Source organism: Centruroides sculpturatus, unplaced genomic scaffold (genome assembly GCF_000671375.1).
Source record: "Centruroides sculpturatus isolate CEXI.00-Female unplaced genomic scaffold, Cexi_2.0 scaffold710, whole genome shotgun sequence".
NCBI lineage: Eukaryota > Metazoa > Arthropoda > Arachnida > Scorpiones > Buthidae > Centruroides > Centruroides sculpturatus.
In genome coordinates, this window is record NW_019385086.1 from 142,571 (window position 1) to 214,489 (window position 71,919).

The 71,919-nt window shown below is 32.0% G+C and overlaps 8 protein-coding genes across 9 annotated transcripts; 7 read left to right on the forward strand and 1 right to left on the reverse strand.

Moving 5' to 3' along the window:
• Positions 1-390: 390 nt before the first annotated feature.
• LOC111634473 (patched domain-containing protein 1-like) lies at positions 391-2,109 on the forward strand. The gene is made up of 3 exons (XM_023379247.1): positions 391-911; positions 1,753-2,017; positions 2,074-2,109. Exons 1-3 carry the CDS (start codon positions 391-393, stop codon positions 2,107-2,109), a joined length of 822 nt encoding a protein of 273 aa, XP_023235015.1.
• LOC111634489 (patched domain-containing protein 3-like) lies at positions 1,999-4,609 on the forward strand. The gene is made up of 2 exons (XM_023379281.1): positions 1,999-2,649; positions 3,281-4,609. Exons 1-2 carry the CDS (start codon positions 2,391-2,393, stop codon positions 4,573-4,575), a joined length of 1,554 nt encoding a protein of 517 aa, XP_023235049.1. The 5' UTR covers positions 1,999-2,390; the 3' UTR covers positions 4,576-4,609.
• Positions 4,610-6,820: 2,211 nt separating this feature from the next.
• LOC111634460 (patched domain-containing protein 3-like) lies at positions 6,821-31,034 on the forward strand. 2 transcript variants are annotated; one of them, XM_023379230.1, is made up of 6 exons: positions 6,821-6,961; positions 23,197-23,300; positions 24,384-25,041; positions 26,458-26,939; positions 27,026-27,361; positions 29,550-31,034. In XM_023379230.1, the coding sequence occupies exons 3-6, from the start codon at positions 24,521-24,523 to the stop codon at positions 30,842-30,844; spliced, it is 2,634 nt and encodes an 877-aa protein (XP_023234998.1). In that variant the 5' UTR covers positions 6,821-6,961; positions 23,197-23,300; positions 24,384-24,520; the 3' UTR covers positions 30,845-31,034. The 2 variants fall into 2 exon arrangements, with proteins under 2 accessions (XP_023234998.1, XP_023234997.1); XM_023379229.1 differs by lacking the exon at positions 6,821-6,961 and adding an exon at positions 21,009-23,102.
• On the forward strand, positions 12,152-18,689 carry LOC111634461 (patched domain-containing protein 3-like). Its single transcript, XM_023379231.1, has 5 exons — positions 12,152-12,886; positions 13,428-14,192; positions 15,050-15,531; positions 15,609-15,944; positions 16,787-18,689. Exons 2-5 carry the CDS (start codon positions 13,672-13,674, stop codon positions 18,076-18,078), a joined length of 2,631 nt encoding a protein of 876 aa, XP_023234999.1. The 5' UTR covers positions 12,152-12,886; positions 13,428-13,671; the 3' UTR covers positions 18,079-18,689.
• A 4,012-nt stretch (positions 31,035-35,046) lies between the features above and the next one.
• On the reverse strand, positions 35,047-38,399 carry LOC111634474 (patched domain-containing protein 3-like). The gene is made up of 5 exons (XM_023379248.1): positions 37,925-38,399; positions 37,507-37,842; positions 36,589-36,613; positions 35,152-36,027; positions 35,047-35,089 (listed from the first exon to the last, which is right to left on the reverse strand). Exons 1-5 carry the CDS (start codon positions 38,397-38,399, stop codon positions 35,047-35,049), a joined length of 1,755 nt encoding a protein of 584 aa, XP_023235016.1.
• A 10,641-nt stretch (positions 38,400-49,040) lies between these two features.
• Positions 49,041-51,082, forward strand: LOC111634475 (patched domain-containing protein 1-like). The gene is made up of 2 exons (XM_023379249.1): positions 49,041-49,456; positions 50,596-51,082. The coding sequence occupies exons 1-2, from the start codon at positions 49,041-49,043 to the stop codon at positions 51,080-51,082; spliced, it is 903 nt and encodes a 300-aa protein (XP_023235017.1).
• A 198-nt stretch (positions 51,083-51,280) lies between these two features.
• On the forward strand, positions 51,281-54,853 carry LOC111634463 (patched domain-containing protein 3-like). The gene is made up of 2 exons (XM_023379234.1): positions 51,281-51,499; positions 53,337-54,853. The coding sequence occupies exons 1-2, from the start codon at positions 51,361-51,363 to the stop codon at positions 54,629-54,631; spliced, it is 1,434 nt and encodes a 477-aa protein (XP_023235002.1). The 5' UTR covers positions 51,281-51,360; the 3' UTR covers positions 54,632-54,853.
• A 9,263-nt stretch (positions 54,854-64,116) lies between these two features.
• On the forward strand, positions 64,117-69,070 carry LOC111634477 (patched domain-containing protein 3-like). Its single transcript, XM_023379250.1, has 5 exons — positions 64,117-64,564; positions 64,684-64,738; positions 64,844-64,986; positions 67,776-68,825; positions 68,937-69,070. The coding sequence occupies exons 1-5, from the start codon at positions 64,117-64,119 to the stop codon at positions 69,068-69,070; spliced, it is 1,830 nt and encodes a 609-aa protein (XP_023235018.1).
• Positions 69,071-71,919: the final 2,849 nt, after the last annotated feature.

The following is a 71,919-nucleotide window of genomic DNA, read 5'->3' on the forward strand; positions in this document are numbered from 1 at the left end:
AATAATATATATTTTAGTATATATACTAAAATACCGCTATATCCTCACCCCCGAAACTCCGCTATAATAAGGGATAAGTTTTATTATAGATAAAACTTCACATATAATTACCCGAACCTTACTTCAGTGGCCACAATAGTAGGGTTTTAAAGTGATCTTAATCTCCTTTTATATGGCCAACAAAACAGTAAAACGTCATGTTCTGAATTACAATGTGCCGTTTCTAACTTTTCTTAATTTTTTCAGGATCCTCATGAAATATGAAGTCTTGAAATAAATTACCTTACAAATTTAACATTGAACAAATGGAATATCTTAATATACTGTACATGTAATAATAGAAAATCATAATAAGTGATAGTGATTTTTTTTAAACTAATATCATTGAACATGCAATCTGACAAAGAGAAATTTAACGTTGTTCATCGACATTTATCTTCAAGCTTTCGCCATCTTGGACGGATGATTGGACGTCATCCTTTGTATTTTGTAGTAATACCATTATTATTCACTGTTCTATCCACTTTGGGTTTATTCAGACTACAAGTTATTAAAGATTCCGAATATTTACATGTTCCATCAAACGGAAGAACTTGGAAAGTCAAATCAGATGTAGAGAAGTTCTTTCGGGATAATGCTACAGACTTTGATTTTACTCGAATGACAATGTATAAAGGAGCGAATATGATTATAGCGACGTGTAAAGATGGAGGAACAATGATGCGTGAATACGTATTTGATGAATTACAAATGCTAAACGAAAAGATTCTCGACATAAAAATAACATGGAAAGGACAAAACGTAACGTATTCCGATATCTGTATGAGATCGGAAGGAGAGTGTTTCCAAAATAATTTATTATCTTTAAAAACTAAATTTGAAGATGTTAGAAGAAAAAAGCTACAGATTAAGTAAGCATTATTCTTTGTTTTTTTAGTTTATTAATTTTAAACTTCAGTTTTATTAGTTACTAGCAGGTAAGCCCGGTATTGTCCGAGCAAAAAATAAGTACAAATATTGTTAAAAGTCATTGAGGATTTATTCATGTCGATTTTATCTCTTAATAATGATTTATATCGAGACTTATCCACACCCAATATTACTCACACGTAAGGTCTCCTTATCAGACCTAAAAAATATATAATATGTTTTATTTTGACTTCACAATTTCCTTATATTTTTGTCAATTATATTTCGTACTTATTGATTAATCAGTGATTCAGTCAGCTCAGTGTACACAGATAACGTAGTTTACATTTGAATATAAATTAGAGACGTGGCTAGATCACTTGGGAATGTGGACAAACTCAAATATGGCCCTGAATTTTCCAGTGGTTTAGCTGTTTTATATGTTGATTTAGTGAGCTGTTTTATTTTAAAGCAATACATATTATATTAACATTATAATAGTTTTCTTCAGAAATTGTAAAAAAGATGCTGTATACTGGAAACATAAATATAACGCGTACATAATGGGGTGGTGATACTCACCACTTAGGATCAGGATCTGCCAAAACGAAAACAATGCATGAAATAATTATTTATTTGAAAGTCAATAGTAATTGAAATACACTAGAATTTTACTCTGATAAATGTTTAAAAACTTTCGTTGATAGAGAATGCAACGCAAACAAGTCACCTGTAAAATGACAATGTTATTATTATTTCTGTTTAGTGAGAATAATAAACTAAATATGTACTTACTTTCAACGCAAGATTTTAAGTTTATATAATCCGATTATGTTTTAACAGGTATCCTTTAGAGATAAATTCATCTCACATTAGTGTAGATGCTATCAATTTAGGAGGAGTTTCAACTGACGAAGACAGTTTTATAACAGATTTTCAAGCATTTCGTTTACTCTATTTCGTCGATTATCATAATTCCAGCAAACAAGAAATTGCTCACAAATGGGAAGAAGAATTTCTAAAAACACTTGCTGAAAATTCCTTCGTTTACATTCGAATATCAAAAATGAGTGGAATTAGTATCGATAACGAAGTTAATAATATATTTGTAAATGTTATATGGCATTTTATTATTACTGGAATACTTACGGTGATATTTGCAAGTGTAACTTGTATGACGAAGGACTGGGTGACAAGTAAACCGCTGATTGGTGCTTCCGCTTGTATTTCATCCTTGTTTGCTGTGATAACTGCCTTTAATATCTTAGTTGTTTGCGGAATGAAATATGCTGAAACGAATGTAATTGTTCCATTTATAGTTATAGGTGAGTGTACGAAATATCATTTTTATATATAAATATTGAATTTGATTTAAATTAACGACTGTTTGAATATATTTTTGAGGTATCGGACTGGATGACTCATTTGTTCTATTAGCGGCTTGGAGAAAAACCAACCCCAAAGATTCTGTTGAAAAGAGAATGAGTGAAACGTATTCCGAGGCTACCGTATCGATTACCATAACGTCTTTGACTAACGTTGCTTGTTCGTTAATTGCGATAACTACTCCTTTCGGAATTCTCCAAATTGCCGGAAGTTACATGGCTTTAAGTATTTTCATAGATTACATCTATCAGGTTACATTCTTCGGCGGACTTCTTGCACTGGATGGTTATAGAGAAACCAAGAAATTGCATGCAATACTTTTCGTTCCTGTTAATCTGGATGTACGACCATCAGGTAACATAACGTAACTTAATTATTATTAAATTAGTTAACTCTAAATAATGAATTGCATCGTGGAATTTAAAAGAAAAGAAGTTTCTTTAATTGTTTCTTTAAAATTAAAATAATATTTCGAAGAGAAATTTAACACACACACACACACACACACTTACCTATATTCTACATAATCTACTATTCATATAGTATTACTACATTTGGACTATTTTTTACTTTTTGGGTTACTTTAAAAATAATTTTAACTACATTTCGAGGAATTCGGAATTACTTAATATGAAACTTATGTGGAAACATATCAGGTTCTCGCCGGATATGTACTGTTTACCTGTAGTTTATTTATATTATTATTATTAATTAACGAAAATAGCGTTCTGTATAGGTAGCCGTACTTCATTCGCTTCATAAATTATCCAAAAGGTGTGTAAGAATCGCCACTTCCGTGACTAAATAGTGCGAAGATTTAAGATGATTAAATTATAGCCGATCTTATCCGTTTTCACCGGGTGCAAGAATTAGATCCCCCTTTTCCGAAACTAATTAAAGAATTTTTAGATGGGTCTAAAAATATGTTCGATTTCCCACAAGAAACGCAAAAATTAGGTAATAAATATATTCATTTTTCTTCTAGGTTTACTGGGATTTATAAAGTATGGCTGTTATTCAAGTGAAGATATTGTAGGCAAAACAACAATGACATGTTACAGAAATTATTTAGGAAAGATACTAACGTTTCCAATTGTAAAAGCAACTATTATTCTTTTTTTCCTTCTGTATCTCGCTGGAGGAATCTATTTTACGAAATATTTACAACCATCGACAGGTATCGATACGGCATTTAACGACAATTCTTACATGTTAAACTTCTTTCGTGATGAAAATACATTCTATTCGCAATATCGAGAGAGAATACAGATAATTGTTACATCATCATTGGACTACTCCGATCCAAATACCCAGAATAATCTAGAGAAATTAACGACAGAACTGGAGAATTCTCCTCATATGGCCGGGAGTAATTACACGGAATCAGGGCTAAGACAATATCTGAAATTCATTAAAGATCCACAGTTTTGGATTTCTCTCAGAGGATATAATTTGAGTCGACCGGATGACTTCACCGATGCTTTACGCAGAGTATTTCTTAAATTCAAGTGGGCCAAACGTTTCAACAAGGACATTGTCTTCAGTGAAGATGGCACTAAAATATTAGCTTCTAGATTTTTTATTCAGACGAAATTGGTTGATAATTCGCTGAAAGCAAATGAAGTTTTTGTTAATATGTGGAATATAATAGATAAATATAATCTTCCTGTACAGTGTTACAATTATCGATATATTTTCTTTGATTCTATCCTTGAGGTAGTTCCTATAACAACTCAATCAATAGCCGTTAGTTCTTGCGTGGTAATTTTGATATTTATCATTTTTATTCCAAATGTGTTTTGTGCATTTTGTATTGCTCTCACAATAGCTTGTATTGAGGTAATAAGTATAGGCTATATGTCTGTATGGGGTGTTAATTTGATTCCTTTAGTAATGATTTTATTGATAGCGATCACTGGATTTTGTACGGATTATGCAGCTCATATAACATACGCGTATGCAAAAAGTAAAAGAAAGAATCCGAATGAAAAACTGCAAGATTGTTTGGATGCTGCTGGTCACGCGATAGTGCAAGGTTGTATTTCGTCGCTTTTCGGCGTCGTTGTTTTAATCGGAGCGCCGTACGAAGGCTTGAAAGATGTGTTTAAAGTATGTTTTATATTTTTTATTTCTTCTATAGTTCAAGGGTTATTTATTCTTCCGGCTATGCTGTCATTATGGGACGATTTTTTGTTATTATTATGTAAAAGTGATGAACGACGGCGTTCGAACCGAGAGTTTTCGTATATTCCCAATACGAATGAAGAGTTATTAAACTAAAGAATTAGTGTGAACTTGTAAAATATCTAAAATGTAAAACCTTAGCACTGTGAAGTGTTATAGATCGATAGACATAACATAGAAAGCCAAGTTGACAATTTAAGCATTAATTGCGTATATGAAAAAATGTTCGTTAATATTCTTATTATTTTTATATATTTTTCTTTGTTTTGCACTCTAACATGCTGCCTTTCTTATATATTTTCACCAACACTGATTTTGCCAATTCTTTAGGTACACTGTCACAATGGACTACAAGTTTTAATCATATTTTTAATTTATTTAATTTTAAATATATGCTTTCCACCTCAAATCAGTAGTAGCTTTATCATACTTTTCCTTTAACAATAGAGTCGTGCCAATCATTTATTTAACACCTTTCGGGGGGAATTATGAATTAAAATAACGAGACTCTCGATTTTCATCGGAAGTTTTTATATAGTTAATCGGGGCTTCCTGTTCCATATGGTTTCCGTATAGGATCTCGGATTCCATTCGTCTGACTCCGTTCTCGAGAGTAAAGAAAGACATACAGACGGACGGACAAACGGAATTTATAGGTCTACAATTTTTTCAAATTTTACCCCCTTTATGTGTAACGGAAAATTTATATACTGTATATAGTATATTAAATAATACATTTTCACTAGAAGCAATAAGTTTATTACATGTAAACAAACAAGAGATTAATACTTAGTGGAATCACCTTTGTCTTCTATGACAGCTTGTAAACTCCATGACATCAAATCCACCTATTTTTCGAGAAAGATGTTGATCTTGCGCTTCATTTATCGAATAAAGTTGTTCGGTAGACTTGTAGGCTTTTCCTCTTAGATTTTAGGATTGTTCGATCCAGCTTCTTCCAAAGATGTTTGGTGGGATTCAAATCCAGACTTTAGGGAAGCCAAAAAATGTTCGAGAAGATTGGACGAATGCTTCTAGGAGGCCAAGTCCACGACGAGAGAAACACCCTGTACCCTCCTGTATTGGAAATGCTCTACAGTCCCAACACAGTTAGCAGGTGTGTAGGCGATGTTCTTCATTCGCCACACAATTTGTTACCGTCTGGAGCTCTTAAATCTCTTGTGGTCGAATCCAGAATAGATTGCTGATTACTGATGTAAAGGATCGATAAGTAAATAAAATAAGTTATATCTGTTTTATATTAAGTGAGACTTTTAAGAAAAATTTTAATTTATGTATCTTACATTATGGGTTCGGCCAGGCTCACAATGGGTAATGACCAGGCTTACAAATACGGAAGGACAAAAACGTAAAAATGGAGTTTTACCTATAGAACAAAACTTTATGTACTGTACAGTTAATAATAGAAATTCATTAAATACATTCATAAAGTCTTTTGGGCGTGTGAATAATGACAGCACAAATTAATGTGCAAAATTAGAGACGACATGAAAAATAAAAGTGTTATCTGTTTAATTTTTTAAATAGGCGAGTTTAACCGAAAATACGAAGTATGGAAATTAAATAATTATGAGAAATCGGGGGTTTAAGTCAGCGAAACCTAACCCGTTCTCCGGCGTGACTTGGAGGAATATTTGATCGGTTTTTATCTATCAGAGTATGGCGAGGAAAAGGACATGTGGGTTTTCCACTTCGTCATCTTTTCACCGCTTGACCTTTCTATTGCCCTTTTCTCGGGGAGAATATTAGAATATTTGATTACTTAAATATTTAATTAACGTCGACCAAAACAAAAGTGGAAATGAAAAAGGGATCGAAATCTCACACCATCCTCTACTTTTCCAAAAATTGCAGTGTTTTTCTTAAAACTGAGTGCGATTTTTATAACTTCGAAGAATTGGACACATTTAAACTCATTTTTTGTGTAAACTAGAGCAAAAATGTGGGACCTCTTAAAGTACACCTTTTTGTGAGAGGTAGTTTCTGGGAAGATAATATCGGTCTATATGCGGTATTGTAATTTCCTTTTCAAACTCTCTCTCTAAGTTATGATAATATAAAATAAAAATAACAGATTAAGCAGACAAAGGTAAAGAATTCGTTGAGTAAGTGGTCGCGTAGCCTACTACTACTTTTTCATCACAGAGTGTCGCGTTACCACTTATCCAAGTCACGTTACTCTTTACGGCCTGTTACATAAACCGATAGAGAAAACAAATCGACGTTTGCTGAATCAGATAGTTTACTGTTGAGTAATCGGTGACTCGTGGTCGTCTTTGAAGGTTAAAAATAGTTCAAAGTCCGTCAACTGGATAGTTGGTCGGTTCGTCTCGCATTGTCTTCTCTTGTTGCGAGTAGAATTGTTCCAAGAAATTCTTCGGTTAATCGTGATGTTGTCACTTCGATTGATTCACATAGCGGGTTCCATTCTGAAGTGGGATACGAGCTCGTCCGATTTCAAGTAAGTGGGTGAAAGGTCGCGGAAGAGTGGGTTGTAGTTGACCGTTGACATACATTCGTCGAGTCGAAGATCGACTGCGGATTAAAAGTTATTCTCCTGGTAGAGGATTTGTAGATAGGTTGTAAACGAGAGTTTCCATGAAAGGTTTCGTTGGCACGGCTGATTGCTTTTCGGTCTAAATGTTACTTTAATTTTACAATTCACAATAAACAAAGTTAATAACCCCAACATGTTTCTTAGTGTTTCTCCTCGGTTTTGCCGGGAAACGAGGTATTCAAATTAACATAAAGGTTTTATACACTCTCTCTACTATCCATTCTTAAACTGGATGACCTCAGCATGAGCATAGTTCTCACTTTCTACACTGCAACAGCAGTCTGCTAGGAGAGATGGGCCTCACTCGAAGGTATAGCCCATGAAAAGAAACGGAAATGAGAAGAAAAGTTTGTGAGAAATTAGGGCGAAGGGGAAATTTAGATAGATAGAAAAGGTAAGACAGGAGCAGCTCCCTTGCGGGGACCATAAATATGTATTTCTTTTATTTTCAATACAAATTTCATTTATACAACTATATTCAAAATTACACTGCAACAGCAGAAGGTTGGAACGACGTAGACCTAGTTACTGAAGAACTAGACTACAGAATAGAAGAGAAAGGGGCCTGCAGAGTCGTCTTGCTTCGGCAAGACGACTCTGCAGGCTTTTCTCTTCACCTTCTAATCTTCCATGTAATCTATTACTATTACTTCTTTTCTTTCATTTCTTTCAGGGTTAAGTCAGTCAACAAGACAGTCAGCCCTGTTAATCTTTAATATTCTTAACTAAAAATCTAATATTATCCTATATACTAATACAATGAAGAATATGCTCTTAAAAAAATACATTAATATAGGGAGGAAAATTAGATTGTCGTGGCCGTCCTTCTTTACAGGTTGGGTTCCCTTAAATGCGCCAATTATTTGTCTCTGAGGGGTAGAATCAGGTAGACTTTCCTCTTGAGTAACCTTGAGCTCGGTACTTTCCTTTGGAGTAATTGCTTCTTTACTCTTTTTAAATGTGTTTTCCTCGTTTGTGTTCCTTTGGTATTTCCGACGAATAGATTTAGAACATTTTATTTTCCAAAAGCAATAACGAAATGTGGAAATGATGCATATACTAAGGATTGCCGTATAACACAGCCAAGAATTATCACGGTAAGTGGAGGTGAAACGGTTGAAGTAGGTATTGTAGATCGCATGTGGAAATGGGAGGTAAGGATAATTCCAGGTAAAATATCCTACGCATCCATTTGGTAAAGTTATTATCCTCGTATTATTTAATTTGCTAATCGACGAAGGGGATGAAGGCTATTTTCGCCGTCTAGAGGATCACTTGCTAGCTAAGATGACTGAGGTGAGGTGGGTGTGGAGTATATCCACGTTCCTCGATCGTCTATTCTTTTAAAATCAGCGAATAACTTAAGACAATTAGAACAGAGTTCCTTGACCTTTAGATCATTTCCGATGTATAGCGAATATTCCCAACTTTGTTGTGACGCTCTTCGTATCGGTACGTGTGAACAGATAGAAAAATGTGACGTTTAACAAATCGTCAATTCAATAACATATACGATTGTCTATTTAGGCTATAACTAATGCTATGATAAGATATTCTGTTTGAAAGTAGGCGAATGCTTTTATTGAATGAATATAGGTAGAGTTCTAAAATGTCATAAGTATCGAAGTATCCACTCGCTGTAATTAAATCTATGATTACCTTTGATTACACCAATACTATGATTACGTCACTTCTACAGAAAGTAGAACACCAGACGACCTTCATCCACTTTTCAGCCTCGTGGGTTGGGAGGGGGCAATGTAGCGAGACGTCTTAGTTGTAAACATTATAACTCTTACGTCATTTATCATCAGGAATGACGTCACCAAAAATGTTACTTACGTCAGCCTTACGCAAAATAGTAAGTTTTTTTTAGCTATTATTAGATAACTTCAGTTGTTTTCTCATTTAAATATTCATAGATATCGCTAAAAATCTTTCGTTTTTATTATTTTACTCGAAATTTTCATTTTAGGCGTGATTAAGTTTTAAACAATTTATAGATGATTATTTAATATATTTATCAGTGGAGAATTATCATTAAGGCTACTATATCCAGGCGTAGAAAAGTAAGAGTTTAGGGACACAAAAATTGTAAATAACAATAAAATAATATTATGTAGAAGCACTTCATAAAGGAATTACTAAAAATTGGAATGGAAATAACATAGCACACAGTAAATTAGTATTAAGTTATATAGATATACAGTATTTGGTACGAATTTCTATCATATTTTACTATGATTAGTCTTGAATCTGAGGAAATATTTTGATCAAAACAAAATATTACTATACGGCAAATTTAAAACTAATAATTATTTACTTTCTGTTTAGAAAATACTAAAAATAAAATTTATGAGTGATGAGTGAAGCGAATGGGGTGCAAAATCTCCTTAGTTAGATGTAATTAATTTTAACATTATATAATAAAATTAATATAATAAATAATCTTATATTTATTGAGAAAAGTCTGCTTAAGTATTAAAATAAAGGAAGAAAAAATAACTTTCTTTTCTTGCATATAAACATTTGAAAATATAAGGAAAAGCGGAATTATTATCTTCTTCTTCTTTATCTTCGCCTTTTCCCATGTTTATATGGAGTCGGTGTTTTCTTCTCTAATAAGTTTTTTTCCATTTCTCCCTATCAAGAACTTCTCTCTTAAGTCCCCTTGAAGTCTTCTTCCACCTTATCTTTCCAACGCATCTTTGGTCTTCCTCTTTTCCTAAAGACCTTTTACTAACAGTTTTCCGATCTTCTTTCCAACATAATTGTCACTTCTTCGCTCAACGTGGCCAAACCACCTCAAACTACATTCTTGCATCTTGTTGCTCATGGGGCTCACCTTAAAGACCCTCTAATAAAATCATTCCTTATTCTATCCTTCTTTGACACTCCACACATCCATTTCAACATTATCATCTCCACCGCCTCCATCTTTCTTTCTTGGGCTCTTGTTATTGCCCATGTCTCAGCTGCATATAACATTGCAGGTCTAACAACTGATTTATACAATTTTCCTTGCCTTTCAGATTGCAGCTAACTTTCGTGTCGCATAACACACCGCTCAGATTCTTCCAGTTCATCCATCCACATTAAATTCTATGCTGCAATCCTCCTCCAAACTTGACAAATGTCTCAAGATATTTAAAACTCGGAACAAAAGGAAGCGAAACATTTTTGGATTTTAATATTACACTCATCTCTACCATTCAGAGTCATATAAGCTGTTTTAGTTCTGCTAATCTTCATGTCTCTTTCTTCCAAAACTTTCCTCCAATCTTTCAGTTTCTTCTCAGCCTTGGTTTGGGAAAGTTCACACAGTACAATATCATCCGCAAACATCATACACCACGGAGCCTCACACTTCACATCACACACCAACACGTCCATTATTAGGTCAAACCAGGGGCGGACTAAGGCCTAGGCAACCTAGGCACGTGCCTAGGGCCCGTAATTTTTGGGGCCCGGAAATTAGGTTTTTAATTTTTTAATTTTAAAAATAGGCCCGGAATTACAATGTTGCCTAGGGCCCGCTTTAGCCTTAGTCCGCCTCGGGGTCAAACAAATAAGGGCTAAGGGACGATCCCTGATGCAACACGACATTAACGAAGAACCCTTCCGTAGTGCCCACACTACTCTTAATTTGGGTCTCCGCTCCCTCGTAAATTTTCATCACGAGCCTAACATATTTTTCTGAAACATTCCTTTCCCTCAAACATCTCCATATCTCTTGCCTTGGTACCCTATCATACGCCTTATCTAGATCTATGAAGACCATGTTCAAATCTTCCTCCATTTCCCCGTGCCTTTCCATCAGCTATTTTAGAGCAAAGATAGCATCAGTTGTACTCCTTCCCGGCAAAATGCCAAACTTGTTCCTCTCCAATTTCAGACTCTTGCCTAATCCTTCTTTCTACAATTTTCTCCCAAATCTTCGTAGTATGGAACAATATCTTTATATCTCTGTAATTTCCGCAATTTTGTACATCTCCATTACTTTTAAAGATCGGCACCAGAATGCTCTTCCTTCATTCATCTGGGATCTCCTGCTGCCAGAGTTTCTTCATAAGTCCAAGAGGATATTAATTCTCTCCTTACCCAAACCTCGCCAAGCCTCAATCGGAATCCGATCAGTGCCTAATGCTTTCCCTATCTTCATTTTCCTAAGCACAATTTTCACTTCTCTGCTAATATCTTGCATCACTCCTTCATTTGCCTCTCCGTTCTCGTATAAAGTTCTGGGGTTTTCTTCATTCAATAAATTCCTAAAATATACTTTCCATTTTTTCCTTGACCCTTTCGTAATCTTGTAATACCACTCCTATATCATCTTTAATCAGTTTAATAGAGGTAAAATCTTTTGATGCCTTATCTCTTGCTTTGGCAATTCTCATCAACTGACTTTCACGACTTTTCCTTTCGAAAACTTTATAAGCCTCTTCTAAAAGTCTTTGCTTTCGCAATAGCCACAGCTTTTTTAGTCAATTTATTTGCCAAATGGTAAATTTCTTTATCTTCAGGCCTTCCCATCAAATCCCATCTTTTCTTTGCATCTTTCTTTTGTTTAACTGCGGATTGTACCTCAGCATTCTACCACCAAAGTTCCAATCCACCAGAAGAACTCTGTATTGTGCAGCAACACTTTCTCCATTTAACACCTTACTGTTTCTCATTTCTCTCAGATGTCTCCTGAGACACAAGAAAAAAATCAATCTGGCTAGATCTACCTCCACTCATTTATGTAACCAGTTGATTCGCTTTCTTCTCAAAGTAGGTATTAACTAGCGCAAGGTCAAAAACCACAGCATGATCGACTAGTCTTTCTTTCTCTCCATTCCTTTCTCCCATACTTCACCTCCCAAGAACTCTTCTTTCCGCATTCTTCCTCTTCCCAACATGATCATTTAAATCGCCCCCACAGATTAATTTCTCGTTCATAGGAACACACATTATAACTTGGTCAAGATCTGTCCAAAAGTTTGTCTTTTCTTCTTTTTTACTACCTGGCTGAGGAGCATACACATGCACATAATCCTAATGAAAATTCCACCAACGTCCAACTTAACTCTCATAATTCTATCACACTTTCGTTTAACCTCACAGACTCTGTCTTTTAGAACTTTCTTTCAACTCCATTCTTTCTTCCCTTATTCGCTCCACTCACAAACAGCTTGTACCCTTCACCAAGTTCTTTAGCATTCCATCTTGTCTCTTGCAGGCACAAAATGTTCACTCTCCTTCTTTGCATAAGATCAACCAACTTTCTACTCTTCCCATTCAATGTTTAAAGTACAGTACAGTACCTATTCTTATTCTTATCTTCTTCCTCTTCTCTTTCTGGATTAACTTTTCTCCCGTCCTTGGTTCGATAACCCCAGTTCATTTGACATAGTTTTCGGGCGACATGACTGCACATCGCTTCTTACTTTAGTCTAGTAGACATTTCATATAGTTTTGGCATAAGTTTTAAGGCCTGATACCCTTCCTGACGCCAACCTTATTTGATATAAGGCTAAATATATATAATTTGTTCTAATATTCAAACCACAGCGGTTATATCGAACTCCGTTCTATTCTAAAGCGGGATTATTATAAAATAATGAAATAAAATAAAGGAGGAAAATCTCCTTTCTAATTGGTTGCTACTGAGCATACAAACCATTTTTCTTATAAAAAAAAAACAACTTGTTACTGAGTTGTTTGACAACTTTAGGAATAAGCTATACGCAGTTTTAAATTCTCTTTCTATAAACAGTACAAAGGTACAATGGTAAAGTAATGCGTTAACGTAAACAAGTGAAAGTTTCCAACATAAGATAAAAGCAGGTTAGTAAATAATACCTTTTATTTTTAGTTTACTTTCTCGGTTTTATTGTATATAACAGAGGGAAAGTATAGCGATCGGTCAAAAGAATGACGTACAGTACTTAAGAATTTTACATCTTTGGACTCGTGACCTTGAAACGTAGAGAAATGGAGAAAAATTCGCTGGGTTTTTCTGTATTTGTGTGTGTATAAGCTTAATAACTTCTGTACTTACGAAAATTTCAGCAACTTTACAGGGAGGTTCGTGTATTAGAGGGATTGTTGCCATTAAAAAATTTTGGAGGTTAAAGGTCAGGGAATCATGTGTCATATTTCGAATAGAGTCGGGCTTAATGAAGATTTTACTCATGATTAGCATTTAAAAATTGTTTATAAAACTCATATCTACCATCAAAATTAAGTTTTATCCCATTATATAATAATTAATCGTAGAAAAAAATTTATTTAAATAAATTATTATTATTTTTTTTTAAATTAATAATAAATTTGTAATTTCAATTTAATTATTTACAAAACTAATAATATATTTTTGTATGTGTAGTAAAACGTCGTTCAGTGGTAATGTCGTTTTGAAGTAATTATCCTTATGTGGCTAATTTCCCTGAAATTTCCCTATAAAAGTTTATTAAAAGCAGGCAGTTTCAGTATAGTTTATTGAGATCCTTCCAATAGACTGTGTGTGCACATAAAATATACCTTTATTTACACTCTGCATATTATATTTATCTACACAATTTAGTAAGAAGAAACAGAATTGTATATTTATTCCATACACATAATTAAATATGGAATGTGACAAAGAGAAATTTTACGTGCTACATCGATGTTTATCTACAAGTTTTCGTCACCTTGGACGGCTGATTGGACGTCATCCATTGTATTTTGTTATAATCCCATTTGTGTTTACTGCTCTGTTCGCTTTGGGTTTATTGAGGCTACAAGTTATTAAAGATACGGAATATTTAGTTGTTTCAAAGAAAGGAAGAACTTTCAAAGTCAGAACAGAAATAGAGAAGTTCTTTCCGGAAAATGCTACAGATTTTGATTTTACACGAATGACAAGACTTGAAGGAATTAATATGATTATAGCGACTTGTAAAGATGGAGGAACAATGATGCGTGAAGACGTGTTTGATGAATTACAAATGCTAAACCGAAAGATTCTCGACGTAAAAATAAAATGGAAAGGACAAAACGTAACGTATTTCGATATCTGTATGAAATCGGAAGGGGAATGTTACCAAAATAATTTATTATCTTTAAAAACTAAATTTGAAGATGTCAGAAGAAAAAAGCTGCAAATTAAGTAAGTATTTAATTTTTATATGTTTATATTTTATTGTTCGACTCTTATAAATTGCCATCATTTTCTTATAATTGATAATAGTGTGTAGTGTTCTAAACATATTATATAATTCTAAATAATATCGAATTATATAAATAAGAATAGTGAAGATAAACAAAGTAAATTTATCAGACGTATTTTTTTTATTAAGTTATGAGGATTAAAAACGTTTGTACTGTACCTGTTAATAGTATCGATAGGTGAAGTTTATTGTTTTTAATCGTTTGATTTATTTCTATAAGGAAACGCGACACATAAGAGGAATTTCTAAAGAAAGTTGGTCTCTATTTATGTGTTACAAACGTGAACTGATCCAGAACACTCCACATGATCAACCCCAAGGCGCCAATCTCCGACCTGGGTACAATACGTGTGTACTTTTCCTTTCAGATGATCGATCTGTAAGATCGGATCAGTCTTTGCAACGTGAAACAGATCACTTCTGGAACGATCCTACCCTCCGCTCGGATTAATTTGATCGCGATTCAGTTGATTCTAGATAGGATTTAGTTGATTTCAATGCAAGGATAGAGATTGATCAGATCACTATAGCTCGTTTGTGTACAAGATTTGAACGATCACATTAGTATTGGATCTGTTTGATTACAAATGTATATGCATCCTCTGTGTTACGTGCTTAATACATCAGGCAATTTGCGAATTTTGTTTTATATTGTTTCAATATATGAAAAGTCACAAATGTATGTTACTATTAATTAATAGTTATAATTATTCACAATAATAAACTAAGTACGTGTTTCTAACGTAAGACTTCTTACAATATCTAATATACTGTATTGTAATTATATTTTTCACAGATATCCGATGGAGATAAATTCATCGCATATTAGTGTAGACGCTATCAATTTAGGAGGGGTTTCAACTGACGAAAACAGTTTTATAACAGATTTTCAAGCATTTCGTTTACTCTATTTCGTCGATTATCATAATTCCAGCAAACAGGAAATTGCAAAAAAATGGGAAGAAGAATTTCTTAAAACTGTTTCTCAAAATTCCTTCGTTCACATCCGCTTATCAAAAATGAGTGGAATTAGTGTCGATAATGAAGTTAATACTATATTTGTAAATATTGTATGGCATATTATTATTAGTGGAATATGTATGATGATATTTTCAAGTGTAACCTGTCTGACGAAGGACTGGGTGACAAGTAAACCGCTGATTGGTGCTTCCGGTTGTATTTCATCTTCGTTTGCTGTGGTAACTGCCTACGGGTTCTTATCTCTCTGTGGTATGAAATATAATGACATGTCTGTAATTGTTCTATTTATTGTTGTAGGTTAGTATACAAAATGTATTTATTTTTCGAAACTCGAATGTAATTTTAATTAACGATAGGTTGAATGTATTCTACAGGTATCGGACTGGATGACTCATTTGTTCTGTTAGCTGCTTGGAGAAAAACGAATCCCAAAGATTCTGTTGAAAAGAGAATGAGTGAAACGTACTCCGAGGCTACAATATCCATTACTATAACATCTTTGACTAACGTTGCGTGTTCGTTAATTGCATTAACTACTCCTTTTAGAATTATCCATATTGTTGGAAGTTATATGGCTTTGAGTATTTTCATAGATTACATCTATCAAATTACATTCTTCGGCGGATGTCTTGCACTGGATGGTTATAGAGAAGCAAAGAAATTGCATGCAATACTCTTCGTTCCTGTTAAGCTGGATGAACGACCATCAGGTAACATAACAATTAATCATTAAGTTAACCATTAAGTAATTAATGAACATGTAAATAAAGTATGATGGCATCGTACTTTAACTATATTTTAATAATCGAAGTAAAATTGTTTATAAACACCTTGTCACTAATGTAATGAATTTCGTATATGATAAAATATGATCGTGTCACTCTATTTTATAGAATAGTTTTGTTTTCGAAAACTAGTGCTTTTATTTTGTTTTAATAATTTACACAAAAGTATTTATATTCACTTAACATAATGAATCACGGAATATAGTAAAAATACGCTTCTCGTAAAGTAGAACACAGCATTGATCGTAAACTGTAAGGTAGATCATAAGTATGGGAATTCCCCGAATTACGAACACCCGATTTCCGGACTATTACTGTATCGGCTGTTACATGTAATAGGGGAAAAGTATGGAAATCGGTCAAAAAATGACCCGAAAAATTATTAGAGTTGATAACTATTTGCTTTCATTAGTAATTAACAGATATGTCTAACATTTCCAGGCCAAAGAGTAAGAAGGATAAACGATGTAATGAAAACTATATGTCAAGTCTGTTTATTTTAGCTTTCCCATTGTTATGTTTATCACGAAAAGTCGAGATCAAATTGGAAAAGAATGAGGTGTCCAGATATCATAAAAGTCTATACTTTCCTCGAGTCATAAAAAATAAATATGAAAAATTTGGTGCAGATCGGATAGGTTTAAGAGTTACTAACTTAATCTACACTAAACTAAAAATACAACATTTAATAATCATATTTTTAAAATAAAATAATAAAAAATGGCTAATAAATACTTTATATTTATTTTTTTTTATTTTTCTTTTAGGTTTTCTGGGATTTATAAAGTATGGCTGTTATTCAAGTGAAGATATTGAAGGCAAAACAACAATGACATGTTACAGAAATCATTTAGGAAAGATTCTGGCGATCCCAATAGTAAAAGCAACTATTATTATTCTTTCTTTGTTGTATCTCGCTGGAGGAATCTATTTTACGAAATATCTACGGCCAACGACAGGTATCGATAAGGCATTTAACGACAATTCCTACATGATAAACTTCCTTCGTGATGAAAATATATTCTATTCGCAATATCGAGATAGAATACAGATAATTGTTACCTCGTCACTGGATTATTCCGATCCAAACATCCAGAATAATATAGAGAAATTAACGACAGAACTGGAGAATTCTCCTCATATGGCCGGAAGTAATTTCACGGAATCGTGGCTGAGACAATATCTGAAATTCACTAAAAATCCACAGTTTTGGTTGTCTCTCAGAGGATACAATTTGAGTCGACCCGAAGACTTCATCGATGCTTTACGCAAAGTATTTCTTAAATTCAAATGGGCCAAACGCTTCAACAAGGACATTGTATTCAATGACAATGGCACTAAAATATTAGCTTCTAGATTTTTTATGCAAACAAAACTGGTTGATGATTCGCTGAAAGCAAATGAAGTTTTTATTAATGTGTGGAATGTAATAGATAAATATAATCTTCCGGTACAATGTTACGATTTTCGATTTATTTTCTTTGATTATACTCTTGAGGCTGTTCCTACAACAATTCAATCAATAGTCGTTAGTTCTTGCGTAGTTATTTTGATATTTATCATTTTCATTCCAAATTTGTTTTGTGCATTTTGTATTGCATTCACAATAGCTTGTATTGAGGTAATAAGTATAGGCTATATGTCTGTATGGGGTGTTACTATGATGCCTATAATAACGATTTTATTGATAGCGATTACCGGATTTTGTACGGACTATGCAGCTCATATATCGTATGCGTATGCAAAAAGTAAAAGAAAGAATCCGAATGAAAAACTGCGCGATTGTTTGGATGCTGCTGGTCACGCGATAGTGCAAGGTTGCCTTTCATCACTATTAGGCATTTTTGTTTTAATAGGAGCTCCGTACGATTGCATGAAAGATATGTTTAAATTATGTTTCATATTTTTTATTTCTTCCATAATTCAAGGGTTATTTATTCTTCCAGTTATGTTGTCATTATGGGATAATTTTCTGTTATTATGTCAAAGTAGCAAGAGACAGCGTTCGGATGAGGAATCTTCAGATGCTCCGAATACGAAAGAAGGGTTGTTAAATTAAAAAGAATAATTAATCCAAAAATTCCATAATCTAAAAAATATAAAATATTTATGGCACTGGAAACTGTTAAAGATCGATGTAACGTAACATCGATTACGACGTTGAAAAATGAATATACTATATATATATTGTTTATATTGTTTCCAGAAATAAAATGTGACTAGCAATGAGTTAATTTGAATTTTGATACTTTAATTAGTAAGTAAATTCTTATTTTATTTATTGTTTTATTATAAATATATAGTTAAAACATGTACGATCTTTATAATGCCTGATATACAGTATTTCAATTTTAAAAAAATTATTATTCTAGATAATTTACTGTCTTCACTGCATTTTTATTATAAAATTTAACATATACAGTTTTTATTATTTGTTATTTTTTGGTTTTAATTATAGTTGATGGTCTGGTAGTTGCTAATTTGTATAAGATAAATAAAAATTAGTAGATTAGATAATAAACAGATCTAAGTGGCATGCTGATTTTCGAGTGAATCCTGTCGTCAATGTTAATTTCATATTGGTATTGTCAAAGAATGTCGTATAATAAAAATTAAAAGACAAAGTCGTTCTAAAAATATATATTTCAGACGATTACCATTTTTACAAAGTGTTCTAGAACAAAGTACAGACAGCTGGACCTTCCTTTTTAGGCTACACAACTGCCTATATTTAAAAAGTTCCTTAAAAACACAAAAAAACCAATAAATATTAAGAAAAAATCTTCTTTAAAATTGGAATGGTAAATCTTACGACGTCTTGTTACTTCATCTTTGTCCATTGGGTTTCTGGCTCTTTGGCTCTTTATCTACTGAGGATTAGCGCTGACAAATGTAGATTAGGCCGATATCCCTCTGGTGACGAATTATAGCGATATATTTGGATTTCCGTNAAAGAGCCAGAAACCCAATGGACAAAGATGAAGTAACAAGACGTCGTAAGATTTACCATTCCAATTTTAAAGAAGATTTTTTCTTAATATTTATTGGTTTTTTTGTGTTTTTAAGGAACTTTTTAAAATATAGGCAGTTGTGTAGCCTAAAAAGGAAGGTCCAGCTGTCTGTACTTTGTTCTAGAACACTTTGTAAAAATGGTAATCGTCTGAAATATATATTTTTAGAACGACTTTGTCTTTTAATTTTGTAAAAAGTAATTTATTCATCTGACGGAAATCCAATGTCGTATAAATTAGAAAATATAGATTACTGTATTAATTATGTTATATTTTAGCGTGTTTCCAACCTGGTTAATAATGATTCCCCGCGTTAGTCGACTTATCTAGAGCAGTCGAGAGCAGCCCGAGAAATTCTAATAAGCATCCGTAGAGACATTGTCAATGTTATTTTATTTTCCAGTTTACTGCATGGGGTCATTTTACAACCGTAATTAACCTTATATTCGTGACAAAATACATTAACAGTAAACTTGACCCAGTAAAAGAATAAAAATAAATTATATAATTTATTAATTACTAGTTTGCACATCATTGTAATGTAGTAGACTATATTATTTTAGAATCTACTGTACTGAAGGAATGTTAATATTCTGCATGCTTAAAGCTTGCAATTTCGCAAGAAAAAAAATTACATGTGAGCCTCTGGAAGCCTATGAAGTTTACTTGTGGCCCTCTGGAAGTCTATAAAGTTTACTTGTGTCTCTTTGGAAGCCTATGAAGTTTACTTGTGGCCCTCTGGAAGCCTATGAAGTTTACTTGTGGCCCTCTAGAAACATATGAAGTTTACTTGTGGCTCTCTGGAAGCCTATGAAGTTTACTTGTAATTGCATCCACACGAGGTTGTTCATTACTGTTCTAGAGGGTTAATAAGCGAATAAAATGCAATATATATTTCATATATCAAGCAAGACTTTTAAGAAAAAATTTAATCTAAGTATCTTACATTGTATTAAAATTACGTAAAAATTAAAAATTTCCTTTGTGAAGGGAGGATTAATTATTAATATCTTCTGATGTATTATTTTCTGTATCCATAATGTCAATAGCTTAAAAAATATTCTTTTATAATACACGAGCTTAGCACTTATTAAATTTGAATTTTTAAACATAAAAAAGGAAGCATCTTCACAACGGAGGCTCAAGCTTCCTTTACGATTCCTGTTATTAAACATATTATACTATTTGTCACCTTTGCAGGATTACAGTATACTGAGCGTAATGAAAAACTTGCGATATCACAGCCTGCATTCAAATACAAGCACCAGTGTTTATATACTCTCCTCCTAGAAACAGGAAGACTGCTGAATGAACCATTCAGTTTTCGCTGTCAGCCTGCATCTTTCCGAAGAAATTATATATATCTATATATATACTAGCTGCAAGGACCCGCTTCGCTGGGTTTTTAAAAAGTAACAATAGTGAAGATTAAGATACATTATAGCCAATCTTACCCGTTTTCACAGAATGCAAGAATTAGGTCCCCCGTTTCCAGACTAATTAGAAACCTGGTCCGATTCTATTTCTGAACGTCTCCTGTTCACGTCCAGTCAAACGAACTATTTTCAACGTTTCTGGAGCGTTTACAATCGTTCTATAATCGAACTAATATTCGAATGTTTTGTTCGAATTTGTTCGAATTAAATTCGAATATAAAATTCGAATATTGATTCGATTATAGAACGATTGTAAACGTTCCAGAAACGTTGAAAATAGTTCGTTTGACTAAACGTAAAAATTCTCTAATTAGTCTGGAAACGGGGGACCTAATTCTTGCATTCTGTGAAAACGGGTAAGATCAGCTATAATGTAATTATCTTAATCTTCACTATCGTTACCTTTTGTCCAGCGAAGCGGGTTCTTTCAGCTAGATTCTAGATTACTTAAAAAAACAGTCTTTTATATATATTAAAAAAGCTGTATTACATACAAATAAAAACCCAGCGAAGCGGGTCCTTGCAGCTAGTTAGTTATAAAGTTTATTTAAAATTTTTAAAAATAAGTTTACGTTTTATTTCCCAGTGTGTTATGTATCTGTAACAAGGGAAAGTATTGGTATGGTATGTATAATGGGCCTTGATTCTAGTAAATTTTGGATGTGGAAGGTCGAGAGGATGGAGAGATTTCACTCGTTTTTAGCATATAATTTTTGTTTATATATATAATAAAACTCATCACTGCACTCAAAAATCCCACCAGAAAATATCTATTGGATTTCTGTAAATCAATTAATTTCTATCTATTAATACAATACATTTGCTGATTTACACGTAGCGCCGTCTATTGGCAAAATAATTAACTAAATAATAAACTAAATATAATTCTTATAAAAAAAATATAACTTTGAAAAATATATATATTATATTTACTTAATTACTGCGACAATAATATAGCGCTAAATAGACACGCTATATAATTACAACGACAGGTAGCATATAGATAGCACTTGCTTGCGTGCAATCGGAAGTGTTACCCTGTGAAAAATATATACGCATTCAATTTTTTTTCACTTCTGAAGGGCACCCTCTTAATCTTAATAACAGCCTTTCAGTAGCCGGGTGCGTAAAACCACTGAACTCTGGTAGTTAGTCGTGGATTCGGGGGGCTGGCCACGTGTCGTTTTCCATGGTTTCTTCACCTAAATAGGCTCCAGCTTCCCATAAAAGATTTCTTGGGATGCAGATCACTCAGTAACCAAACTAATTCTAACAAGCGATTATTTATCGTAACGTCGTCACAATGCCGAGCTGCGATTTTTCGCTACAATATTTTAGTAGTAATCTTGCCCCTGTACATCATACTTTTCCTTTAACAAAAGAGTCGTGCCGATCACCTAACACCTTTCGGGAAGAAAACTTTTGAATTGAAACAACGTGACTTCCGATACGAACCGGAAATTTGTGTATAGTTAATCGGGACCTCCTACCCCTAAACTTTTAAAATCTGCTCTCGACTGCCTTACATTTATCTAACATCATTCTCGGGATTAAGAAAAGACAGACAGACAGCCGGATGACAGTTGTAACTTATAGATCTATCAATATAATTTTTTCAAATTGCATTCCAATAAATTTACTAGGGCCTACGATTTAATATTTACTTTTGACATGTAAATTAGATTACCGATATATCTAAAGAAAATTTACTAATAATATTAGATCGTTTAGTGTAATATTAGTGGGGTAATTCCTTTTCATTGTACTCTTCTAAAACCCTTTTTCGTTGGCTTTCCTCATTGATTAGGTCTATATTTCTGAGAGTTAAGCCATATTTAACAACACGATACGAATAAATTTAAAATAGACAAATAAAATAATAAATACACCTGAAAATTTGAAAAAATAAATTGAATGAAAATTAAAATAAGTAGCACCGAAATTTGTAAAAAAGTAAAAAATACAATAAAAACAAAGAAGGATTAATTTAAAAGGGGGAATTACTACTTGTTGTTAACAATTGCGTGTGTAATTAAAACAATACCCAGTATTGGAAAAAAATACCACGTTTCTATAAATATGACATTATAACCGCAGATCCTGTTGGCCATTATCTGACTGTTTTACTTCTTAAATAACTTCCATTACACTTTCAACTTAAAATAAAATTTAATTTTTTAAACATTTAATACTAATGTCTTAACTCTTCTGTCTTTATTTATTTGTCTCCACCCTTCTGATTTTATCTTATGAGGTTTTATAATTTGAGTCTGTTTTGTCATAAACAATATGAGGGAATTTAATATCCTCCAATATTTATGTACAGTAACAGTTTGCACCTTTTGGGAATTTTCACGCTATATATATATATTACTAAAGATAATGAATAAAAATAGGAAGTCATGTACACTTAGAATTATAAAATTTGTGTGGCTCCATCTCTTATAATATTTTATTATAACAGCTTACAATACTTTCTGTTTTTAGGCAACAACCGGAAAATTAATGGAGGAAAAAAGCACTTTCTGGCAGTTTGACAAACATTTTTTTAAAAATATCTAATATTATTACTGTTGTTTGACTACTTTCATAAGCCGTAAGCAACTCGATATGCAGTTTATATGTACTGTACAAAGGTATTACGTTCAAGTAACTCTAGATTTATTTATCGTCCCATTATATGATAATAAATGATATTTCAAATGATTACAGTTACTATTTTATTGATAGGTTCTATCCTGTAAAATAATGTTGTGTTTCTATAGTGGCTACTACTAAGAAAATTTGCTGCTTAACGAAGAGAAATGAGAATTATCGTTATAAGTTAATACAAGGTAAGTATTTAATAATTTTTTTTTGTATTTTTATTCTTTCCATTTTGAGGGTGCTCACCAGTATCAAAATCTACTTTATCACGTGGAACTTTTCGGTTGTTTAAGTGTGTAACACCTTAAACAGGGACCAGTTTTTTTTACATAAGTTCTCTCTGAAAGGTATCGTCTTGGAAGATCGTTCATGTTTTGCGTTGTTTATAACATGATAAAGTTTAAAACTATATTTTACAAGTAAGAATTCTATAGAATGGCACCTTTAAAAGTTAATTTAACGCATTGATAAAGCTATTGTGTACAGAAAAAAATTCCACATTTCAAGGTGAACTCTCACGTCTACAACTTGACTAATTTTTCCTCTTTTATTAGGTAATTAAATATACATTAGTACTTCAGGAAGTGACTTAAAAAGCCATATTTCTTTCCATAGATATAAAGTCTATTTAACATAGGCACGAAATACTAATTAATTAATTATAATGAAGACCGATAAATATTGGCAATAATATAATATAGCGTACAGTAAATCAGCTTTATCTTTATTATATTGAAGTATCAATCTCTTTCATTGAGAGGATCATTTGTATAAATTGTGTTGAGATAAAGTAATACTTCTTTCACAAATTAGTAAAGTACTATAAAGTGGTTCCAGTTAAAGTTAATTCAATTTCGTTATTGAATAAACTTTAACTAAATACCGTAACCAACACCTTATTTTTTGCTGAGGGAGTTTTATTAAAAACGAACGTTTTCGATCCATTAAGTGGATCGAAAACGATCCTTTAACTAAACAGAAATAAAACGTTTTTCAAAGCATTATTTGGAAATATAATGTATTATTCATGTAAAATGTACAGGTTCATATCATTAACTATTAGTATGTGTAGTATAACTTCTTATGGTGATATTATGATGTAAAAGTAAATATAAGTGTCACGTAATTTTTTAATGTTCTTGCCTGCGGACAAAGAATAAATTTACCTTGTATATATTCAATTTTTTAAACATTTATAAAAAATTAATTTTTGTATATATTTAGTTAATAACAATCAATTTGATTTTTCTAATTGTTTTTCGTGTTTTCAGGATCCTCGTCGAATGCGAAGTCTTGAAATAAACAATCTGTCAAATTTAACCTTGAACATATTTCGAGTGAAATATATCTAATTACAGATAAGCAGTAAAAACTGATAGTGTTTTTTTTTTAACTAACACCATTAAATATGCAGTGCGAAAAAGATAAATTTTATGCAGTTAATCGATATTTATCTTCAAGTTTTCGTCACCTTGGACGGCTGATTGGACGTCATCCATTGTATTTTGTAATAATACCATTTGTGTTCACTACTCTGTCCGCTTTGGGTTTATTTAGGCTGAAAGTTGTTAAAGATACGGAATTTTTATATGTTCCATCAAACGGAAGAACTTTGAAAGTCAGATCAGAAATAGAGAAGTTCTTTCCGGAAAATGCTACTGACTTTGATTTTACACGAATGATAAGATATTACGGAGCGAATATGATTATAGCTACGTGTAAAGATGGAGGAACAATGATGCGTGAAGACGTATTTGATGAATTACAAATGCTAAACGAAAAGATTCTCGACATAAAAATAACATGGAAAGGACAAAACGTAACGTATTCCGATATCTGTATGAGATCGGAAGGAGAGTGTTATCGAAACAATATATTGTCTTTAAAAACGAAATTTGAAGATGTTAGAAGAAAAAAGGTGAAAATTAAGTAAGTATTATTCTTTCATATTTGTTATTGTATTAATTTTTTGTTTTATTATGTACAGTACGTAACCAATTCGTTACATGAATAATTTTATAAGTGAGAAGTTTCCTCCTCACTTGCGCTTGTGGTGGCTGTTAAGTTATGGCAACGCAACACTTGGACGATCTGCCTAGAAGGGATGCCTTCCGGTAGGTCTTTTTAAGGAAAACTGGCCCCTGTTTAGGCGTTACAGACGTGGAGAAGACTCCACGTGGCCAGCTCGTCCGAGCGAGGCGTGAACCCACGACCGAACTCACAGTGTTTACCTGCAAATGCATATTTTAGTATGAAAATAAATATAAGTTGAAAGACATTCGATTGTTTTCTATCTATTGAAACTTAATTTCTGAACCTGTCGCATAAAATATTTAAATACGGTAGAGCGTCGAATATCCGAATTCAATTGGGGACTGGGGTTGTTCGGATAACTGGTATTTCGGATAACCGATTATGTACGAAAAAAATAGTTTAACGTATCCGATGTTGAAATTTTTCTCCGTTGCGTGTTGCTTCGCGTTGAATTTTCGTCGATGTTAAGCCTAACAAAGACTATTGTATCGTTAAAAATTATTTTTTTATTTTGTACAAACAAAATAACTATATTGAAAAGTATAAAAACAATAAAAAGTATACTTCAGAAGTTAATTTAGTATCAAAAACGTAAAATATTTGAGTAGCCCAAGATATAACCAAAGATTGCAGCGCCACAGCACTAGCGAAAATTTAAATTTGCCGACTGGAATTCTTTCGGATAATTGACGTTTTGGATGATTGATTTTCGGATGATCGACGCTTTACTGTAATAATATCTTTTGTTATAATTTACAATATTTTCCTAACAGTATTGTGGTTTTATTTATATCAATGGCAGAAGTGCATTTATTGAGAAATAGTTATAATTACTCAAGCAAAAGAGTGTGAAACTTTTCCTATAAAAAATAATAATACAAAAATATATTGGCACAGAATAAAAAATTTTTGGCGCTATCAGTTACGAGATTTTGTTTAAAAATAACTTTTATATAATTAATTATTATAAAATGGCAAAAAGCTTAATATTAAGAGTAGAAATGAATCGTATAAAATAAATTTTAAATACTAATAACGAGTAAAATTTTCATTTATTCCAACTCCATATTTAAATTTTCATGTGCCATATGGTCCATTTCTATCCGTGACACCAGTAAATGCAATTTTTATTTTATTATACAATATTTATATATATTATTTATGTTTTTCGTGTTTTAATTCACTATTCGGGCATTTAACTGTGTTGTTTTTACCTTATATTATGTTTATTTCATGTTTTAAGTTTATTGAAATGGGTAGTGTTCAGGGTCTGGTTATGGATTAATTCACTTACTTCTTTTTAATTAACAGGTATCCGATGGAGATAAATTCATCGCACATTAATGTAGATGCTATCAATTTAGGAGGGGTTTCAACTGACGAAAACAGTTTTGTATTAGATTTTCAAGCAGTTCGTTTACTCTATTTCGTCGATTATCATAATTCCAGCAAACGGGAAATGGCGGATAAATGGGATAAAGAATTTCTGAAAATAGTCTCACAAAGTTCCTTCGTTTACATCCGCGTATCAGTAATGAGTGGTATTAATATTGACAATGAACTTACTAATGTATTTGTAAACATTGTATGGTATATGATTATTAGTGGAGCATGTATGATAACATTTGCAAGTGTGACTTGTCTGGCGATGGATTGGGTGAGAAGTAAACCGCTAATTGGTGTTTCCGGATGTATGTCATCTTTCTTTGCTGTGGTAACTGCCTTTGGTATTTTACTACTCTTCGGCATGAAGTATACAGAAACAAATTTGGTTATTCCTTTTATAGTTGTAGGTTGGTATATGAAATATATTTTAAAATAGATACGTTATTCAATTTAAATTAAAACTCCCAATTGGTTGAATGTATTTATCCTTCAGGTATCGGACTGGATGACTCGTTTGTTCTGTTAGCTGCTTGGAGAAAAACCAACCCCAAAGATTCTGTTGAAAAGAGAATGAGTGAAACGTTCTCCGAGGCTACCATATCGATTACCATAACGTCTTTGACTAACGTTGCGTGTTCGTTAATTGCGATAACTACTCCTTTCGGAATTCTCCAAATTGCCGGAAGTTACATGGCTGTAAGTATTTTCATAGATTACATCTATCAAGTTACGTTCTTCGGCGGATTTCTTGCACTGGATGGTTATAGAGAAGCCAAGAGCTTGCATGCTATACTCTTTGTTCCTGTTAAGTTGGATGAAAGACCATCAGGTAAGATAGTAAATAAGCATTACGTAAATCATTAAATACTTAGTTAAATTTCATTTAAAAGATATACAGGTTACTTACATTTAGATTTTATTAATTATTATTTTTTACAATTTTTCTTTTTATAAAATTCATTTCCATCGTCAAAATTAAGGTTTCTGCTATTTTATANTTTTAACGTGTCTTTTTAATGTCAATAAAATCATGCAAGTCCCAAAGTGATTACAATAAACAGTCTGCTGTATTTAAAATATTTTTGAACAAAATTTTCTATTGATTTAGGAATTGTTGAATGTTAAACTTTAATTATTTATTTTCAATAATAATAATATTTGTAATTAAAATAAAATTATTTCAACACAGATTCACATGGTAATGTAGAGTGTAATTGTCTTCCTGGACATCGTGGTTCAGATTGCCAGCTATGCACTGCTGGATATGAATGGAAAGAAAATCATTGCATTCCGTTTAATTGTTACAGCAATACAATTTGTAAGAAAGATAAAAGTGCTCCAGGATGTGAGGAATGCACATTATTTGAAGAATCTTCTAATCATCTTCCTCCAATACCTCATAAATCTGGTAAAAAGATTTTTATATATTAATAAATAAGTAATTAGTTCAAATAATATAGGATATCTACAATTTATTGACTGACTGAATTAAGATATTTGATAAAACATAACCATAACAAGTATAGGAAAATATTTTTTTCAGCAAATACAGCAACCCAAAAAGTTGTTTTATCACAAAGCTAAAAGGATTTAAGAAATATAATAAATTTCAACAAGGAGTACTTTCAGTAGTACATACAATATTCAATCTGTAATTAATTTCAATCATAATGTATCTTGTTATTTATGAGTCTTTCTTGTTTCTCAACATATCTTGGAAGACTGAGCAGTGGGCTTCCACTGACCAATGTTTCAATTCTGCATTGTTGATAATCTTTTCACATATTCTGTCCTATATGTAACCCTATGAAATACTCTGTCATGAAATCTGTTGGAGATTGGAATAGGGACATGGCAGCCAATTCATTTACCAGGACATTCTTAGAAACAAATTTCTGGGCATTCCTAAAAATTTTTTGTTGCTGTATTCAATGAAAAGAATCTCATGTTACGTGTTCTGATTAATTTTTTACTTTTCCAGCTGTTATATATAACAGAGAGAAAATATGGTAATTGGTCAAAAAATGACCCTCCCCAAGATTTTTACATTTCTAGACTTAGAACACCTTAAAATGTCAAGATGTTTAAAGTGTGTGGGAAGGGTACAATTTTGTTCATCCTCTTTGAGGCTTAATAACTCCTGTGCTTTCTGTCAAAAATTTATGAAATTTTGCAGGGAGGTTTGTTTATTAGGAGGATTGATGCTATTAAATTTTGGTAGTTAAAGTTTGAGGAGGAGATAAAGGGAGATCATGTGTTATATCTCAAGTAGGATTGGACTTAATGATGATTTTACTTGCTAACATTTACAATTTTTTATAAAACCCATCTGTACACTCAAAATTAAGGTTTCTGCTATTTTATAATAATTAATAATACAAACGTTATTTTTTTAAAAGAAAATTTAGTAACTGAGTCACAGACAATTTGAATTTTCTGTTAGTATGCGTTACTTGTTAGTGTTTTTCGCCGATAAGTGTACGCAATTCATTGCTTGAATTTTTCTGATAAAATTATGAAATCTTTCTTACTCTATACTTCTTCAAATGTTGTTTTCTTATCTCTGACATTTTCTATGCGTAATGTTTCTTATTTCTTATGTTTCTTATCAAAACAGCGGTGATTAGTTCTATTCAACTTTTGTTATTATCTTCCTTATTGTAAGCGTAACGAGCTTAGTAAGACCCACTTAGCTCCCACAGGGCAAAAAGACTAAATAAAAATTATGAAAATTGTCTTTTCCATATCGTCATTTTCAATTCATTTTTCTTGTAAAATTAATTGAAGAAGGAAATATATTTGTAATATGCCTTATGATTAAAAAGATTAATATTGTACACGAAAGAATTTGTTCGAATTTTAGTAAATATTATTTTCATTCTTACTCTTCTTTCTTCTAAATATCATTGTGTAATGTTAATTAACGTAATTATTTATGAGTAATACAAAAATATAACAACAAACATAATTTTAAACTAATTGAAAATATATTAAAATTATTTTTTTTATTTTTTTAGGTTTACTGAGATTTATAAAATATGGCTGTTATTCAAGTGACGGTAATGAAGACAAAACAACAATGAAATGTTACAAAAACCATTTAGGAAAGCTTCTGACGTTTTCAATTGTAAAAGCAGCTATTATTATTTTTTTTCTTCTGTATCTCGCTGGAGGAATCTATTTTACGAAATATGTACAGCCAATGACAGGAATTAATAGAGTATTTAACGACAATTCTTACATGCTGAACTTCTTTCGCGATGAGAATACATTTTTTTCGCATTATCCGGATAGAATCCAGATAATTGTTACCTCGTCATTGGATTACTCCGATTCAAACATCCAGAATAATATAGAGAAATTAACGACAGAACTGGAGAATTCTCCTCATGTGGCCGGAAGTAATTTAACGGAATCGTGGCTGAGACTGTATCTAAAATTCATTAAAAATCCACAGTTTTGGTTGTCTCTCAGAGGATACAATTTGAGTCGACCCGAAGACTTCACCGATGCTTTACGCAGAGTATTTCTTAAATTCAAGTGGGCCAAACACTTTAACAAGGACATTGTCTTCAGTGACGATGGCGATAAAATATTAGCTTCCAGATTTTTTATTCAGACGAAACTGGTTGATGATTCGCTGAAAGAAAACGAAGTATTCATTAATCTCTGGAATATAATAGATAAATATAATCTTCCGGTACAGTGTTACAATTATCGGTATATTTTCTTCGATGTTATCTTTGAGGCAATTCCCACGGCAACTCAATCAATAGTCGTTAGTTCTTGCGTAGTGATTTTAATATTTATAATTTTGATACCGAATTTGTTTTGTGCATTTTGTATTGCGCTCACAATAGCTTGTATTGAAGTAATAACTATAGGATATATGTCTGTATGGGATGTTACATTCTATCCAATAGTGACAGTATTTTTAATAGTGATCACAGGATTTTGCACGGATTATGCAGCTCATATATCGTATGCGTACGCGAAGAGTAAAGGAAAGAATCCTAATGAAAAACTGAGAGATTGTTTGGACGTTGCTGGTCACGCGATTGTGCAAGGTTGTCTTTCTTCTCTTTTCGGCGTCGTTGTTTTAATAGCTGCTCCGTACACATTTTTTAAAGATATGTTTAAAGTATTTATCATATTCATTATTTCTTCTATAATTCAAGGGTTATTTATTCTACCAGTTATGCTGTCATTGTGGGACAGTTTCCTGTTATTATTATGTAAAAGTGACGACAGGAAGCGTTTAGATGCAGAGTTTGCAGATCTTCCAAATACGAATGAAGTATTGTTAAAATAAAAAAATTTTTTATTTAGTTATACAAAATTGCGGTAGAATTGAAGTAATATATATTAAATTTCTTTTAATTAACAATTTAATATATATAGTATAATGTTATATTGGCTACATTATAGGGAATTGTTTGAATAGAAGCAAACTTCTTACATAATAATGAAGTGGTATACTCACTGCAATATTGTTTGAAAAATCTATACTCTGAGAAACGTCGAATATTCTAAGCAATGCGAAGCGTCAAAACCACATTCACCGCGCGTGTGATTTGAATTACGTATTTTTAAAAATGTTTATTAGTTTGTTGTTTATTTTTATACCATTATTTGTGTTTTAATACATATTATTGTTTAGTAAAATTTTAAATATTATACTCACTTCTTCCAATAATATTTAATAACTATTCTGATAGCTTCGGTATTTATAGATTTAACAAAGGATTTATATACCTCTCAATTCTGAATGGTGAAAGTGTGCAGATTTTATCTGCGAATAAATAACCTAAGTTGTTTAATAAGTGTCTTATGTAATAGAAAATACGTAGTCAAGAATAAAATTTGAAGTGACAACCGTTTACGATCTGCTCAATGATCTATTTTTCTTTTTGTTTGTTGTTATTAATCATTGTTCGTTCTTAATATTATTGATATGTAATACGAGTATAAATTGACGTATTATTGGTATTTTTGACATTGCAGCCAATAAATTTATTTACTTGATGACACTTGTTGATCACTACGATAAAGAAAAAAAGCCCGAAAAGTAAACAATGAGTCAAATGATTGTTTTGTGCATCAAACTAAATAAAGGTCCCCCAGAGAGGTCAAATTAGGCCTTACCATTTTCGTCCATTTGGCCGTCATACCTTGATGTAAGCTTCTATTGATACATTGTATTCGTTAATAGAAATGCTACAGAAGACATCAGAAATATCTTCTTATTTGTAAATAATATTGAAATTGAAACTACAATATATTTATGCCTATATATTGATCAAGATTTAAGATGTATGCACGCATTGGTAAGCTTTTTATATTCTCTGGAGAATTTCTTTGGTGTAAGGAATAAACTAATAATGAATTTGAAAAACAAAAGGAGTAATTTAAATGGTTTCTAGTAAATCAATAGAATTTCTAATGCGGCCTAAATTAAAATATGAAAAATAAGTAAATAATGTACAATTCTCTAATATTTTTATTTTCCCCTTTATAAAATTCTATACATAGGATCTCTTTAGACAATAGGATATATGTATAAAATATATTTCAAAATTATATTGTATGGAGCATTATCTTCATATAAAAACCCTGTAGAAAATTTTAAAAAATAGAAAATATTTAATTTAAATATAAATAAGAGTTTTTTTGAGTAATTGTAAACACTTCTGAATAGTATTGAGAAAACAAAGCAAGAATAAGAGAGGAATGTTGCACTTTCTTTTCTAAAAAAAAGCGTCAAAGAAATGGAGAAGAAAGTCGAATTAAATTTAGTTTTATGTATAAACAATAATATATCTTAACAATAATTTTATAAGATGATATAGTTATTTAAAGAAACGTGACTGATACACACGCATTGACTATTAACACAACTTCCACGTTCTACCGGATGTTGAAGAAGGTCCAATCACGTGACTTACCTCAGGCTTTGTTTACTTTTAAACACGGTTAATAAGTACAGTACGTAGATAATTGTTATCGTTCAGATCTTAGATGCATTATCGAACGAAGAAAAATCTCGGAATCCGCTTTATTTATTTATTAAATGTGTTATTTCGTTAAACTGTCAACCTGTAATCATTCGGAGAAACGGACACCCTTTCGAATTATCCGCAACCTCACCGTTTAATTTTTTTATACCATAAACAAAGGAAACAAGTCTTCCAGGAACACTCGAGTGGCCTTTACCAGATCGTCGCCGATCAAAGGGAATTTAAGGAGGCGTGACATTTGTGTTCTGTAAAGCAACGAGCTGATACTAATACTGATTTTACCCCATAGATGGCGCTTCCCATTAACAAAGAGACAACACACTGTAATGAGACAAGCCTTTCTTTTAAGTATACAGTAATTTTATTTTACGAAGGTTAGCGTTATTCACAGCCAATCAGAGAAAAAATTAGCAAAATAAATGTACTCAGTGCTGACTAAATTGTATGTAACACGTAAAGTTACATGAATTGGTAATCCTTAAAAAACTATAAAGTCATGCTATTATGCTTGATAAGAACTTGAGTAAACTCAACATAAGTATAGGCCTATTTATTTAAATAATCGATCCACACAATAGATGGAATTTTACAATAGTAGACTATACAACAACACTACTAATAAAAAAGGGAAAACCATATTTACAAGAGATTCAGGGGGAGTAAAAACAACATCCAGTTTAACATTGAGAGAAGAACAGCACATCCCCTGTGATTCATTCTTCTATTTCAGAGCACTGCAGTATTTCACATACTTTATCCATAGATCCAATATTAATTGATGATTAATAGTCTAAATGGGTGTCACGAATAAAGATATTTCGGAGCTTTTTGAGCCAAGGAATCATAGTACTCCTTGTACGCTCAGAGGGGACTTGGCGTTCTTTGTGAGAAATAAGCCTAGCCTGTCTATGAATCTCTAGAGTCTAGACAGTCTTACCTGTTTACTTCTCCTTGAAGATTCTTCGATGTTTTGTCTTTTCCAAGTAGGCATAATCATCGCTCACACAAATAAATAAAACTCAGGCAAATACAGTTAGACCTAACGAATCACGTACACAATACGTAACGGTTCTAAAAACCCCGTCGTGTGTACACGTACTGTAATCTAGCGTGATGACGTTACTTTTCTAATGCATCGGATATTTTTCTAATTGACTAATTATTTTTTAATGTCAGTTCTTCAAATATAAAATAATACACCTTTCTCCTTTACAGGAAGTACTAATTCATTAAGAATTGATTGTAATTTTTCTATTTGTTGATAAACTACACTAAAAGTGAAAGCTAATAATTTATTAACTCAATCTTACGATCATTACTGCTATAATTATAGTTTTCAATAGTAATACAGTATTACATATTCAAAATATTATCCATTTGAAATCTTATTCTTGCATTTGTATTAGACCAAATGCAGTAATTGTTAACGATTTATAAAGAGGAAAAACACCAAAAAAGAAGTAAAATTATTTAAATTAAAACTATTTTTATTCAGTGTTTTTGTTTAAATTACAAATATTCTTTACCTTTTATCATAAATACCATCATAATATTAGTATCTACAACTAAATCGTAAATTTTCATCACTCTATTTAAATTACAGATTTGTAATTAATAAATCCGACAATGGAAATTGTTACTTCTGTATGGAATTTATATAATAAACCTTTATATTAACAAACACGGAAATATTATTTCATTTATTTAATCATTTGTGTCTTCAACAATTGACACCAATAGACAACAAGTCAACGTCTCTTTCATATAATAAAAAATATCGAAGAGATAAAAAAATAATATACACAACAATGCAGTATCATAAGTTACATGAATTATCAATGTTATACATTAATTTCTACAAACTGTATAGCATTTCTAATTTAAAATCTGTAACTCATACATGTATAATGTTTTAAATTAAAGAGTTTCTTATACAATCGAAAATACATCGTCAAGAATAATAATTTAAAATGAAAACCACTTACAATGTGCTCTGAACTTATCTCAATTCCGAACTAACTCGCAGATAAAAGCTGCAGTTTGTCTTTTAAACATGCAATTTATATGGAAAGCCTTCGTTAATCTATAAATACAGCGGCCATCACATCAGCTATTATTTATCGTTTAAACAAGTGAATATAGTATTTAAAATTTTAGTAAACAATAATCTGTATTTAAGCACAAATAATGTTATAAAAATAATCAGAACAAATTAATAAACATTTTTAAAAATACGTAGACGGAGGTTAAATTACACGACGGAACAATGCGGTATTCTTAAAAGTCAATGCTCACAAATTAACGCTTTGTAATGCATAAAATATTTAACTTTTCTGAGATTTCTAATTTTTAAGTAATATAGTTGATCTCATTGGAATATACAATTCATTTTTTTTATTCCCACAAAAATTGTTAATTTTTTTTTTATTTTAACAATTTTTTATTTGTATTCCGAAGACCCGAAGACCCTTCGTCTGAATGCTGCCTCTCGTCACTTTTACATAATAATAACAAGAAACTGTCCCACATTGACAGCATAACTGGAAGTATACACAACCCTTGAATTATGGAAAAAGTAACGAATATGAAAAATGCTTTTAACATATCTTTGAAAAATCCGTACGGAGCGACTATTAACGTAGAAACTCCCAAAAGTGATGAAAGACAACCTTGCACAATCGCGTGACCAGCAACGTCCAAACAATCTCGCAGTTTCTCATTCGGATTCTTTCCTTTACTCTTTGCATACGCGTACGATATATGAGCTGCATAATCTGTACAAAATCCTGTGATCACTATTAATAAAACTGTCAATATTGGATGAAGTGGAACACCCCATACAGAAATATATCCTATAGTTATTACTTCAATACAAGCTATTGTGAGCGCAATACAAAATGCACAAAACAAATTTGGTATGAAAATAATAAATATCAAAATTACAACGGAAGAACTGATGACTATTGATTGAGTTGTTACGGGAACTGCTTCAAGAATATAATCAAAGAAAATATATCGATTATTGTAACAATATACCGGAAGATTATATCTATCTATTACAGTCCACACATTAATAAAAACTTCATTGTCTTTCAGCGAATTATCAACCAATTTCGTCTGAATAAAAAATCTGGAAGCTAATATTTTAGTGCCATCGTCACTGAAGACAATGTCCTTGTTAAAGCGTTTGGCCCACTTGAATTTAAGAAATACTCTACGTAAAGCATCGGTGAAGTCTTCGGGTCGACTCAAATTGTATCCTTTGAGAGACAACCAAAACTGTGGATCTTTAATGAATTTCAGATATAGTCTCAGCCACGATTCCGTGAAATTACTTCCGGCCACATGAGGAGAATTCTCCAGTTCTGTCGTTAATTTCTCTATATTATTCTGAATGTTTGGATCGGAGTAATCCAATGATGAGGTAACAATTATCTGAATTCTATCTCGATATTGTGAATAGAATGTATTTTCATCGCTAAAGAAGTTCAACATATAAGAGTTGTCATTAAATGCGGCATTTAATGACAACTCTTATATGTTGAACTTCGTTGGCCGTAGATATTTCGTAAAATAAATTCCTCCAGAGAGATACAGAAGAAAAATAATAATAATAGCTGCTTTTACAATTGGGAACGCCAGAATCTTTCCTAAGCGATTTTTATAACAAGTTATTGTTGTTTTGCCTACAATGTCTTCACTTGAATAACAGCCATACTTTATAAACCCCAGAAAACCTATTAGAAATATAGAAAAATAAGTATAAAATATCTTATATGTATGGTTGTTAGCGTATTTTTGCATTACAAATAAATAATTACGTTTATAAAAACAACAACAAAACGAAAATAACAGTTACAATCCGGTTAAATAACAATAAAAAGTCTTAGAATATATTCTGAAAGATAAATACTTCGAGCGAGATGATGTGTCACGAAATACAATCTGTGGTCAAACTTTCTAATGCAAAGATATGGATTCGCAAAAGAAAAAAAAGTATAAGATGAAGAAAGTAGAAGTATTCAAAATGTTGACTTACAAAGCATCGTCGATCCTTTGTACAACTGAAATATCAAATAAAGATTGTTTCACAAAAATTTACAATAGAGACAGAAATAAGTCTTGTATATGTATAAGACATATGAGACTAATTCTTCTTTGTAATCTACCAGACAAAAAAAAACGGAAAACGTAAACATGAAGAAGACAATTCAAGTCGTGAGGACAGAAGAGATTAAAAGTTGCCTTGATTTTTAAAAGTTTTTGAACTCCTATTAATCCTATTCAACTTTTCGCATTATTTACGTGGTTCTCGTTGTGAGCCATACCGGTATGTAAAAGGGCCTTTTTAATATAGTGGTGTGGTCACAACGAAGACCACGTAAATAATGCCAAAAGCTAAATAGGATTAATCGTTGATACTTTGATTAGAAACGTCAGAGATTGGAAAACATTTGACCGAAGAACACTGACTTCAATTAGGAGCAGGGGCCAGGCTATGTAATAAATTACAAGGACCTGAATTAACAAGTAAATAAATTATTTGAATATTTATTTCAAAGTTTCCTAAATTCAAAAAATATAAAAATCTTAGAAGGAGTTAATTTTTTGATCTATCGTTGTACTTTTTCNTTTTTACTTAATTTTTATATTTTTTATATTCTATATCTTTGAAATAAAAAATGTTAAATGGAAATCAAAATTACTTATATTTTTTATCACCTTAATTTTATTTTTCAGGAAAAAAATTTACCGGTAATTTACCGGTAAACCGGTATTTTAATTTTCATTTACCGAATTACCGGTAAATGAAAAAGTCGGTAAATTTACAATCCCTAATTGGGACCAACATAACAAAATCATTGTCGGAATAAACTTCAATGTTCGATACCATTCTTACCCCACGAAAGTTAACTAATTAGTTAATGATTAAAAAAATGCTTAATTATTATGTTACCTGATGGTCGTTCATCCAGCTTAACAGGAACGAAGAGTACTGCGTGCAAGTTCTTGGCTTCTAGATAACCATCCAGTGCAAGACATCCGCCGAAGAATGTAACTTGATAGATGTAATCTATGAAAATACTTAAAGCCATGTAACTTCCGGCAATTTGGAGAATTCCGAAAGGAGTAGTTATCGCAATTAACGAACAAGCAACGTTAGTCAAAGACGTTATGGTAATCGATATGGTAGCCTCGGAGTACGTCTCACTCATTCTCTTTTCAACAGAATCTTTTGGATTAGTTTTTCTCCAAGCAGCTAGCAGAACAAATGAGTCATCCAATCCGATACCTGGAAAATATATTGAGAGTTTTCATTTATCTCAAATAACATATCTATTTTTTTTTTTTTTAAATGTATTTTATACACCAACCTACAACTATAAAAGGAACAATCAAATTTGCTTCGGTATATTTCATGCCGCAGAGGAGCAACAGACCAAAGGCAGTTACCACAGCAAACGAAGATGAGATACATCCGGAAACACCAATAAGCGGTTTACTCGTCACCCAGTCCTTCGTCAGACAAATTACACATGCAAATGTTATCATAAATGCTCCACCAATAATAATATGCCATATAATATTCACAAATATATTATTAATTTCATTATCGACACTAATTCCACTCAGTTTTGATAGACGGATGTAAACGAAGGAATTTTGTGAAACTGTTTTCAGAAATTCTTCATTCCATTTATGCGAATTTTCCTGTTTAATGGAATTATGGTAATCGACGAAATAGAGTAAACGAACTGCTTGAAAATCTGTTATAAAACCGTTTTCGTCAGTAGAAACCCCTCCTAAATTGATAGCATCAACATTAATGTGCGATGAATTTATCTCCATCGGATACCTGGTTTAAAAAACAGACTAATTAGGATCTGTTAAAGTAGTTGTATCCTGTTGAAAAATATGTCCTTTTTAGTTTATTATTTTGACTAAATTGAATTTACTAATTGCGTACAGTACATTTCTCATTGATAAATTATTTGCACGTTCTCTAGCAATGACCCAACGCTACTTTACTACACGTTGTAAGTTTGGTTTGATGTACAGTACAGTACAGTACCGTATTTGGTTACGACAACGCGACACATGACACATGGGCGATTTGCCGTGGGAAATGCCTCCCCAGAAGCGAAAGACTTTTATGAGAAATTGATCCTATTTTGATGTTACTAACCTGAAGAGAATTTTAAAAAAATTCTCACTGCCAACACGTTGACCAGGCTTGTACCCCCGACCATCTACCAGTATTCGTACAAAAGCTTTTATATTACGTCTCAAAAACATCGCCCATGTTTTAAAACTTTCTTAGAATCACATCCGATGCTCTGAATTATCCCCTGATTTATTTATTCAAAGGAAAATTTTCGTAAAAACGTAATTATCAAAAAGGAAAAAAAGCAAGAAACAGTGCAGGCAAAATAAATTATGTAATAGGTATTTAGGACTCTAAATACTAGTTTAGAGAAATCGAGATAATTTATGTTCTATGACTGGACATTTTAGCAAAGGTAAGCGGAGCAGACTTACTGTAGCTCAGAATTATTACGGTCAGCTCATCTCTTAGCTGCAGTTCAGAATCGCAATCAGTTCATAGTTCAACTAAGCTTTTCAGATAAATTACTTCACTCTACGATAACGCTAACCACGTCCAGCGACAATATTCATTAAAATGCATTAATTTAATTCCATAAGTTTTGAATTTACATTTGTATTTTTGCTGGTAGGCCATATTATAAGATGCATAATAATATTGAAACATAAAATTAATACAATAACAAATAATAAAAATACGAAAAAAAACAACACTTACTTAATTTTTAGCTTTTTTCTTCCGATATCTTTAAATTTAGTTTTTAAAGACAATATATTATTTTGGTAACACTCTCCTTCCGATCTCATACAAATATCGGAATACGTTATGTTTTGTCCTTTCCATTGTATTTTTATGTCCAGAATCTTTTCGTTTAGCATTTGTAATTCATCAAATACGTATTCACGCATCATTGTTCCTCCATCTTTACACGTCGCTATAATACCGTTCATTCCTTTATATGTTGTCATTCGTGTAAAATCAAAGTCTGTAGCATTTTCCGGAAAGAACTTCTCAATTTCTGTTTTAACTTTTAAAGTTCTTCCGTTTGATGGAACAAATAAATATTCAGTATCTCTAATAACTTGTAGTTTCAACAAACCGAAAGCGGACAGAGCAGTGAACACAAACGGTATTATTACAAAATACAATGGATGACGTCCAATCAGCCTTCCAAGGTGACGAAAACTTGAAGATAAATATCGATTAACTGCATAAAATTTCTCTTTGTCACACTGCATGTTTAATGATATTGGTCGGAGAAGTCACTGTCAATATTTATTGCATATCTATAATCAAATATGCATTAATTCTACTTGTTCAATGGTGTATTTGAAAGATTGTGTATTTCAAGACTTCACATTCGTTGACGATTCTGAAAACATTTAAAAACAACTAGAAAAACAAATTGACTATAATTTACTTAAATAACTTATATAGGTTTATATATAAATTGTTACCAATTTTGTGACTACAAAGGTCAGTTGTTCCAATGTACAGTACTGTATTACTATATTGCCTAGTCCTGTATTGCTATTGTGTAGTTCTTTGTTTCGTTGCTCGCTATCGCTTGCACCGTGGGGACAAGCCCACACACCCCCAAAACTTTATGACATCAAATACTTCACGAACAGTTCATTGGACACTTTAAAGTTCTTCATTGTTGCATGGACTAAATATTTATATGGGATAGTCTTAGCGATGCAACTCGTCATAGAGCGCGACCTGATTTAGGAGGCCTGCATCTCGTTAACTGTCTCATGTAGAGGTATAGTTTCTTGGACATTTTTCTTCCTATGTTTACAGTACTGATAAGGTTTCAACCGTCTCGTTCAGAGCTGTAATTGTACCAGGTCATTGCCATAAAAACTCGACAGAATTAAACGCGATAATCAACGAGCTGAGAAATTTGTCCTTGATAAATTATCTAAAACCTGATGAAATGCCAAGTTGGCAGAAATGCCTATAGGCTTTATTCAAATATTACTCCATAGAACACGTCACTAGTCACTTTAATGGTGGCTGTGCTTAACGTTTTCTGTTTCATTACTTTTCGAATAATTGTTTAATCTAAAATTTAGAAATAGGCATCTCTCATGGTTTGGGCGAGATGCCTATTGGATTTAAGGGAGAGATGATGCGTAAATTTTAAGATCACTTTTCGACCAAACCCCATATTTCCCCTCTATTATATATAATCTATAAAAGGACTTCATCACATTCTGTACACTTAATATTTAATATTATGTAAATTAATGGACAGTTCAAACGGAAGAATACACGGGTGATAAAACGTCAAATCCAGCAATTCCTTACAAGTAAAGCGGATGCTATTTACTTGTATTCTATTGCTGGATTTAGAGATGTGCGCTTTGTCATTTGTGGAAATATTTCATGGGTTTTAGTTGTTTGAAATATTTATTACAAAAACCTTATTATAATTACAGATTGAAATTATCAGGTCAGTTTATAAGTTCATGCGTATTTTTATTTACAAAAAAGCAACAAAAAATTTTATATAAATTTTATTTCAATCTATAATGTATTCATCATTATTTTGTACAATTTCTTGCCATCTTGATGGTAGCTTTTTAATCTTGTCTTTTTAAAATGATTTTGGTTTTGAATCAAAATATTCAGAAATAGCCTTTTTTACATTTTTCTCATCCTCAAAAGTTTTCCATTTTAAAAAATTTTGCACACTGCAAAAAAGATGATAATCACTGGGAGCAATATCTGGCGAATATGATGGATGAGGTAAAATTTTCCAGTTGAAGCTTTTGAGTTTCTCTACAGTTATTTTTTGCAGCATGTAGCCTGGCATTGTCATGTTGCAAGAGAACCTGCTTTCTGTTCACTAATGACGGTTGATTTTTTTTCAATTTTTCATTTAAATGCTCTAATTGATCACAATACATTTGAGCTGTAATTGCTTGATTAGGTTCTAACAGCTCAAAGTGAATTACACTTGACATATCCCACCAAACAGAGAAAAGAATTTTTTTTGGATGCAACCCACCTTTTGCAGCCGGTTTTGGCTGCTTGTCGCTATCTGTCCATTGTCTTTTTCTCGTCACATTATTATAGAGGATCCATTTTTCGTCTACAGTAACCAGCCGATCAAGAAAAGGTTCTAAAGTAATGCGGGATAAAAGAGACGTGCAAATGTTTACACGTTGTTGTGGATTAGCTATTGACAGTTCATGTGATATCCACTTTCCTAGCTTTGAAACTTTTCCGATTTGTTGTAGATGTCTATGAACAGGTCCATGGGATGAATTTAAACGTTCTACAATTTCATTAACTGTTAAAGATGATTCTGCTTCAACTAGTGCAGAGAGAGCATTATCATCAAAGTCAATGGGTCTTCCAGTACGAGCCTTATCCTCCACACTAAAATCATTATTTCTAAATCTTTCAAATCACTTCTGCGCAGTCCTTACACTAATTACAGTTTGATTAAGAACAGTATTTAATTTTTTGGCTGCATTTGTAGCATTCTCACCACTTAAAAATAAAAAGTATAAAACATGTCTCTTATATTCGTCTGTTACTTCCATTTTAACGAAAATAAACAAGTGAAATGTTCCCAATTCTGAACAGTATTATATGAATGAGATCCAATTTAACACTTCAGTGTAAAAAGTATCACATTAGACTGAAAATTTTAACAACAAAACACGATTTTTCTCAAGGTCATAAAATACGCATGAACTTATGGACTGACCTGATACAACAAAAACCGGTTTTTCTTAATGAATCAGACTAAATATCATCTCGTCCTTACGTCACAATACCATTTAGCATCATTGTATAAGATTTAAAATGAGTAATTCGAAGTATTTTTTTTATCGTTTCATTTAATCAAATCCATGAAAAGTGTAATACAGTCAAACCTGTCTATAACGGAACCCCAAAGGTTCGAACAACTCTTCCGTAGTAGTCAGGTTTCCGTTATATACAGGTTAATTTACATTACTTTTTGCAAAAAAAAAACTCAAAGGACCGAAGAAATTTTCCTTTAATAACAGATTTTTATAGACAGGTTCGACTGTAATCGCAAAGCATATATTTTATTTCCTTATATCTTGCGTTAATAAAATAAGTTAAAATAATTACGTGTACTTTATCATGGTTACATTTATAATTATATAGGCCTATATAATCGTATCTATGATTTACCTTTACATGATAAAGTTGGTTATGTAAGAGAGAGGAGGGAAAAAAAACTGCGGTAGTCAAAACAAACGGATCAGAGGGAATGTTGGCCCGAGCGCTCGATAATAGGCGATCTGGGTTAAAAATGTTTCGTAAATTATATTAAAAATTCTAATACCTAATGATGTAAATCTGTACATTTTATATAAATAATGTAGCCTATTGTACTTTCAAAGACATCGCAATAGAAATTCTTCAACTAAACACGAACAAAACATATTTTATAGTTTTCCTCCGATAAAGAAATTCTTTCAATAAAAAAGACCGATGCTTTAAAAAATCAAGCAACGAATTGCTTAGAAATTATTTTATTTAAAAACTCGTTATATTTCTATTATAAAATAGAAAAAAAAGATTAATTTTGAATGCAGGGATGAGTTTTATAAAACATTGTAAGTGTTAATACCATTAAAATCGTCATTATCTTCCCATCCTCTCGGTGATTAAAGTAAAATTAACCAAAAAATTATTAATTACTTAAGTTGTATTAACTTACGAATCAAACTGTAATTCGTCCTCGTTAAACAGCAAATTTACTAGACCAAGTAGAAGTCACTTCGAACAAGGAAATGATAAATAAATTACTTCAACGTTAGATTTTATACTGTACCTGTACTGTACATATGAATAGAATTTCAAGTTGCTTATGGCTTAGGAAAAAAAGTAGTAAAACAACTCAATAATAATTTTATTTTTGTTCCATTCGAAAAATATTTGCACTCAAAGCATTAATCCGCTAGCAAGTTTCCTCACGTAAAAATTTTTACGAAAAATTAACTAATAGAAAGACAAAAAAGGGAGTAAAACTCAGACGCTTTACTCCCTTTCGAAAGTGGAGAGACCTAATACTGGGAAAGCATCCCAAATGTTTTCAGGGGCAATCCGTTCTAAATGTACTTGTACAGTACCTATCCGCTGTATTATGGGCTTTATTCAGGTCTAACTCATAATGTACAGTACCTGAATAAAGAATCTTTCAGTACCCAAAGGGGGAAAATATACCTTTTCCGCGCACCTCATTTATGGTTTTTATAAATCACGAATGATGTATGCGTATATGTATTGTATGAGGTTCCAGAAAGAGTCAAAACTAAAATTTAACTAAAGTTAATTAATTAAAGGCGAAAACGCTATTGTCAAATCGGACTAAAGGTCAAGATGGTTATGTAAGAGAGAGAAGGGGAAAAAACTGCAGTAGTCAAAATAAACGGATCAGAGGAAATGTTGGCCCGGGCAAATAGAACTCTGATACGAACGTTCGATAGGCGATCTGGGTTAAAAATTCGAAGAAGGGAAAAGTTTACGTAGGGGATGTAAGTCAATCAGAAACATTGATGGAAAATAAACTATATAGACCGAAAATTCAAAGTCGAAACCGTCGTGTCCTGAAAAAAAGGGTCGCGGAAAAGTTGTGCTGTTCTGTGTGACTCATCAGCCACCTCGGACGCAGAACCCTTCGCCTATCATCTGAGCAATGTTCCCTCTAAGTGCAGGCGAGCATGCACACCGATTTGAATTCTTGTTTACTTATTTCTTACTCTGTCCGCAGCATGATTACTGCTGAGTATATTTTGATTAAATACATTAAATCAGTGACAAAAGATAATATTTCGTGTAAAAGTATGTTTTAAAATAAATTTTATTTTAATTTTTATAGGAAAAAATGATTATATATATATATAATCTTATTTTCTGAGCACATATATGTATGTATATGCTCAGATTATATATGATTATATATATATATGCACAGCAAAATTTTTTTTACTCAGAAAAGTATATGTTCCGCTCATCTACAAAAAAAATTAGAGGGAACATTGCATCTGAGCCGCAACAACGAACTCTTCCCATTTCAGTCATTACGAAATCAGAAAATTTGATTTTATTTCTCTCTGAATAGAACTAGTGCAAAAAATTCTATAAAACTATATAGAAAACATGTGTGTTCCACTGCGTTAAAAGTATACCTGACGGTGTAAAATCTGTAATGGATGCAAAGGTATAGGCAAAACAATTATCCGATTTCTAAATATTTCTTTAAAATTTTAATAAGTTAATTAAAAACAAATTCTTATTAAATTTTAAAATTTATTTTCTATGTTGTGAATTTCCCATATGTTTAATTACAAACAGGTTTGAGTTCCGAGTAATATTTTGATCAATACGAAATATTTTTAAATGTGAGCAGATATGAAAGCATTGAATAGTTTAATTATACTTTAATTTATTCAGTAAATTGAAAAACGATTTGAATACAATTAAAATCTTATGATTAATTAAAATTAATCAAAGACGTTTAATTAGGAATAAAAAAAGGAGGAAAAGGTCACTTTTAAACAATCACTTTCCCAACAAAGTAAGATAAATTATTACTGAGTTGTTTGACTACTTTTATAAGACGAAAACAATTCGAATTTCTGTTTATATGTACAGAGGACAACGTTAAATAAAGAGGAAATTTATTTAACCATTTGTTCTTTAAAGGTACTGTACGATTTCAGTGGTTACAAAAATTCTTTTAGGAAGTTCTATTGTGTAGATTGTAAGAAGGCAATGTAGAAGAACGTTTCCATTCTGTAGTGTTTACTACTTAGAGAACTTGCTGCTTAACGAAGACACACGTAGAGTTTCCGGCGTAAGTAAATATAAGGTATGTATTTAATATTTTTTCGAACTTTTCTAACGTTTACTCTTTGAAGGAAGCTTACCACTGCCCGAGTGAATAAACCATCGATTATTGATAGTTGGTGGCTCAAAATCGGCATTGCTCTTCGGCTTCGTTTCGTGTGTTTAACACCCAAATAGGGAGCACTTTTTGCTCGACAAATCAACATTTTCTCGACGAGGATACAAACAGAAAACAAAGAAACGTCTTAAAATATATTTTGTAAGTAAAAATTCTATAATTTAATTACCTTTAAAAATGAAATATTTTTTGCATAATATTTTAATATAGTTATTTAATAAAAAATATTCAATTTTATGTAAATAACAATAAAAATCTCATTTATAAAACATATTTTTAAATTATTAATACTTTTAAAATAAATAATTTAAAAGAAAAGAAAGCGATTGAAAATTTAACGCATTGCTATTGCGTGCAGAAAACATTTTTCATTTCAAGGTGAAATCTCAGTTTTATACAAATACTATTAGGCCTATATAATTGTTAAATATAAAGAAAAGAAAACATTTTTTTTCATTGTAATAAACTTGACTAAATCTATTTAAATGTAACTTACTGTATTTAAAAAGAAATTTAATATTCTGCTGTTAATTTAGAAAATTTTACAGGGTTTTTCCTCTTTTATTAGGTAATATTATACATGTAGATGCGATTTCGTAAAACGATATTTAAAATATATATTAATACTTTAACAAGCGACTTAAAAAGCCGTATTTTTCCCATAGATTTATCATCGTATCATTAACAATTAGTATTTGTAGTATAACTTAGGCAATATTATGATGTAAAGGTAAATCGTAGATACATAATTTGCAATACAGTAGTACATTAATGACTTTATTGTCACGGAATCTGTAAATAAGCTTGCGTGTGTAAAAAGACTAATTTTTTTCACCTTGTTTTGAATATTCAAGTTTTTTAAATAAATGGACTTTCAAAGCTATTCTGCCAGTTGCATTCTAATTCTAATCACAACAGAATTGATAAAAGTCTTAAATTATAAATTTAACGAGTTTAAAGTACAGTAAATTATTTTAATTACGAAAAATTAATACATTAACATATTCGAATTTCGAAGCCTCTCATATAAAAGTAAATGTTGCGAAAAAGTTTATAGAGTGATAATAAACAAAACTTATTTTTAACGAGAAAAGATGAAAAAGTGGGTGTGCCTTCACGCGAAAAGGAAAGCGATAGCGAGCACCGAAAAACAGGACTACACGCGCAGCGTGTAGTCCTGTTTTTAAGTCGATTGCTTCGTGTCGCTGTGTCGCTGTGATTTAAGTCGATGCTTCGTGTCGCTGTATCGCTCGCATTGAGCGACGCAGAGCATCGAGTATAGGTAGTGTAGTAATACATTGGAAAAACTGACCTTTGTAGGCGAATATACAATTATGATTCCGTTGACTTTTTTTCATGTATGTACTGTACAGAGGAGTCTACTGTTTACGAAGGGTAAAAACTCATTCAGAGTTTACATCTTATCGAAGAGCTTGGTGAAACGTAAACAGTGTAGTTGTTTGTTGTTGAGTAGTGTTCTTTGTCACGTGTTACTACTTATTTGTTTACTTTAAAATATTAACTATCATTTAAATATTTATTAAATATCAATTTAATTCGTGAAAGTTAAATATTTCCTTTCAAAAAATTTTGGCCTTACGAAATCATTCATGGCCTTGGTCACGGTTCGGGTGTGGCCAATGAGCTGCCCACGTCGTGTTTTCCGGGTTTATTTCATGTTACTAACACCTAATTAGGATCCTGTTTCCCATAACCCTAATTCGGCAGATCTCTCAAGTGTCGAATTGCCTTAAACAAATAACCCAAACAAATTGTGACGAGTGATTATTTATTGTGACATCGTCACAATGCCGGGCTGCAACTTTTCGTCACAATGTTATCAATTGTTCTAAACTAATGTTGTTTTGTTTCTGTGCAATATACTTTTCCTGTTAGCAATTTAGTCTTGTCGGTCATTTATCTAACTGCATTCAGGAAAACTATTTGAATCGTAGTGACGTGAATTCTGCTAAAAATCAGTACCTCCACTTTCCTTTACGCTTTCCAGTCACGCTCTCTACGTTCACCTATGTAACAGATTTTTTGCAATTTAGGATGGACAGGCAGTCAGAAAGAGAGAGGACGACAGTCGCTATATATAAATCTACAGTTTATTCAAATTGCTGCCCAATAATCTTTATATAAAAGCAAATTTACGATAACACGCTATACACGTAGTTTATACAATCTGTTGCCAAAACTTAAACACTTTTTTTATCACATAAAAGCAATCATTCTCTCATTGTTACAAAGTTGTTTTTTATTTAAACAAATCTTATATGAAATCTTTCAGACGTCAAGGTTAGCAACTTCGGTGACACGCTAGGAGATCACAGCCTGTCTAACACGAATCACTTTTCAAATATTAATAGTAGACCAGTATTAAGTAGTAGTCGTCGACTGTCCTCTCTTCAGGGAGGAAGTGAATTACTACTTTTCGTCGAATTACTTTAACCTGTTTCCTCAACAGCTCTTTTTTCTATCGGATCGGCGGTATAATGGCCCAATTCGGATAGAAAAATTACACAATACGAAGTTACCGTTTAGTATAAAATATGATTTAAGTGGTTTTCCATAATGCTAAATTTAAATATTGGTTCCATTTTTTTTTTTACGAAATTTGATAGGTTAGCCGATTACCGTTTGATATTTGGCTGCAAATAGTACAGTTCGTTAGAGTTAACATTTTCAATTGATGTCTACTTGACCTATAAAATCTTCGTGTCATCCGATAAATATGACAATGGTAAGCTAAACTAATCATACACTTTTTATAGTTTTCGTTTTAAATGTTTGTTATATCAGTGTATTTGATTTATATAAATACAAAGGTTATCTCACGTAAGGGTTTATCACACCGAGTGATCAATCTACGCTTTTAAGAACTATTTATTTTTCTACTGTGTACAATTTAAAGAATTTTTAAAATGTGTTAGATTGGACACTCGGTGTGATAAACCTTTACCTAAATTAACCTTGGTAAATATAAATCAAATACTATAATAAAATATAATAGAACGGTTAGAAGTACGAAATAATCTAATAATCTTTATTGTTGTTGTTGTTACTTTTTGCTCGACAATGCCGTGTTCATATGCTAGTTATATATATAGGCCTACTTTTACATTGAATTCTTTACTTTTAATTTAGAATAAACTTTTTAATCTAAATATTTTATTCTGATTTAGTTGTTTTCATTTTTTAATTTGCAATAAATTTGTAAGTTTAATTGGCCACAGATTAATAATAATTTTCGTATATATAAAAGTTAATTGCAGTCAATTAGCTTTTTAAAATCGTTTTTGAGCGTTTCAGGATCCAGGTCAAAAGTGAACATATTTCGACTGATATATTATTAATGCATATCTGATTTCAGATAAAGTATAAAAATTGACAGTAACTTTTCAAACCAACATCATTAATCATGCAGTGTGATAAAGAGAAATTTTACGCAGTTAATCGATATTTATCTTCGAGTTTTCGTCACCTCGGACGGCTGATTGGACGTCATCCATTGTATTTTGTGATAATTCCGTTTCTATTCACTACACTCGCAGCTTTCGGTTTACTTAGGCTGCAAGTTATTAAAGATACTGAATATTTATTTGTTCCACCACACGGAAGAACGTTGAAAGCCAGATCAGATATTGAGAAGTTATTTCCGGAAAATGCTACAGACTTTGATTTTACACGAATGACAAGACTTAACGGTTTAAATATTATTATAGTCACACCTAAAGATGGAGGAACAATGATTCGTGAATACGTATTTGATGAATTGCAAATGCTGAACGAAAAGATTCTTAATGCAAAAATAAAATGGAATAGACAAAATATAACGTATTCCGATGTTTGTATGCGATCGAAAGAAGAGTGCTACCAAAATAATATAGGCCTATTGTCTTTAAAAACGAAATTTGAAGATTTCAGAAGAAAAACGATGAAAATTAAGTAAGTATTATAATTTTTTATATTTTGTTGTATTATTATTTTAATATTTCAGTTTAATTATATATTTATGCAACGCTATTTGAATTCTGAATGACTACCGCAGATTGGAATCGATGTTTGAGCCTATGATTTTGAAAGTGGGGCAAGTCCATTGGCGCATACGAAAACCTTGATTTGTTTCACCCAACACATATAACAATTAAAGGATATTATATTTACACGAAATAAGATCACAAAAATATAAAACAAGTCTGTTTTTGCTTAAGAACATTTTTAACTTTATCCAAACGCAAACAATTAAATATCTAGCAATAACATAAAATCTCACATCTCAGCTGTCCAATTCGTAAACGAGGAAAATGGTTGACAGGCGAATGTTTATAGAGTGATAAATCACTCGAGCGATGAGGGAGACAGATAAAATATGCCTGTAAAGATAAAAGAAACCGCTAGTGACGCTCTAATGCAGTTAGTACGAAGACATTCGATGAAACAAGATTCTTCGTATTAGAATTGGGTGTAGAATTTTTGCAAATTTTTCGTCTACGCCTATTTGTAGGGAAAATCATAAATGTGTTCAATGTGATGCCTAAATATCTCATAGTTAAACACGAGAAACATCGGATGGCTCACTGAGGCTTTACGGAATAACCATCAATTGAAAGATAGTTCGGTTGTGTTTTACCTAATTGGAACCTAATTTCTGAGCATGTAGTATAACTTATTTAAATTATAACGTCTATTATAATTTGTAATATTTCTGTAATAGTATTGCCGTTGTAGCTATGAATTAAACACTAAAACACCACGCTATTCAATACAACAAACGTGTTGTTTCACAAATAAGTCGTGGTAAATCTTTGTGACTCTATGATCTTTTCTTGCATCAATAAAATTATTTAATATGTATTTGTAGAAAGTGTAATGTATTAAATATAAATGTATTAAAGGTTAATTAAATTTAATGTAGCAAATGTATGTTTTTTGCATGGATTAACTGACTCAATGTCTCTATTTCTTTTTAACAGGTATCCGCTGGAGATGAATTCGTCGCATATTAACATGGATGCTATTGACTTAGGAGGAGTTTCAACTGACGAAAACTGTTTTATAACAGATTTTCATGCAGTTCGTTTATTCTATTTTGTCGACTACCATAATTCCAGCAAACAGGAAATTGCGAAAAAATGGAAAAAAGAAATTTTTAAAATAGTTTCTCAAAATTCCTTCAACCATATCCACGTATCATTACTGAATAGTATTAGTATCGACAGCGAAGTTGATAATATATTTGAAAATATCGTATGGCATATTATTATTGGTGGAACATCTATGATAACATTTGCAAGTGTAACTTGTCTGACGAAGGACTGGGTGACAAGTAAACCGCTGATTGGTATTTCCGGTTGTATTTCGTCCACGTTTGCTGTGGTAACTGCTTCTGGTCTGTTGCTCCTCTGCGGCATGAAATACTCCGGAGGCAATACGATTATTCCGTTTATAGTTGCAGGTTAGTATATAAAATACACTTTGAAAATTTTAAATACATTATACAATATAAATCAAAACTCTCAATTGCTTGAATATATTTTTGAGGTATCGGACTGGATGACTCATTTGTTCTGCTAGCTGCTTGGAGAAAAACTAATCCCAAAGATTCAGTTGAAAAAAGAATGAGTGAAACGTACTCCCAGGCTACCGTATCGATTACCATAACGTCTTTGACTAACGTTGCGTGTTCGTTAATTGCATTAACTACCCCGTTCAGAATTCTGCGTATAATTGGAAGTTACATGGCTTTAAGTATTTTCATAGATTACATCTACCAGGTTACATTCTTCGGCGGACTTCTTGCACTGGATGGTTATCGAGAAGCCAAAAAATTGCATGCAATACTCTTCGTTCATGTTAATTTGAACGAAAGACCATCAGGTAAGATAATAAATAAGCATTGAGCTAATCATAAAATAATTAGTTAACTTCTACTATAGAATGTTCACTGTTATAATTTTCTTTTACAATCCCGATTTATCCTAATTTTCTTGACCAGTGTATTCGAATGCGGGTTAAATAAATGTAGGAATATTACATAATTTTTTAACTCTTCTGTCAATGTTGGCGTTTTTATTGTTGTATTATTTAGTGAAATTACTAAAGAGCCGGTATTATTGTGATACCTCCATTTCTAAAGTAATAGTCGAGTTTAAAAAATTAGTAAGTTTATGATATTTAGGTCCAACGAATGCATTTTGTGAAATCTAAAAAACAAATGTTATTTTATCTTTTAATATTCTAATGAATACAGAGAAAAACATTGTTTGTTTCAAACTTCTGAAATGAAAATAATTATTAATAATTGTGATTTTATGTTTTACACTAGTATGTGCGAATTATTGCTCGAGTTTATGATGTGATGGTAATTGATGAGGTTGAGTTGGGAGAAAGTGAAAAACAACGTTGTTTGGGTTGAAAAATCCCCAATGCATTTTTGTTAGAATGCAAAAAATATTCAACTGCAATTTGGTGCGCATACGTCGAACTGTATTGAACTCTTTACCCAACATACATACAACATACATACAACGTACTACAGTACATACAGTAAAATGTCGGTATAACGAATATATCTCGAATATCCCACCAATTTTCAATTCAGCTGAATGTAAATATGTTTTAGTTTAACAAATACAGTTATAATGAAAATTTCAGTTTATTGTAATAAAAATTATGTCCGTTACGAAAGAATAGTTCCATTATAATTAAATTTATAAATGCATAAATTATTCATAATTAATAAATAATGAATATTACGTCAAACAGTCTAGCAACATTCATTTTAGTCTTTAGTTTTCGTCTCGTTGTAATGATATTACTCTACAGTTTATTACTTTTTAACTGATAAAATGTAATAACATGATATATTTCATAAATTTTACAAATTCTTCATAAATTGCAGCAGATCCAGATAGCATTTTACCGTAAGCAAGGAGTTTCATTTAACATAATCCCGTTACTTCATCAGGTTGTCAGACTTCAATTTTTAATCTGAGATCAAAAAATGTAGTTTTCATATACAGTAATGGGATTGTCACTAAATTCCACTTTGTAATTTTTATAAACGTAATTCTTAAGAAGAATTTAAGAACTATGATACTAATGGAACTTTCAAAGTTATTAAAAAACTAGCAGACCCCGCCACGCCTTGTTGTTGCTCAAAATGTATCTATTATAAATGTATAACACTTCCCCCGTGGGGGAAATTTCGAAAAATTTTTTCTTAGTGTACATTCTCTTGACGTACTCTATTAAAATGCTATCAAAAATGCAAAAAATCGCATCTAAAATAGTATAATAGAAGCGAAGTTCTTCAAAGTAAGCCTTAATCCTGTCCCTCTCCCCCCAGGGGAATATCGAAAAATCCCTTCTTAGTGTACATTCTGTTGACGTACCCTATTAAAATGCAATCAAAAATGCAAAAAATCCGTATCTAAAATAGTATAAATAGAAGCAGAGTTCTTTACGGTAAGCCTTTCCCATAAGGCTTACCGTAAAGAACTGTCCATCCCCCATGTTTAACGGAATAATATACAGCCTATGTCCACCCTGAAGTTCCATTCTAAATATTGGTGAAAAAATTTTTGAAATCGAATGAGTAGTTTTGGAGATTACCTGCTGCATCCAAACTTACTTACATACAAACATTACCTCTTTATAATATTAGTATAGATATATAAAATATAATGTAATTATTGATTTATTTTTCTAATAGGTTTTGTGGGATTTATGAAGTATGGCTGTTATTCGAGTAAAGATAACGAAAACAAGACAACAATGACTTGTTACAAAAACCATTTAGGAAAAATTCTAACGTTTCCAATTGTAAAAGCAGCTATTATTATTCTTTTTCTCTTGTATCTCGCTGGAGGAATCTATTTTACGAAATACCTACAACTCTCTATAGGAATCGATAGTGCATTTAACGAAAATTCTAATATAGTAAAATACATCCGTGATGAGAATTCATTTTATTCGCAATATCGCGATAGAATCCAAATAATTGTCACATCATCATTAGACTACTCCGATCCAAACATCCAGAATAATCTAGAGAAATTAACGACAGAACTGGAGAATTCTCCTCATATGGCCGGAAGTAATTTCACGGAATCCTGGCTGAGAATGTATCTAAAATTCATGAAAGATCCGCAGTTTTGGATTTCTCTCAGAGGATACAATTTGAGTCGACCCGAAGACTTCACCGATGCTTTACGTAGAGTATTTCTTAAATTCAAGTGGGCCAAACGTTTCAACAAGGACATTGTCTTCAGTGAAGATGGCTCTAAAATATTAGCTTCCAGATTTTTTATTCAGACGAAACTGGTTGATAATTTGCAGAAAGACAATGAAGTTTTTATTAATCTTTGGAATATAATAGATAAATATAATCTTCCGGTAAAGTGCTACAACTATCGATATATTTTCTTTGATTTTTTGATTGAGGCAGTTTCTACAACAACTCAATCAATAGCCGTTAGCTCTTGCGTAGTGATTTTGATATTTATCATTTTGATACCGAATTTGTTTTGTGCATTTTGTATTGCGCTCACAATAGTTTGTATTGAAGTGATCACTATAGGATATATGTCCGTATGGGATGTTACATTCTATCCAATAGTGACAGTATTTTTAATAGTGATCACCGGATTTTGCACGGATTATGCAGCTCATATATCGTACGCGTACGCAAAGAGTAAAGGAAAGAATCCGAATGAAAAACTGCGAGATTGTTTGGATGTTGCTGGTCACGCCATTGTGCAAGGTTGTCTTTCATCACTTTTGTGCGTTTCTATGTTAATATTCACTCCGTACACATTTTTGAAAGATATATTTAAAGTATGTTTCATATTTTTTATTTCTTCTGTAATTCAAGGGTTATGTATACTTCCAATAATGCTATCATTATGGGATAGTTTTCTGTTATTATTGTGTAAAAGTGAGGAGAGCCATCTTTCAAACGAAGAGTTTTCGGTTCGTCCGAATACGAATGAAGAGTTGTTAAAATAAATAATAATTATTTCGTCGTACTTAAAAAAGTGCTTCAGGAATGAAATAATAAATAGTCGAGGATAATAATTTGAAATGAAAACCATTCGTCATACGAAAGTCGTTATACGACTTCACAATGTGTGAATTCTTCAATTTGTACTTTATACATTCACATTTTTTTTTATTGGGATAATTGTTATTGTATTGTTTAAAACAATTTGTTTATGTATTAGAACTAAACACGGCCTGACTTGGTATCCTGCCGTAATGTTTATTGTAAATTTTTTAAATAAACGTGGTTCTTTGATAAAGGCGCTTCCTGTTTATTCGATAGCCTCGGTTAGAAAATGTCAATAAAATATAATGACTTATTATTCACATTATACATTACAAATTCACGTGTTAAACCTAAATATCTTTTCTGATATTCTTTCCTATTGGCATCAACAAAACATTTACAGTAGAGCGTCGATTTTCCGAAAGTCAATCATCCGAAAGAATTCCAGTTGGCAAATTTAAATTTTCACCAGTGCTGTGGCGCTTCAATCTTTGGCTATGTCTTGGGTTACTCAAATATTTTACGTTTTTGATACTAAATTAACATCTGAAGTATAATTTTTTATTATTTTTATATTTTTTAATATATTTATTTTGTTCGTACAAAATAAAAAAAAAATAATTTTTAACGATACAATAGTCTTTGTTTGGCTTAACATCGACGAAAATTCAACGCGAAGCGACACGCAACGGAGAAAAATTTCGACATCGGATACGTTAAACTATTTTCTCGTACGTAAATCAGTTATCCGAAATATCAGTTATCCGGACAACCCCAGTCCCCAATTGATTCGGAAAATCGACGCTCTACTGTATTTAAATTTACCTATTATAAGTTCTGCTAGGCCCACAATGGGCTGATGGTTGGGTGGTAATGGACGAGGACCGTGAAAATTTCACGGTGTTTTCATTACGCCATACATCTGCCCATCAAACTTCGACATAAGCTTTTACATTGTATTTGGTAATGGAAATTCTACGAAACGCCACAGAAATGTCTTCTTATTTGTAGATAATATTGAGTGGAAGAAACTAAATCTGCAATATATTTATACTTATACATTGATCAACACTAAGGTGGCTGCACACGTTGTTATCTCTCAGTGCGAAATTGTTTGTTATAAGGAAACGACTAAGAATACATTTAGATCCCGAAGTTATCTCCCATTTATATAAAATAGTTATTGTTCAAAAAATCACTTATAAAATAATTATATACAGAAACACCTGTAATTATATACTAGACAAAATACAAGTAATACGGAATAACTCAAATCGGAAGCTGTATCAATGTTGAAAATCAGTACAATTTCTTACCTCTGTATTAAAAATATGTACGTTCCAATAAGTTGCCACTCAGAAAATGTAGAAATTATTATTTATGAATCACAGACTTACCTGGGAAAGGTCTGACTCGGAATTAGGAGGTAGGAAGAAGTTCATTCCGAATAAGTCGGGCCACGTCCCTCACGATGGGCTTGGTCAAAAAGATTTTACGAGTAGCAAAATATGGAGTGATAATTGTCCAGAAATAAAGAAATCGGATTACAAAGCTACTGAATTAAATTTACAAAAGCTACACAGTTTATAATAAATGGAAAGTAATGCATAACAGCGATAATTTAACATCAAATAGAAAAATTACAGTCAAAAAGAAGAAAAATGTATTTGTTATCGACATATTTCATGAGTAATTAATATTTTTAATAAAATACTTTGACGTTAGAAAATCCACCGTATTCCGCAGGTAAACATATAATTACTCCAGCATTAATTTCCCAACTTGTTAAAAGAAAATAGTTTTTAAAATAATTTGTATCTCTTCACTTCATACGTTTAAATTTAACGTACAGTATAGTTTACCAACGAAGTTCTAAATCAATCGCTTTAACAGAAGGAATTTAAGTGTAAGAATAGAAAAAAAAAATGTATTTTTAGTATATTTAAGAATATATCAATTATATTATACTAATTTAATAGAATATCTAGGATTGTACATTATTATTTTGTATATTATTATAATATCGAATGTTGAATGATAATTGCGACAGGGGACTCGATTTTTTTGTGTTTGCAATGGAAAATATGACAAGCATTAAAAACGTTAAATTGTAAGATAGTTGCACAACAAATATAAAGAATCTTTATAGAATAAGTTATAAAAGAGTTTTATTTTTAAAATGTTGAATTTACAAAATCAGAAATTAATAAATTACGTAAAAATCATTAAAATATGTACAATTTATTTGTCGTTCGTCTACAAAATCTGCTTCCTGCACGCGCTGATAGAAGCGATAATTATCTGGTAATAGCTACACACTAAACACGTTTACTCCGGACAAGCACATTTGTTTGAACCGGTTTAACCTTCGCCTATCATCTAAGCCGCAACGAACGAACCCTTTCCATTTCAGTCATTACGAAATCAGAAAATTTCTTTTTATTTCTCTCTGAATATAACTAGTGCGTAAATTCTATAAAAGTACATAGAATACATGTGTGTTCCACTGCGTTAAAAGTATACCTGACGGTGTAAAATCTGTAATGGATGCGAAGGTGAAAGCAAAACAATTATCTGATTTCTGAATATTTCTTTAAAATTTTAATAAATTAATTAAAAAGAAATTGTTGAATTTTCTAATGGTAGCTGTATTATTTGTTAAATAAGTAAATGTCTCTTCAATTCGAAAAAAAAAATACTATAGATTGAATCTTTTCTCTTAAAAAAGCATCTTAAAAAGCATTTTCCACATGCTTTTTAAGAGAAGAACGTACTCCAAATACCTTAAAATTAAAAAGGACTATAAGACTGTATAAGGGTGAAGAAACACGTGGAGATTTTTAGGGTATTGGGAAATGTGTTTTTTGGTTTTGTAAACATTATCTACTCGTTATCTATTGTTTAATGTCAATTCAATAACTGAATTTTATTTTGTACCACTGAAGAGGGGTTATAAAATTGAACTTACCCGGTTCCGAGTAATATTTTGATCAATACGAAATATTTTTAAATGTAAGCAGAAATGAAAACGTTGAATAGTTTAATTATACTTTAATTTATTCGGCAAATTGAAAAACGATTTGAATACAATTTCCTTGCAATCTTATGTTTAATTAAAATTAATCAGAGACGTTTAATTAAGTATGAAAAAAGGAGGAAAAGACCACTTTTAAACAACCACTTTCCCAATAAAGCAATATAAAATTATTACTGAGTTGTTTGACTACTTTTATAAGACGAAAACATAATTGAAATTTCTCTTATATGTACAGAGGTACAACGTTAAATAAAGAGGAAATTTATTTAACGATTTATTCTTTAAAGGTACAATTTCAGGTAGCTACAAGAATTCTTTTATTAGGAAGTTCTATTCTGTAGATTATAAAGAGATAATGTAGAAGAACGTTTCCATTCTGTAGTGTTTACTACTTAGAGAACTTGCTACTTAACGAAGACACACGTAGAGTTTCCGGCGTAAGTAAATATAAGGTATGTATTTAATATTTTTTCGTACTTTTCTAACGTTTACTCTTTGAAGGAAGCTTACCACTGGCCGAGTGAATAAACCATCGATTATTGATAGTTGGTGGCTCAAAATCGGCATTGCTTTTCGGTTTCTTTTCTTGTGTTTAACACCCAAATAGGGAGCACTTTTTGCTCGGAAAATCAACGTTTTCTCGACGAGGATACAAACAGAAAACAAAGAAACGTCTTAAAATATATTTTTTAAGTAAAATGTTCTAGAATTAATTACCTTTAGAAATGAAATATATTTTGCATAATATTTTAATATAGTTATTTAATAAAAATATTCAATTTTATATAAATAACAATCAAACTCTTATTTCTAAAACATATTTTTAAATTATTAATACTTTTAAAATAAATAATTTAAAAGAAAAGAAAACGATTGGAAATTTAACGCTTTGCTATTGCGTGCAGAAAGCATTTTCCTTTTCAAGCTGAAATCTCAGTTGCATACGAATTAAATTATATAGGGGAGGACGAGACAACCTCGACACGATAAGAATAAGTTAAATTTTTTGTAACAAATAGTACTGAAAACTGAAAAAAAAGCATTATTTATTGTCCACGAGAATGTAATCTTATCATAGAACTGGTTAAAATCAGTTTTAGTCCACATGAGTCCACGGTTCACACCTGCAGCAGATAATCCACTTTTCTTGAGTGATTCCATATTTTTCATTGCAATATTTTCATCGTCATTTTCCGAGGGTTTAGAACTGTTCTGCCCCTTTTCTTTAGCGAACTTCGAATCCGATTTCTCCAAATTAATTGATCTGCAAGTTCATGATTTTTTAACTTTAGTCTTGGCTTCTATTGCGACTTTATATGGGAATGTAGTTATTTCTTCTGCTAGTTATTGTTTGTGGCCAAATCAAACCATTGCAAAACACGATCAGCAACAAGATCAGCACTTAACAAGCCGTCATTAAAACTCAACTGTCTAGCCTTTAAGGACGGTCGCGTTTTATTTTGTTTCAATGTAAATTTAATTGACGAACTTATTCCCGTAGTGAAGATCTTATTGCCGTTCCTTCCCAACTCCGTCTCGTTGAGTTGGTTTCTTGTGTATCACGACTCGATGTAATGAATCAGGTTCGTTGGAAAGCACACCTCCACACTCAAATTGAATATATTTATAGTTTATTTACAGTAGTAGAAAGTAGAAGTTAGAAAACATATCATATGTACAGGATAACCATGCGTGGTGAATTCACGTGCCAGGTTGGCGTCTGGGAACTAATAACCTTTGGAGAGACCTCAGTCAGATTGTGGAGTCGGCTCAACTGCACGGTCGGTCCGGTCTCAGCACTAACCCGTCCCTGAGAAGATCAACAGAGGAGAACACTCTCTCTACACTCAGCGGGCTTCCCAAGTGCCTGAGACAACCGTGTACCAGTTTCTTGCCCTTCTCTCTAGTCTCTCGTTCGCCCCGCAATTTAAGGGATTTTAGAACGGGAACTTCCGACCAATCGCAACCCTTTTTTATGCTCGAACAGCTGACACTCAGGTCCGCCGTCATCCGACGAGAGTGAAGCTTACACAAACGTCCGCCACTTGTTTACGTTCGTTTGTTTACAATATGGCAAATGTACTACCGTCTGACTGCAGGTGGGTCCAATTAACAAAGCCGGCGCTTCCTTTGTTTACCCTTGTTTTCAAGTCAATACCTTACAAGTGGTATTACCCGACCGCACGTGGGTTCAATTGACAAGGTCGCGCCTCTTTTGTTTCCACTCTGCTAAAAAAAGTCACTACTTTACACCCGTCCTCCCCTAATTGTTGAATATGCAAAAAAAAGATGTTTTCATTGTAACAAACTCGACTAAACCTATTTAAATGTAACTTTAATACTGTATATAAAAAGAAATTTAATATTCTGCTGTTAATTTAGAAAACTTTACAGGGTTTTACATGTATAAAATTACATCATAAAAGAGGAAAAACTGCATGTTTTTCATCTTTTATTATATAATTTTATATGTAGATACGATTTCGTAATACGGTGATGTAACCTTGATATGAAGTATCCTTAATTCTTTCAGAAATTACTGAATAAAGTACTACAAAACTGTTCGAATAAATTTTATTATGGAAAAACTTTAACTAAACACAAAATAATATTGCTGATACAATTACAGCTGTGAATGAGACGGTAGGAACCTTGTCAGAGCTGTATATCATACACATAGGAGCAAAAAAGTCAATGAAACCATACCTCTGCATGTGACTGACTATCTCGTTTAAATATTTAGCCCATGAAACACTGCAGGCTTTGAGGACCCAGGCTGTTTGTGGAGTACTTTATGACATCGAAGCGAGCACCGAAACACAGGACTACACGCGGAGCGTCAGTCGATACTTCGTGTCGCTCGCATTGATCGACCAAGAGCATCGACAATAGGCAGCGTAGGACATTGGAACAACTGGCCTTTGCATGCGAATATACAAGTACTATTTCTTTAATTTTTTCCACGTACAGAGAAGTCTACTGTTTATGGAGAGTGGAAAACTCCTCATTCAGAGTTTATATCTTATCTAAGAGCTTGGTGGAAACGTAAACAGTGTAGTTGTTTGGTGTTGAATAGTGTTCTTTGTCACTTATTTATTTATTTAATTAAATTTTATATTTATTTAATTACAGATATTAACTACCTTATAAATATTTATTGAATACCAATTTAATTTTTGAAACTACCTAAAAAATTTAAGGTGCAGTGAAGCGCATAAAAATATTAAATGAGCCGCAATGCGACCGCGGGCCGCGGGTTAGACATCCCTGGCCTTGGGAATGGTTCGATCGTGGCCAATAGGCTGGCCATGTGGAGTTTTCCGGATTTTTTTCACGTTAGTAACAGCTAATTCGGGTCCAGCTTTTGATAAAAGTCATCGCTTGATCCATCCCGCTCGGCAGTTCGCTCACGTGTCGCATTACCTTAACCAAATAAGCCAAACTAATTCTAACGAGCGATTATTTCTTGCAACATCGTCACAAGGTTATCAATGGTTTTAAATTAATGGTGTTTTGCTTCTGTACATTATACTTTTCCTGTTAGCAATTAAGTCTTGTCAGTCATTTATCTAACTGCATTCAGGGGAACATTTTGAATCGTACTGACGTGACTTCTGCTAAAAATCAGTACTTCCACTTCCCCCTACGCTTTTCAGTCACGCTCTCGACGTTCACGTATGTAACAGATTTTTTTGCGAATTAGGATGGACAGGCAGACACAAAGACAGAGGACGACAGTCGCTATATATAAATCTACAGTTTATTTAAATTGATGCCCAATAATTTTTATATAAAGGCATATTTACGATAACACGCTACACATATAGTTTATACCAGGGGTGGCCAACCTGCGGCTCGCGAGCCACATGCGGCTCTTTGAAGGATTATTTGTAGCTCTCGATAAATATACCCGAGTTCCCTTATCATTTTTGTGTTATTATATTTTAAAAAATTATTATCGTTTCGTATGTGGTTCAAAATGTCTTTTAAATTACTAACCGAATTATTTCAATATTCGGAACAACGTACTTATGTAAATCATTTTATTTCACTTTAAAATTCGTGAAATCCAAACACCGATCAGTATTAACTAACCAGCATCTGAAAGAATTACTCAGAAGTGCTGTGAACAATTATTCACCAAATTTTAAAGAATTATCAAAAGAAGTAAAATAAATGTGTTTAATTTTTAATATTTAAATTCAATACACATATTTTGTACTTTTATTTATATGTTTTCAATAAACATAATTTCTGTAAAAAAAATTTTTAATACCTTTTTTGCATACCTTTTTAATACGTATTTAATTGCGGCTCGCGAAAAATTTCAAATTTTGAAAAATGGCTCGGACTATCAAGGAGCTTGGCCACCCTGGGTTTATACAATCTGTTGCCAAAATTTAAACACCTTTTTTTATCACATAATAGCAATTATTTTCTCATTGTAACATCGTTTTTTTTTCTTTTTTAAACAAATCTTATATGAAATCTTTCAGACGTCAAGGTTAGCAACTTCGGTGAAACGCTGGGCGGTCACAACCTGTCTAACACGAATCACTTTTCAAATATATTATAATAATAGAAAAGTATTAAGTAGTAGTCTTCGACTGTCCTCTCGTTCGGGAGGAAGTGAATTACTACTTTTCATCGAATTACTTTAACCTGTTTCCTCAACAGCCCTTTTTTCTATCGGATCGGCGGTATAATGGCCCAATTCGAATAGAAAACTTACACAATACGAAGTTACCGGTCAGTATAAAATATGTTTTAAGTGGTTTTTCATGATGCCAAATTTAAATATTGGCTCCATTTTGTTACGAAATTTGATTGGTTAGCAGATTACCGTTTGATATTTGGCTGCGAATAGTACAGTTCGTTAGAGTTAACATTTTCAATTGATGTCTACTTGACCTATAAAATCTTCCTGTCATCCGATAAATATGACAATGGTAAGCTAAACTAATCATACACTTTTCATAGTTTTCGTTTTAAATGTTTGTTATATCATTGTATTTGATTTATATAACTACAAAAGTTATCTGACGTAAAGGTTTATCACACCGAGTGACCAATCTACGCTTTCAAAAATTATTTACTTCTCTACCGTACACAATTTAATTAAAGAACTTTTAAAATGTGTTAGATTAAACACTCGGTGTGATAACTTTTTTCCTAAGATAACCTTGGTAAATATAAATCAAATACTATAATATAATATAAAAATTAAAAGTACGAAATAATCTAATAATCTTAATCTTTGCTGTTGTTTTTTTTCGAGCAACGCTGGGCTCATCCGCTAGTTTCATGTATTTTAAGTAAAAAATATAAAAGTTATTTTTTAAATAAAGTAATATAACAGGAAAAAAAGTCATGCAACTCGTTGCTGAATTTTTTGATATAATGCAAGTTGAACCTGATTTATTCGAAGTCATTTTATTTCCCCAAATGCCCATCATGCAGATTTTCGAATGCTAGATGACTACCGCTAATTGCATTCGATGTTTGAACCGTTGATTTTGAAAGTGGGGCAAGTTTATTGGCGCATACGATAACCTTGATCCTTGATTTGTTTCACCTAACACAGATAACAATTACAGGATGTAATTCCAACTCCACTCGCGTTATGAAAAATGATCCTTTTTCATCTTCTACCCGTCAACCTATAATAACCAAAATTTATTAGCACGAATGTCATTAATACGTAAATTTCTCTTAAAAATTTCTTGTATTTTCGACAAAAGACACTCACATGTTATTAAGATTCGAATTGGTTGACCTTAGTCACACAGATATACACGCTAACATCTATACATATAAAAAACCCAAAGAACTCCGAAAATTTTTGCTTTTCTCGAGATTTCAAAATCCTCGTCCATATATGTAAAAAATTTTGGAATATCGTTTTCTGACCCATCGCCACACTGATCTATAATATATATAACAGTTGAAATATGATAAAAGCTCAATGAAAGAAACGAATTCTATAACTTTTTTGCATTATTTTAATAATAATAATCATTTCAAAAATGAGTCTGACATTTAAAATTATTCACATGCTGTGACGAGGTAAAATTAATTTCTAACAAATCCTTAAAGAAGAACCAACGACAGAAATGCACTGAATTTTACGAAAAATTCATAAAAATGCGCAGATTCTATAGTACAGTAACACAGATGATGGATATGATTATCATGGAATAAAATAATAATAATTTAAAATCAAAGAAAAGAAAATAATTTGAAGTCACTCATCAGTCACGCTAAAACACCATGTTACACAACACAACAAACGTGTTGCTTCACAAATAAGTCGTGATAAATCTTTGTGGCTCTATGATATTAACAGATTCAATATCTCTATTTCTTTTTAACAGGTATCCGCTGGAGATGAATTCGTCGCATATTAACATGGATGCTATTGATTTAGGAGGTGTTTCAACTGACGAAAACTGTTTTATAATAGATTTTCAAGCGGTTCGTTTACTCTATTTTGTCGACTACCATAATTCCAGCAAACAGGATTTTGCACATAAATTGGAAGAAGAAATTTTTAAAATAGTTTTTCAAAATTCCTTCAATCATATCCGCGTATCAATACTGAATAGTGTTAGTATCGACAGCGAAATTGATAATATATTTGAAAATATTGTACGGCATATCATTATTGGTGGAACATGTATGATAACATTTGCAAGTGTAACTTGTCTGACGAAGGACTGGGTGACAAGTAAACCGCTGATTGGTATTTCCGGTTGTATTTCATCCACGTTTGCTGTGGTAACTGCTTCTGGTCTGTTGCTCCTCTGCGGCATGAAATACACCAGAGACAATACGATTATTCCGTTTATAGTTGTAGGTTAGTATATAAAATACACTTTGAAAATTTTAAATACATTATACAATATAAATCAAAACTCTCAATTGCTTGAATATATTTTTGAGGTATCGGACTGGATGACTCATTTGTTCTGCTAGCTGCTTGGAGAAAAACCAATCCCAAAGATTCTGTTGAAAAGAGAATGAGTGAAAGGTACTCCCAGGCTACCGTATCGATTACCATAACGTCTTTGACTAACGTTGCGTGTTCGTTAATTGCGTTAACTACCCCGTTTAGAATTCTGCGTATAATTGGAAGTTACATGGCTTTAAGTATTTTCATAGATTACATCTATCAAGTTACATTCTTCGGCGGACTTCTTGCACTGGATGGCTATCGAGAAGCCAAGAAATTGCATGCAATACTCTTTGTTCCTGTTAAGTTGGATGAAAGACCACCAGGTAAGATAATAAATAAGCATTGAGTTAATCATTAAATAATTAGTTAACTTTTATGTATTGAATGGCATCTTACATTTACGTTTACTGTTGTAATTTTCTTTTACAATCTTGATTTATCCTAATTTTCTTGACCAGTTTATTCGAATGCGGGTTAAATAAATGTAGGAACATTACATAAATTTGTCAACTCTTCTGTCAATGTTGGCGTTTTTATTGTTGTATTATCTAGTGAAATTAAAGTTGTGAATATACTAAAGATCGTGTATTATTGTAATACCTCCATTTCTAAAGTAATAGACATGTTTAAAAATTTAGTAAGTTTATGATGTTCAGATCCAATGCTGAGACGTAGCTAGCGTGGAGCAGTTGGAGCAAACTGCCTCAGGCGCACGAGTCACGTGGGTGCCAAGTCAGAAAGGGCATAATAAAAACTTGTAAAAACATTTGTAAAAAATTTTTGGATTTAATAATTAATCAAATAACTATTAGACTTGAATCCGTTGGACAATTATGTACAGTACACCTTTTAAGTGCTTATCGCTTGTCGTGTCATCTGATAAAAATATTGTGGAACAATAATCGGCATATTTTTTCGACATTCGTCTAGTTTTGGACCTTGACTGCTTCGATTTAAAACATGTTTTTATAGTCGGGAAAAAGTAATTACTTCTGTAAATTAAGTTGCTGAACTAGTTTTATTTCACACTGCAGCCTGAAATAGGTTCTCCCACATTATTGCAGCATGCCTCATTTTCCAAAACTAAAATTAATCAAAACTTATTTAAGAAAGCAGCGTGTCACAACACTGTCTTAACGCTGGCTACTATATCCGGGGGTGGATCTACATAGGAACTAAGGGGCTTTCAAATGTCAAGGGCCGGCAAAAATTGAATCATTGTCATAAATTTTTAATACTTTTTCATTAACAATGAGCATTTATCATACAGTAAAAATAGTTAATATTAATAATAATATAATAATGATAATGTATGGTATTTTTTGTATTAACAAAAAATGAGCTCCCATTCGACTTCTCCTAATTTCAGCTCCGAGAAACCTAGATCCGTCCGAGTATATCAATCGAAAAAAGAATAGCTTATCAACTTGATCCGAAGAAAGTGATGAGCTCGGCGTTGCTCGGGGAAAAAGTAACGATACCAAAGATTAAGATTATTAGATTATAAGCGATCTTATTCGTTATAGAATTAGGTCCCACTCTTCCGAGACTAATTAAAGAATTTTTAGATAGGTCTAAAAATATGCTCGATTTCTCGCAAAAAACGCAAAATACTGCATCTAAAATAGTACAGTATAAGCAGAGTTCTTCGGGATAAGCTTTCTATCTCTTTCCCACGGGGAATTGCGAAAAATCCCTTCTTAGTGTACAGTACTTTAACTGTGTACCAAATTTCAACTTTCTACTCCTAACCGCTTGGCTCTGCGCTTATGTTTTAAAATTAAATGTTCAAAATAAATTTCGTGAGACCTCTTCCGAGGAAGGAGTCGCGCCGATTCAACTCGCTCCAGGCACTGAATCCAGTAGCCACGCCATTAATCCAATTAATGCATTTTGTGCAATCTATCTTTCTCTGAAATCTTCTGTTAATATCTTAATGAATACAGAGAAAAAACATTTTTTGTTTCAAATTTCTGAAATAAAAATAATTAATAATAATAGTGATTTTATGTTTTATACAAGTTGTATGTGCATGGTATTGCTCGAGTTTGTGAGGGTGTGCGAATCAATGAGATTGGTTTTGGAGAGGGTGAAAAACCATGGTCGTAAGTAAAATCCACATTTATTAAAACGATTATTATCAATGAAGATACCGCAAAACACAAAAAATTGCTCGAACTTATGTTAAGATAGGTACGGGTTTAGGAGCGATTGGGAGTGGAAACCCCAAAGTATTTTTGTTAGAATGTCGAAAAATATTCAACTGCAATTTGGTGCAGATACGTTGAACTGTATTGAACTCTTTACCCAACATACATACGTATATACAATACAGTTATAATGAAAATTTCAGTTTAACGTAATAAAAATTACGTCCGTTACGAAAGAATAGTTCCATTATAATTAAATTTATATATGTATAAATTATTCATAATTAATAAATGATGAATATTATGTCAAACAGTCTTGCAACATTCATTTTAATCGTTAGTTTTGGTCTCGTTGTGATGCTATTACTCTACAGCAGTGTTTTTCAACCTGTGGGTCGCGACCCCCAGGTGGGTCGCAAAGCCATACACGGGGGGTCGCGGGTAAAAGAAAAAGACAAGTGTTTGTAGGTCCTACACTACAATAAAAAAACTACAATTTCAGTGAGAGGCTGTGCCTGTTTATTTTACAGTACAATTAGTTTTTTGATCGATATTTAAATCTCAACAGAAAGAAAGTTAAATACGTAGTTTTTAAAATCAGTGACATATATTTTAATATGGGCGTGGGGGGTCGCCAAAATTTTTTAACTTGTAAAGGGGTCGCGTATTCAAAAAGGTTGAAAAACACTGCTCTACAGTTTACTTGTTTTTAAGTGATAAAAAGTGATAAAAACATGATTTAGCGTATTTTTAAAAAGTAAATCATATGATATATTTCATAAATTTTACAAATTCTTCATAAATTGCAGTAGATCCAGATAGCATTTTACCGTAAGCAAGGAGTTTCATTTTTACAAACGTAATTCTTAAGAAGTATTTAAGAACTAAGATACTAATTGAACTTTCAAAGTTATTAGAAATATATAAAATATGATATGATTATTTTTTAATTTTTTTAATAGGCTTCATGGGATTTATAAAGTATGGCTGTTATTCGAGTATAAATAACGAAAACAACGCAACAATGACTTGTTACAAAAACCATTTAGGAAAGATACTAACGTTTCCAATTGTAAAAGCAGCTATTATTATTGTTTTTCTCTTGTATCTCGCTGGAGGAGTCTATTTCACGAAATATATACAGCCCTCTACAGGATCCGATAGATCATTTAACGACAATTCTAATATACTAAACTTCTTTCGTAATGACAATACATTCTATCCACAATATCGCGATAGAATCCAGATAGTTGTTACATCATCATTGGATTACTCCGATCCAAACATCCAGAATAATATAGTGAAATTAACGACAGAACTGGAGAATTCTCCTCATATGGCCGGAAGTAATTTCACAGAATCGTGGCTGAGAATTTATCTGAAGTTCATTAAAAACCCACAGTTTTGGATTTCTCTCAGAGGATACAATTTGAGTCGACCCGAAGACTTCACCGATGCTTTACGCAAAGTATTTCTTAAATTCAAGTGGGCCAAACGCTTCAACAAAGACATTGTCTTCAGTGAAGATGGCACTAAAATATTAGCTTCCAGATTTTTTATTCAGACGAAACTGGTTGATAATTTGCAGAAAGACAATGAAGTTTTTATTAATCTCTGGAATGTAATAGATAAATATAATCTTCCGGTAAAGTGCTACAACTATCGATATATTTTCTTTGATTATATAATTAACGCAGTTCCTACAACAACTCAATCAATAGTCGTTAGTTCTTGCGTAGTGATTTTGATATTTATCATTTTGATACCAAATTTGTTTTGTGCATTTTGTATTGCGCTCACAATAGCTTGTATTGAAGTAATAACTATAGGATATATGTCCGTATGGGATGTTACATTCCATCCAATAGTGACAGTTTTTTTAATAGTGATCACCGGATTTTGTACGGATTACGCAGCTCATATATCGTACGCATACGCAAAGAGTAAAGGAAAGAATCCGAATGAAAAACTGCGAGATTGTTTGGATGTTGCTGGTCACGCGATTGTGCAAGGTTGTCTTTCATCACTTTTGAGCGTTTCTATGTTAATATTCGCTCCGTATGGATTTTTTAAAGATATATTTAAAGTATGTTTTATATTTTTTATTTCTTCCGTAATTCAAGGGTTGTGTATTCTTCCAATAATGCTATCGTTATGGGATAGTTTTCTGTTATTATTGTGTAAAAGTGAGGAGAGTCAGCTTTCGGACGAAGAGTTTTCGGATCGTCCGAATACGAATGAAGAGTTGTTAAAATAAATAATAATAATTTAGTTGTACATAAAAAAGTGCTTGAGGAATGAAATAATTTAAAAATTTCCTTGATCAATTCTATACTGTAAGGTTATTATAGTTTTGCTGTAATGAGCGTTTTAGCAGAAACAAACTTCTTACGAAAAAAAATTGTATTGCATATTCCAATGAGATTAACTACATTACTTAAAACGTTAGAAATCTCAGAAAAGTTAAATATTCTATGCATTACAAAGCGTTAATTTGTGAGCATTGACTTCTAAGAATGCCGCATTGTTCCGTCGTGTAATTTAACCTCCGTCCACGTATTTTTAAAAATGTTTATGAATTTGTTCTAATTGTTTTTATAATATTATTTGTAGTTAAATACAGATTATTGTTTACTAAAATTTTAAATGCTATATTCACTTGTTTAAACGGTAAATAATAACTGATCTGATAGCCACTGTATTTATAGCTTAACAAAGGATTTCCAGGTATCTTGCAGTTTTAAAAGCAAAGCTGTGCATATTTTACCTGCGAATTGATAATTTCAATTGTTTAAGGACTTTTTTTTATAAATAGTCAAAGATAATAATTTGAAATGAAAACCATTCGTCATACGAAAGTCGTTATACGACTTCACAATGTGTGAATTCTTCAATTTGTACTTTATACATTCACATTTTTTTTCTTGGGATAATTTTTATTTTATTGTTTGAAACAATTTGTTTATGTATTAGAACTAAAAACGGCCTCACTTTGTATCCTGCCGAAATGTTTATTGTAAACTTTTTAAATAAACGTAGTTCTTTGATAAAGGTGCTTCCTGTTTATTCGATAGTCTCGGTTAAAAAATGGCAAAAGAATATAATAATTTATTAGTCATTCTGTTTTCATTTGTCTACAAAATTTGCTTCCTGCACGCGCGTGTAGAAGTGTCATCTGGTGTTCGCTACACACTACTGTAAATGCGTTTACTCCGGACAAGCACATTTGTTTCAACCGGTTTGTCCACTCCTCTTATAAGCGCATTCACGCCTACCGATGCTGATGTAGGGCGTAACCTAAGCCGTAAACAACTTCAATTTGTGTTTATATGTACAGTACAGAGGTACAACGTTAAATAAAGACGAAATTTATTAAATGATCCATTCTTTAAAGGTAAGATTTCAGCTGGTTACAAAAATTCTTTTATTATGAAGTTCTATTATGTAGATTGTAAACAGACAATGTATAAAAACGTTTCCATTTTGTAGTGGAAACTTTTTTCTACATAAATAAGGTTATCATACATTGAAATATTGAAAGAACTGGGAAGGTAATATAGTAACATTCAGCCCGATTGTAAACTCTCTCACGCGTTAGGTTTAATTTAGTTATTAGTGACTTAGGTTTAAGTACGATTTGTTATCCATTCATTTGCATACTTTTAATATTTTGGTTAATTAAATGTTTTAGTTTATTACATAAATATGGCCTGGTTAATGCTAGATATTCACACTTCTTCCTATTCAAGTTACTTGCTTTCCTCGTACTCACAAGTTAGTGATAACGCGTGTTAATCCGCATTTAAGAAAACTGATTAACTGGTGTCAACATCCTGACGTGGATCTGAATTTTACAATTTGGATCTCTTTTAAACGCCCCCAAGGCCATCCCAGAGACCAGATCTCTCGATCTGCGCCGATTAAGTGCTACATTCAGCTCTGTCTGACTTTTGTACCCCCGGTTAATCTCACACATATATGTATTGTATTGTGTGAGAACGAGTCGAAACTAAAATTTAATTAAAATTAATTAATGGCGAAAACGCTATTGTCAAGTCGGACCAAAGATCAAGATGGTTATGTAAGAGAGAGGAGGGAAAAAAACTGCAGTAGTCAAAACAAACGGATCAGATACAACTCTGACACGAGCGTACGATAATAGGGGTTCAGAGTTAAAAATTCGGAAAAGGGGAAAGATTTGACGGTTAAAAAACATCACGTGCGACCATAAAAATTTTAAAATGACAGAAAATAGAAACAACGGTCGTTATTATGAGCGCACGGCTTATAGTTCTATCAACAATCTCCGATCAGAATCGACGAAAAGGAGTCGGATTGACACATGGAAACGGACCTTTCTCGTGACCCAATCGAGTCTCGGGGTTCACCTAAAGACAAATGAGAAACCCATGGGAAAGAGAGGAACGTGACTTGAGCCAATCAAAAATATTGATGGAAAACAAACTATATAAACCGAAAATTTAAGGTCGAAACGGCCGTCTCCTGAAAAAAGGGTCGTCAGTCGCGGAAAAGTTGTGTTGTGCTCAGTGACTCATCGGCCACCTCGGACGCCGAACACCTTCGCCTATCATCTGAGCCGCAACGAACGAACCCTTCCCATTTCAGCCATTACGAAATCAAAAAATTTGTTTTTTTAAATAGAACTAGTGCAAAAAATTCTTTAAAAGTATATAGAAAGCATGTGTTCCACTGCGTTAATGGTATACCTGACGGTGTAAAATCTGTAATGGATGCAAAAATGTAAGCAAAACAATTATCTGATTTCTAAACATTTCTTTAAAATTTTGATAAACTAATTAAAAAGAAATTGCTAAATTTCCTAATGGTAGCTGTATTATTTGTTAAATAAATAAATGTCTCTTCAATCCGAAAAAAAATTCTTCGGATTGAATCTAAATCTTTCCTCTTAAAAATGCATCTTAAAAAGCTCTTAAAAAGCAATCTTTCAGATGCTTTTTAATGAAGAACATACTCCAAATACCTTAAAATTAAAAAGGAATATAAGACTGTATAAGTGTGAAGAAACACGTGGAAATCCTTAGGATATTGGGAAATGTGTTTTTTGGCTTTGTAAACATTATCTAC

Excerpts from the sequence above, each read along its gene's own strand:
- LOC111634473 (XM_023379247.1), top strand. The coding sequence starts at position 391 with ATGCAATCTGACAAAGAGAAATTTAACGTTGTTCATCGACATTTATCT. Across the intron at positions 912-1,752 it reads AGAAAAAAGCTACAGATTAA|GTATCCTTTAGAGATAAATT; the intron begins GTAAGCATTATT and ends ATGTTTTAACAG. Across the intron at positions 2,018-2,073 it reads ACGAAGTTAATAATATATTT|TGTAACTTGTATGACGAAGG; the intron begins GTAAATGTTATA and ends GATATTTGCAAG.
- LOC111634489 (XM_023379281.1), top strand. The coding sequence starts at position 2,391 with ATGAGTGAAACGTATTCCGAGGCTACCGTATCGATTACCATAACGTCT. Across the intron at positions 2,650-3,280 it reads TCTGGATGTACGACCATCAG|GTTTACTGGGATTTATAAAG; the intron begins GTAACATAACGT and ends TTTTTCTTCTAG.
- LOC111634461 (XM_023379231.1), top strand. The coding sequence starts at position 13,672 with ATGGAATGTGACAAAGAGAAATTTTACGTGCTACATCGATGTTTATCT. Across the intron at positions 14,193-15,049 it reads AGAAAAAAGCTGCAAATTAA|ATATCCGATGGAGATAAATT; the intron begins GTAAGTATTTAA and ends TATTTTTCACAG. Across the intron at positions 15,945-16,786 it reads GCTGGATGAACGACCATCAG|GTTTTCTGGGATTTATAAAG; the intron begins GTAACATAACAA and ends TTTTTCTTTTAG.
- LOC111634460 (XM_023379230.1), top strand. The coding sequence starts at position 24,521 with ATGCAGTGCGAAAAAGATAAATTTTATGCAGTTAATCGATATTTATCT. Across the intron at positions 25,042-26,457 it reads AGAAAAAAGGTGAAAATTAA|GTATCCGATGGAGATAAATT; the intron begins GTAAGTATTATT and ends TTTAATTAACAG. Across the intron at positions 26,940-27,025 it reads TATTCCTTTTATAGTTGTAG|GTATCGGACTGGATGACTCG; the intron begins GTTGGTATATGA and ends TTTATCCTTCAG.
- LOC111634474 (XM_023379248.1), bottom strand. The coding sequence starts at position 38,399 with ATGGAGATAAATTCATCGCACATTAATGTTGATGCTATCAATTTAGGA. Across the intron at positions 37,843-37,924 it reads TGTTCCTTTTATAGTTGTAG|GTATCGGATTGGATGACTCA; the intron begins GTTGGTGTATAA and ends TATATTTTCCAG. Across the intron at positions 35,090-35,151 it reads TACGGATTTTTCAAAGATAT|TTATGCTGTCAATGTGGGAC; the intron begins GTTAAAAGCATT and ends GTATACTTCCAG.
- LOC111634475 (XM_023379249.1), top strand. The coding sequence starts at position 49,041 with ATGCAGTGTGATAAAGAGAAATTTTACGCAGTTAATCGATATTTATCT. Across the intron at positions 49,457-50,595 it reads TGGAATAGACAAAATATAAC|GTATCCGCTGGAGATGAATT; the intron begins GTATTCCGATGT and ends TCTTTTTAACAG.
- LOC111634463 (XM_023379234.1), top strand. The coding sequence starts at position 51,361 with ATGGCTTTAAGTATTTTCATAGATTACATCTACCAGGTTACATTCTTC. Across the intron at positions 51,500-53,336 it reads TTTGAACGAAAGACCATCAG|GTTTTGTGGGATTTATGAAG; the intron begins GTAAGATAATAA and ends TTTTTCTAATAG.
- LOC111634477 (XM_023379250.1), top strand. The coding sequence starts at position 64,117 with ATGGATGCTATTGATTTAGGAGGTGTTTCAACTGACGAAAACTGTTTT. Across the intron at positions 64,565-64,683 it reads TATTCCGTTTATAGTTGTAG|CTGCTTGGAGAAAAACCAAT; the intron begins GTTAGTATATAA and ends TTGTTCTGCTAG. Across the intron at positions 64,739-64,843 it reads GAAAAGAGAATGAGTGAAAG|TTACATGGCTTTAAGTATTT; the intron begins GTACTCCCAGGC and ends TATAATTGGAAG.